Source organism: Kogia breviceps, chromosome 16, assembly GCF_026419965.1.
Source record: "Kogia breviceps isolate mKogBre1 chromosome 16, mKogBre1 haplotype 1, whole genome shotgun sequence".
Lineage (NCBI taxonomy): Eukaryota > Metazoa > Chordata > Mammalia > Artiodactyla > Physeteridae > Kogia > Kogia breviceps.
In genome coordinates, this window is record NC_081325.1 from 64,303,932 (window position 1) to 64,364,879 (window position 60,948).

The window sequence follows — 60,948 nt, forward strand, 5'->3', positions numbered from 1 at the left end:
CCGGGGCACGAACCCGCGTCCCCTGCATCGGCAGGCGGACTCCCAACCGCTGCGCCACCAGGGAAGCCCTCTAGTCCCTATTTTGGAACTAGGACTCAGAACCCCTTACACGCTCCTTACCAGCAAATCCGGAGCCTCCCCGGAGAAGTGCTGCAAGTCAAACAAACTTGCTACCTCCTCGCTTACCAGCAAATCCGGAGCCTCCCCGGAGAAGTGCTGCAAGTCAAACTTGCTACCTCCTCGGGCCATTGACCCAGTAGTTGTCCCTGCTATGTTTATTTAGCTCTGAGAGTAACACTAGTAATTCACTCTGGAACAGTCTTTTACACTTCTCACCTCTGTGAAAAAATTTACTCATGCCTTAGGTGACCTAATTTTATGGAATGACTTGTTAACAATAGCTACAATAGCAACACAACCCAAAAAGACCTCTATCTGCTCTGCCATTTTAACTGTGATTTTCATTCTCATAAGAATTGGATGGAATGAGTCCACCATGCCACCAACACACTTCGTATTGTTTATCTTTTCACTTTCATTTGATGTTTTATTCCCGGAAGAGACCAAAATCTTTTGGTCTGAAACTTTACGTTAAATACTAGAGTTAAGTACCTAACTGGTGTTTTTGTACTTCCTCCTCAGCACAGTCAATCCTCATGATTCAAAGATTCCATATCTGCAAATGTGTCTACTTGCTAAAATTTATTTGAAAGCCCCAAATCAATACTCAGGCATTTCTACAGTTGTCCAGAGACATGCATATGCACAGAGAAGTGAAAAATGTGAGTCCCTTTTTGCACACATCCCAGCTGAGGTCGAACAGGATGACGCTCTGTTCTCTCATTTCAGCTCTCCTACTATAAATGACCGTCCTTATTGCAGTCTATTTAGTGCCATGCTGTTCACATTTTTGTGCTTTTTGTTGGTGATTTTGCTGTTTAACGGCCCCCACTGTCTAGCATTTCTAAACTCAAGGAGTCTATGCTGTGTCTTACAGACAAAATGCATGTGTTAGGTAAGCTTCGCTCAGGCATGTAATGTTCTGGGCTGTGAGTTCAATGTTAATGAATTGACAATTTACATTAAATAAGAAGTCTTTAAACAAAAACACGCATAAACCAAAGTTATGTGTAGATGGGTGGATGAAAATGTCAGAGGGTCGCAGGAACCTAACCAGGCATTTCCCCCTGAAGCAATGATTCAGTATTCGCTAATTCAGGGTTTGCTGTGACTTTATGGAACATACCATGAATAACAAGAATCAACTGTATACTCAAAATTGTTTACCTTTATGTTCTTCCCGACTCAGCTGGCTCTAACCAAAACTGGTAATATTTGCAGTGGTCTTGAGGGTAAATCAAATCCATTTTCAAGGAGGTGTTGTTTTTGGTCTCTTCTTTCAGCGTCTTGATTACAGATTTTTAAGTAGTCTTTTGATTTCAGCCACAACTGGACCTCATTAAGGCCATGTTTCCCAACCTCCCCCTCCGTATATGTGTTGTTCTGATGTCACTAGATGTAGCTACTTGAGCCCAGAAGAGCCCTGGCCAGCTTTGGCCCCTCCCATAACCAGAGGGCTGAGAAAATCAATATGGTGGCCTGCCTCTAACTCTGCTCCAAAGTATAAGAGAGGCTAAGATGAGCTATCGTAAGGAATGTTTGAAAGCCTTCTTCCAGACTTTTGCTGGGCTGGGGACTCCACTGATGCCCATATGCATTTATAGGGTAGAAGGCCCTCTTTCACCTCAGTCAGTACCTCAGAAAGAGCTACATAATCTACCAGGCCCATCACAAAATGAAAATGGCGGGCGCCTTGCGCAGGAAAAAAGTGCACTTACACATATAAAATAGAAACCTTTTCCCTTTCTTCCATGATCTCTCTCCCAGCTTGTCATGGTGTTTTTCAATTTACTATTTAATGTTGTAAAAAATTGAAACGACAGCATACATTGCATTGGTCATTTTTATATTGTGCACTGACACTTTTAAATGAAAATATAAGTGTATCTGACTCTGGCAGAAATCACTGACATTACACAATCCATGTCCATTCTTTTATCCAAATTCCTGACACCAATGCCAGTTTATTATCATTCTATTTTGAAACCAATCTTATTTTCCCACTCTCTGAACCCCAAAACAAAACAAAACAAAGGAACAAAAATCTTCACTCCATCTCTGAGTTTTTTAGTTCACAGTGAATTACCAAACCATAGATGAAGACAGTGTCCAAGGTTATCTGTGCTCCCTCTGTAATGACGTAAGGACTAGGCATAATCAACTCTATGTTACAAACCAAATGCTACACGTGAGTATGCATGTTTCCTTGAAGGTCTGACTGCTAATTATAAAAGCCAATGTAGGGCTTCCCTGTTGGAGCAGTGTTTGAGAGTCCGCCTGCCAATGCAGGGGACACGGGTTCGTGCCCAGTTCCAGGAAGATCCCGGGGACACGGGTTCGTGCCCCGGTCTGGGAAGATCCCACGTGGCGCGGAGCGGCCGGGCCCGTGAGCCATGGCCGCTGAGCCTGGGCGTCCGGAGCCTGTGCTCCGCAACGCGAGAGGCCACAGCAGTGAGAGGCCCGCATACCTCAAAATAAATAAATAAAAGCCAATGTATTCCTAGATTTTATTTGGCTAAGAAACCCCGCACTAAATTTGGTATCCCACGCTGTAATTAAATTAGGTACAGAAAGATGTTACCAGTTCCTCTCTCCTTTTGCTTCATTTTATCCTTTTGATAGTTTAAATTTTCCTCCATTTTACATTTTATGTGCCGTTGTCAGCCAAAGTTTCTGAAGATAAGTAAGGCAAAAATCCCACGGAAATGAAACGGTCCTCCAGTCCTTTTTATCATCACAAAGCATAAACTTCAGATTCATTAGTTGAGATTCTATGACCGATTGCTGAACATGTATGTGCCGGCACCACTTTTAGTGTCTTCACTTGTGTTACCTAACTCAGTCCTTGCAACCAGCCTAGGAAGGAGGCACTACTATCCTTTTGTGAAAGAAACTTGAGGGTCAGAGAACAGGTATAGTTTGTCCAACATCTAGAACCAGCAAATGTTAGAAAGAGAATTTAGAGCCAGCTTCCTGTTTCTTAGTTCAGCGTTCTTTCTGTTACATCCTATAGTTTCTCCTCTTTAGTTTAGCGGAGTCTTAAAGATCCTTTAATCCACACCCCCTCGGCCCCCACCAACTCTACAAAATGGCAAAATGAACCTCGGAGAGGTCAAATTGGTTACCCCAAATCACTCTGCCAGTAAATGGAGAACTTGAGGCTAGATCTCAGTCTCCTGTCTCCCGGCCCACAGCTGTGGATCTCCCTGTGCTCTTTACCGCCTTCCTGCAGTTAAGCCTCCCCATTTTCCTGACCTCTAGGGTCATATTGCAGAGTTCCAAGGTTTGCAAAGGAAAAGCTGCCAGGTCTGGAGGGGAGATAATCCCTTCCCTCTGCAAAGAAAGGGGACAGTGAGTTCAGAAACAAGACATGTTCCTGGGGTAACTGGTACCCTGGGAGATGCCTGTGTGTGGCACCAGAAGAGCTGCGCTCACCTCACCAGCCTGAGGGGGCCCCATCTTAAAGGGAAAGGGACAGCTGTGGATAAACGTGCACGGATCCTTTAGCTAGGAGGGGACCAGGGCAATCTGTGGACTGTTTCCAGTTTTCAAAATCCATACCGGGAGAAGTTACCACATGAGAAGTTACCACAAGAGTAATTGATGAATTAGCAGTGCCTTTTTCCTCCTGGATGAAGTCAGCCTGAAGACTGCATAAGCCCCAGCAGTGCTGAGCCTCTCAAGAAGGGGGAAGCCCTGAGATGGGAATCCCACATTTCTTGCTAGTGGGTCAGATGACGGTTAACCTGAAACAAGAGACATGGTCATATCTGGCCCCCAAGGTGGTGACCTCAGTCCTGCCTCTTACTTTTGGAAAAGGACGTTTTAATTAGGATTAAGAATACAAATTTCTATTTATTAGTTGAATTGGGAGCAGTGATGAGTGATAAAAGGGCCAAAGTATATTTGCCTTTGTTTCCTTAAATTTTGTTCAGTAAATATACGATGTCCGGGGTTGGGGGTTATGGGTTGGGGGATATAGAGTTCACCTCGCTTAGGTTTAACAGTTTACATAAAGAGACATTATTTTGACCCGGTTAACGGTCTAATGAAAAAGACTAGTCTGACTGGGGTTGCAAAGTAAACTTAGCCTTGGCCAAGTGCCATTCACCTGACAATAGCCGATTCTAATTCCAATGATAGCCAGTATCCAAAGATGTTGAAGTTGAAAATCCAACAACAGATATAGATTCCCAGAGAGTGAAAAACATTCTCAAATTTGTAATTACACCTCACCATTTCCAGACAATCTTAATGATATATTTTTCAGAATTTTTATTTTTCTTTCTGTTCTCTTCCTTCACAATGAAACCCATAGATGACCAGCTTACATTCCGTCAAGGCTACAGCAACCCTCACTAGCTTTCCATCTTTGTCCCCAATGTACTAAATTTGTGAAACTTACCATTAGCATTAATCTTTCTTTTGCTTCATTTTTTTACACACTTCTCTAAACTATTAAGGAGTAAACACGAAATTAAATACTCAGAAAAGCGCCCAAGTACTGCAGGGAGAAAAACCTAACAATTCTTGAACTGAGCTGTCGCCTGGCAGACAACCCCCAGGGTGGAGCAGCTCACAATTTTCATCGGTTCGCTGATCTATGCAAATCCGAAGTGCAATTTGTAAGGCAGACTAAGAGTATCAATGCAGAGTTTTGGGAAGAATATGTTCTACAATGGCCAAATATGTGAAAAACAAACAAAATATGCAAAGACGGAAAAGGGACCTCTGGAAGGTTAAAATGACAGATTGAAACCTTCAAGGCTCCAGGCGAGCGCTAAGCAAGGGGGTGGGGCTCACGGGGCTGAGCGGGCCGGGAATCTCTTCATTTCTCCTGCCTGTGAGGCAGGAAATAGCTCACCCTCCAGCCTAAGGCGGGGAGTCAGCCCTTTGCCTCCTGACTCTACTTCTCTCTCACTTCAAAGCCAAACGACGGGATGAAAACCAAGGAAAGGGCAGGATCCCAAGAACATCTGTGGGAAATCTAAGCTGAGTCCATTCTTAAAGTTCTTCATCTCTTAGAAAGAACTGGTGTCTGGGAACATTTTCTCTGGCTTCGGGAGCAGAAAAAAATGAAATCGGTAATGAAGCAGAAACACCATGTCAGTTGCTTAAAGTTCACTCACATTTAACATTTCACATCGCATTTACAGTCCAGTTCTTTCTCCACCAAGTGAAAAAGGCATTGGTGTCCTCTGGGGCTTAACAGGATGGCTAGCTCTCCTTGAAGTGCCCCTCTCCCTGCGTCCCTCCCTCCTTCTCTTTCTTCCTCTCCAGGGGTGAGAGGTCTCCATGCCCGCTCCGTGACCCTGCCAGGCCTCACCTGAGCACCAGGAAATCGCACAGCTCCTTCCATCATGAATAAGAGAGCAGTGATTCTCCTGCAGAGCCCTGCTTAGTTTTTCAGCTACCTTTGCCTCCTCTGCAGAGCTTTCTTTTGAGTTTGGAGCCACGGTTTCCTGTCTTGATCGATGAAATTGAAACCTGCAGTGTTGCTTTCACACACCAGGCATTCCAAAGGGATTGGACAGATAATATCAACATTTATTGAGTGACTTCTTCGTTCCAGGCTGTTTATAGGCGGAATTATATCCCCCCAAATTCATATGTTGACATTTCAACCGCCAGAACCTCAGAATGTAATCATATTTGGAGATAAGGTCTTTAAAGGGGTCAGTTAAAATGAGGTCAGTAGGGTGGGCCCCAATCTAATCTGATTGGTGTTCTTATAAGAGGAGGAAATTTGGACACACAAAGGGACACCAGGGGTACAAGTACACAGAGGAAAGACCACGTGAAGAGACAGAAAGACGGTGGTTGTCTGCACCCCTGTCAGCACCTTGATCTCGGACTTCTAGCCTCCAGAGGTGTGAAAAAATAAATTTCTGTTGTTTGAGCCCCTAGTCTAACACACAGGCAGTATTCTCAAGAAGTTAAATATATGAACTCAGTTCATTCTTAAAACAACCTATGTGTGTACAGAGCAGGAGGAACATTATTAATATCCTTCCGCAGACAAGGAAACTAAAGCCCAGGGCAGGTAAAAATTAAAAAGTCAAAAAAGGTTAGGTGGCAAATAAGTGACTGAGCCGGAATTTAAATGCCACATACTGAATGACTACACTCTACTCTCCCTTTACACTCAGAGGAGCCCTTCCTTAGGCGTTGATATGTTTCTCTTGCAATCTTGAAAGAACAAAGAAGAATTTCTTTTTACTCAACTGAAGGCATGGATTATGGTATCTGGAAATAAATATTAAATACATGAACTCCTCTATTTCCTCACTTTAATTTTAAATTCCCTGAAGAGGAGTTAATCAGTCAGGATTTTTCATATTGTAAGAGATAAACCAATTTAAACTGGCCCAAATTAAGAAAAACGTGGGGTACTCCCTGACTGCTTCAAACACTCCCTCAAGGAGACAAAATGGCTGCTGTGATTACAGACCTCACCTCATCTTCCCACCATATCCCTCAGGGATGAGACCATGACTTTTGGCCTTATTTCCTAGAATCCTCAGTTAAAAATCCCTTTCTGATGTTTCAGCTACCAGTTTTGCATTCACGGCTGAAACACTGCAGCCAAGGTTACGGAAAAGAGTAATTGGTTTAAGACCATTAGGTTCCCACCAAAATCACAGAGCTGAGGGTATCAGGAGAGAGACGGTGGCGACTTCCCAAAGTCTTGTTAAATTTTTCCAGGGGTTAGGGAAAGGAAGGATTGGGGAGTTATTGTTTAGTGGGTACAGAGTTGCTGTTTGGGATGATGAAAAATTCTGGAAACAGATGGAGGCGATGGTAGTACAACACTGTGAGTGTACTTAATGCCACTGTATTGTACACTTAAAAATGGTTAAAATGGAAAATGTTATGTTATATATGTTTTGTCACAAGGATTAATTTTTTTGAAAATAGCTTTCTTAATATGTTTCACTTCCATGCCAGCCAAGGCCAGTTCGTGTTTCATTCCCAAAGTGCCCTTTTGCCATTGAAAATCGCCCCTGGGAGCCCTCCCTAACCGCTGAACCAGTGCCAAGGGCAAGAAAAGGTACCTGCCAAGTGCCAACAGAGAATTATGTTCGGGTTGTACGGAACACTGACTTGTGACCGGGCTCAGGAAACACGGTGCTATTCATGGTGTTAGACCTGAACGGTCTCTGAGGGGTCCCAGCTCGCCCAAGAACCGCCAAGAGTCGAGAGTCGCTGCAACACGCAAGAGGTTTATTAGGAGCCGGTGCACCGGGGTTCCTTGGTCCTCACGCAGGAGGCCGAAGAGGAACCCCCCCAAGCGGAATTACATACATTTTATAGTTTTCATTATGCAAAGTGTGGATATATCAAGGGTTTTTTCCTCATTGGTTTGTTTGTTCCTGGACCGGAGTGGGGACTTGGCTCTAGTTCCTTGATTGGTTAGCTGTCGGATGCCTGCTTTACATTTACCGGAGTGGGGGTCTTGGCTCTAGTTCCTTGATTGGTTAGCTGTTGGATGCCTACTTTACATTTACCGGAGTGGGGGTTGAGTCACATGAGTTATGGTTGGCTAGGGCGACCTTTAAACTCTGGCTTAATCATTCTTATCACCCGCCATACTGGTTTGCTGAGGTTTCATCCCCCGCCATACTTGTTTGCTCGGAGCGGTTTCTGCCCAGGGCGGGGACATTCCATTATCTTATTGCCAGCGAAAAAGCTTAAAGCTCAAAAGTATCGATAGGGAAGTAGGGGTGTAAGTATAGTTGAGGCCCTACATTCCCCCCTTTTCTTTAGCGGAATTAATTTCAATCATGAAATTTCAGTCTCTCTCTGCAAGCTTTGATATTGTTGTCTTAGCATTAACACTTGTACTGCACTGACACGTTGTCTGATAAAGGCTATCAAGCGATTTAAAATGCATGGTCCAAAAGTTAAGAGCAGCAACAAAATAATGAGGGGTCCTAACAAGGTGGAAATTAAAGTAGTAAGCCAGGGTGATTTGTCAAACCATGATTGGAACCATCCTTTTTGATTTTCCCTTTCTTGTTGCCTTTTGTCCAGGCGCTCCCTAAGCCTGTCCATAGTTTCGGTGATAGCCCCAGAATGATCAATATAAAAACAACATTCTTCTTTTAATGCGGCACAGAGTCCTCCTTCTTTAAGAAATAGTAGATCTAATCCCCTCCGGTTTTGCATCACTACCTCAGAGAGTGAAGTAAGTGACTCCTTTAACTGAGTTATAGAGCTTTCTAATGCCCGGAGTTCAACATCCACAGCCTGTCTCAGGCTATCATAATAGTGAGGTTGCTGGATAAAGGCTGTTGCACCTGTCCCTATTCCAGCCGCCATTCCCAACCCTAAAAGCACAGCCAGGGTAAGAGTCACAGGTTCCGGCCCAAATTTGAGGAAAATTTTATCCGAGTTATCATGTGGGGTGTTAGCTAGGTCATAATGATCAGACATGCCCCATGCTGACATCCCAATTGCCAACTTACATACATCAGGAAACAGATCAGGCCACCAAGTCCAAGGGGGTGCGGTGTGACTAACCGACCAGATCACATCTCCAGTCTGGGAGATGACTTGCCAGGTCAGCCGCTGGGGCATGTGAGGGCTAAAGTCACTCACGATTAGCTGAGGCAGCAGAGTCAGGATTATGAGCCGGATGATCGCAGGAGCTTGAGCTTGAGCGGGTTGCTGGTTTTCTGGACTTTCCATTCTGGTGTTGCTGAAGTTGGGAATGGGGTCAAGCCTCCGGTGGATGTTGGGGCCGCCTTAACGTGCGAGGCGTGGATCCAGGCAGCTATGCCGTCTACCTTGACTGCAGTTGGAGTGGTGAGCAGTACGATGTAGGGGCCCTTCCAGCGGGGTTCCAGCGTCTGGGTCCGATGCCGGCGGACGTACACAGAGTCTCCGACTTGGAAGGGATGGGCTTCTGCAGGGGTCCCCGGCCGGTATGCCTCTGCCAACTGAGACCACACTTCCTTCTGAACCAGCTGGAGCCCCAACAGCCTGGCATATAGATCAGTATTATTTTGACAGTCTGGGCTAACATCTTCCCCCAATATGAGCAGAGGAGGAGGAGCCCCGTACAGAATTTCGAAAGGAGTAAGGTGATAGCGAGAGGGAGTGTTTCTGGCCCGAAACAGGGCCAGGGGAAGGAGCACCGTCCAATCAGTACCGCCAGTCTCTATGGACAATTTAGTCAAGGTCTCTTTTAGAGTCCTATTCATCCTTTCTACCTGTCCTGAACTTTGGGGTCTATAGGCACAATGTAATTTCCAATCAGTCCCCAGGTATTTGGCCACACCCTGACTTACCTGGGCGACGAAGGCGGGTCCATTATCAGATCCTATTACCTTAGGAGCTCCAAACCTGGGGAAAATTTCTTCTAATATCTTCTTGGCTACCACATTCGCTGTCTCCTTTTTAGTGGGGAAGGCTTCTATCCATCCTGAGAAAGTATCTATAAAGACTAAGAGATATCTGTTACCGTATCTTCCTGGACGGATTTCAGTGAAGTCGACTTCCCAGTAAGCTCCAGGTCGGTCTCCTCGGAGCCTCTTACCGCTGGCCACATTTCCTTTGTTTGTGTTCACCTGCTGGCATGGAATACATTCCCGAGCAATGTGCTCGGCTAATTTAGTTAGTCCCGGGACATCATATCCTGTTTTCTGCATCAGAGATACCATTTTCTTAGTTCCCAAATGAGTCCATCTATGAATTTGCTGTAGCATAGATTTGGCTTGCTGGGGGGACAAAGTTTCTTTAGTTATGGCTGGGGGTGTTACCTCTTTACCCTTTGGTGTTTCTGAGCCTGTTAATTCTAGGATGATTTCCCCCAGAGCTACTTCTCGTGCCACTCGATCAGCCATATTATTGCCAGTTATTATTGATGAATTCCCTCTTTGGTGTCCGGGACAATGGATGATGCTAACTTTTGTAGGGAGCATCAGGGCTGCCAGCAGGGCTACAATTTCTTCCTTATTTTTGATTTCTTTTCCTGCCGAGGTCAATAAGCCCCTCTGCTGGTAAATGGCACCGTGGACATGTGCAGTGGCAAAAGCATACCTGCTGTCCGTATAAATGTTAACCTTTTTATTCTCTGCTAACTCTAAGGCCTTTGTCATGGCTATCAGTTCAGTCCGTTGAGCGGATGTTCCTTGTGGCAATGCAGCCGCCCATATGACTTCTTTTCCGTCTACCACCACAGCTCCCGCCCGCCGCTTACCTTCATCCAGAAAACTGCTTCCATCCGTGAACCAAGTGAAGGCGGCGTCAGAGAGGGGCTGGTCCATCAGGTCGGGCCTTGTTCCATGGGCTGCCGCTAGTACCTCCTGACAATCATGGATAATTGTGGTGCCTTCTAGGTCAGGGTCAGGCAGCAAAGTAGCTGGGTTCAGCCCCGTGGCTGAAGTAAATTTAATGCGGTCCGAATTCAGGAGCAGAGTCTGATAATGTGTCATTCTGGCGTTGGTGAGCCATCTATCAGGCGGTTGGCGAATTACACTTTCTAGTGCATGAGGTGCAGTTATTGTCAGATTTTGTCCCAAAGTCAGTTTATCTGCATCTTTTATCAGTGTGGCCACGGCAGCAATTATTTTCAGACAGGCAGGCCAGCCAGCTGCCACAGGGTCTAATTTCTTTGATAGGTATGCAACAGGGCGATTCCAAGGGCCCAGCTTTTGAGTCAGTACTCCCTTTGCAATACCTTTGTTTTCTGCCACATATAGATGAAAAGGTTTAGTTACATCGGGTAGCCCTAGGGCCGGGGCTGATAGCAAGGCTCTCTTAATTTGGTCAAAAGCCCGTTGTTCCTTGTCACCCCATGTGAATGGGGTGCCGCTCTTGGTTAGGGGGTACAGAGGGGCTGCCAGTTCAGCAAACCCCGGAATCCATAGTCTGCAGAATCCAGCCGTCCCCAAGAATTCTCTGACCTGTTTGGGACTCTTAGGGGCAGGTATTCGGGCCACAGTGTCTTTTCTGCTTTCTGAGAGCCATCTCTGTCCTTCTTTTAGTAAATACCCCAGGTAACTGACCTGTCGCTGACAGATTTGTGCTTTCTTTGCTGAAGCCCGATATCCCAGTGTCTCAAGTCCCGTTAATAGCCTTTCAGTTCCCCCTGACGCAGTCTTCTTGGGTCTCTGCCGATAAAAGAATATCATCAACATATTGAAGCAGAGTTACCTGGGGGTTAGATTCTCTGTACGATGCCAGGTCCTGATGCAGCGCTTCATCGAAGATGGTAGGAGAATTTTTAAATCCTTGAGGCAGGCGTGTCCAAGTCAGCTGGCCTGCTATTCCTGAGGCAGGGTCCTTCCACTCGAAAGCAAAGTAGGGCTGGCTGAGGGAGGAAAGTCTCAAACAAAAGAAAGCATCCTTAAGATCCAAGACAGTGTACCAAGTATGTTGAGGTGGGAGAGTACTCAAGAGGTTATAAGGATTTGGCACAGTGGGGTGTAAGTCTGTTACCTGCTTGTTTACCTCTCGTAGATCCTGTACTGGCCTGTAGTCATTAGTCCCTGGCTTCTTAACAGGCAGGAGAGGTGTGTTCCATGCTGATTGGCATCTCACCAGGATTCCTAATTCCAGCAGTCTCTGTATATGCGGACGGATGCCGTCCCGAGCCTCTTTGCTCATAGGGTATTGGCGGATTGTTACTGGTGTGGCGGTAGCCTTAAGTTCCACTACCACCGGGGGGCGGTATTTTGCCATCCCCATCCCAGCAGTCTCAGCCCAGGCCTGAGGGAACCTGGTCATCCAGTCCTGCATATCAGTTTGAGGAGGTGAGGGTTTCTCATAGATCCTGTGTTCATCTTCTAATTTCATAGTTAAAATCTGGAGGAGCCTTCCCTGGCTATCCGTTATGGTGGGTCCCTCGGGCTGGAAGTGAATCCGTGCCCCGACTTTGGAGAGTAGGTCTCTCCCCAACAGCGGATAGGGGCATTCTGGAATGACCAGAAATGAGTGGGTCACTTGCCCCATTCCAAGATCTACAGTCCGGCGGGTGGTCCAAGAATATTGTTTATTTCCTGTAGCCCCTTGGACCCATGACCGCTTGTCTGAGAGAGGCCCTCTTGGTTGCAGGAGGACTGAGTGCTGAGCTCCAGTATCCACCAAAAACTGAACTGGTTCCCCCTCAACTTTCAGGGTTACCCTGGGCTCGGGGAGAGGGTCCGAGCCCTGACTTCCCTAATCTTCCTCTTCCAGGGGTAAAATTTTGTCTCTGGTTGGTTTTCCCCCATTCTTCTTTTTAGGGCATTCTCTTACCCAGTGACCTTTTTCTTTACAGTAAGCACATTGATCCTTGTCTAATGGTCGCCTTCCTGTCTATTCCTGTCTCTAATATTTCCTCCTCTGACTACAGTGGCCAGTATCTTACTCAAATTCCTCTCTTGCCGCTTGTCCCGCCTTAATTCACGGGCCTCTTGCTCCCTCTGCTTCCTTTCTTCCCTTTCCTCTTCTGTTTCCCTCTTATTACATACTTTATCTGCCTCTTTTACTAAGTCCTGAATTGAGAAACCTTGTAGGCCATCCAGCCTTTGTAACTTCTTTCTAATGTCAGGGGCCGCCTGGTCAATAAAGGCCATTGCTATGGTGGCCTTATGTTCCTCAGAAGTTGGATCATAAGGAGTGAACCGTCTAAAAGCCTCCATTAAGTGTTCTAGGAACACGGTTGGTGACTCCTGGGGCCCCTGAGTTACCTCTCTTACCTTGGCCAAATTCGTGGGGCGCCTGGCCGCTCCATGGAGACCCGCCACCAGAGCCTGGCGATACATCTTTAGGTGCTCCTTACCTTCTGGGGTATTGAAGTCCCAAATCGGCCTGACGAGTGGAAAACCGGCATCAATCTCGTTAGGCAACTGGGTAGGTTGCCCATTGGCACCTAACACATTCTTTCTAGCCTCCAAGAGAACCCGTTGCCTTTCCTCAGTTGTGAGGAGAGTCTGGAGGAGCTGTTGACAATCGTCCCAGGTGGGTTGGTGGGAGAAGACAAGAGACTCTATTAAAGCAGTGAGAGCCTGTGGATTTTCAGAGAAAGTAGGGTTATGCATCTCCCAGTTACAAAGATCTGCAGAGGAAAAGGGCCAGTATTGGAGGGGCCTCGATCAGAAGGACTTGGGCCCCCCCCACGAGTGGCGCCGGGGAGGTGGAGCATGAGCGCACGTGTTAGAGCGCGGCGACGGGTCTGGTTCCCTCGGCCCCGGGATTCGGCGAGCCCTGCTGCCGGGGGGCTGTAACACTCGGGGAGGGGTGGGCCCGCCGCCGCCGACGCCGACGACGCCGGCGCCGCCGCCGCTGGCCAGCCGCCGAGACGATGACGACCGCGACGACGACGACGGGGCCCCCCCGAGCCACCTTCCCCACCGGCCTTCCCAGCCGTCCCGGAGCCGGTCGCGGCGCACGGTCGCGGCGCACCGCCGCGGTGGAAATGCGCCCGGCGGCGGCCGGTCGCCGGCCGGGGGGCGGTCCCCCGCCGGCCCCACCCCCGGCCCCGCCCGCCTACCCCCGCGACACCCCGTCCCCATCCGCCCGCGGAGACGCGGGGGGAGAGGCGAGGGGGGAGGGGTTGGGAGGAACGGGGAGCGGGAAAGATCCGCCGGGCCGCTGGCACGGCCGAACCCGCCGCCGGGTTGAATCCTCCGGGCGGACTGCGCGGATCCCACCCGTTTACCTCTTGAATTCTTTCTTCAAAGTTCTTTTCAACTTTCCCTTACGGTACTTGTTGACTACCGGTCTCGTGCCGGTATTTAGCCTTAGATGGAGTTTACCACCCGCTTTGGGCTGCATTCCCAAGCAACCCGACTCCGGGAAGACCCGGGCCCGGCGCGCCGGGGGCCGCTACCGGCCTCATACCGTCCACGGGCTGGGCCTCGATCAGAAGGACTTGGGCCCCCCACGAGCGGCGCCGGGGAGTGGGTCTTCCGTACGCCACATTTCCCGCGCCCCACCGCGGGGCGGGGATTCGGCGCTGGGCTCTAGACTTAACTTCGGTCCAGTGACTTAGAGTGAGAGAGAGAGACGTCGTCATAGTTTGTCCCATTATCGTCCGTCAGGAGAAAGATAGAGCACAGGAGAACAATAAAATTTCAGAAGACACACATTAATATTGCCGCCGCGAGCTCGTTTTAAAACCGCAACCAACTCAGATTCAGATGGCAGTTTGTATATCCTGCCAGGACCGATGAAGGGGAGACAAAATTTGTCTCTCCTTCCAGATGGACCACCAGGGCGTCCCCCAGGGTCCGTGGACACCAGCTATTGGCACGTCTGCCTAGCCAGGAGTCCAATACAGATTTCACAGAGAACCGGTTCGCGCGGCTTCTTTCTGATGGCGGCTTACAGAGGACAGAAGACGAACAGACAGACAATTAGGCCTACCTGATACCTCCAACTCCCGAGGTTCCGGCGACCCGGGGCGAGTGGGGATCCCGGACGAGCCCCCAATCTGTTAGACCTGAACGGTCTCTGAGGGGTCCCAGCTCGCCCAAGAACCGCCAAGAGTCGAGAGTCGCTGCAACACGCAAGAGGTTTATTAGGAGCCGGTGCACCGGGGTTCCTTGGTCCTCACGCAGGAGGCCGAAGAGGAACCCCCCCAAGCGGAATTACATACATTTTATAGTTTTCATTATGCAAAGTGTGGATATATCAAGGGTTTTTTCCTCATTGGTTTGTTTGTTCCTGGACCGGAGTGGGGACTTGGCTCTAGTTCCTTGATTGGTTAGCTGTTGGATGCCTGCTTTACATTTACCGGAGTGGGGGTCTTGGCTCTAGTTCCTTGATTGGTTAGCTGTTGGATGCCTACTTTACATTTACCGGAGTGGGGGTTGAGTCACATGAGTTATGGTTGGCTAGGGCGACCTTTAAACTCTGGCTTAATCATTCTTATCACCCGCCATACTGGTTTGCTGAGGTTTCATCCCCCGCCATACTTGTTTGCTCGGAGCGGTTTCTGCCCAGGGCGGGGACATTCCATTATCTTATTGCCAGCGAAAAAGCTTAAAGCTCAAAAGTATCGATAGGGAAGTAGGGGTGTAAGTATAGTTGAGGCCCTACAATGGGAGCCGAGAACCTTATCTTCAACTGCCAGAGAATTCACACAGGGAGATAATTAAGGTCAAATCACTTACTGGTGGTTTGAATAGGGGAAAAACTAGTGGGCTTTTTAAGTAACGTATTTTTTTCACGGCCTTTTGAGTGTACAGAGGAAGGGAATAAGTTCTAGTGGAGGTAAGCTGACAGATATAAACAGGCAATGAGCTGCTGAGTCTTTCTGTTCTCCTGTGACTCTGTGTAGTTAGGTACATACCCAGAAGTCTCAGCAAAACTTCCAGAGCGCATGGAGTTCTTATCCTCTGACAGCTACAACACAGGTGAGCAGATTGCCCTGTGATAAAAGCCACTCGGTGGCATCGTCTCTCCAGCAAGCAGAAAAGCAGGTAGTTTCCTGCCACCTAGCTGCAAGATGAGTTCCCAGTAATTTGATGTTCTGAGTAGCTGTTGTTTAAAAACAATGAATTCACATACATTACGGCCAGCATCAACCTCAGAACGATTTTATCCTGCCTGCCTTTGTGCAGCTAAGCTGGCAAATGTGGGCTGTGACTAACTGTAGCAGAAAAGGAACACATTTGCATGTCACTGGGTTGGAAGAGCTCTTTGACTGTCGGAGAGAGGCCCGACCAGGCTGTCTGTCTGTCAGGCGCTGGCAGACAGCAGCACCAGGACGCACCAGATCTCTGCTCTGGACGGCTGACAGCAAACGATTTTGAGTCAGCACAGGATCAAAGAGTTGGGACCTGCCTCAAGGAAAAGTGTGAAAAACACAAAGACTCCCGCATCTTGGTAAGAGCACCTGAGAAATGCACAGAAAGGAAGAAAAACGACCTTGAGTCTATAAAATGTTAACAAGCCTCAGAATTGTAAAATGCCTGAAAGGCAAAGAAAATGTGCAGCTCAAATCAGAGTTTCAGAGCTGAAAAGGTCGGAAGTTATGTGTTGGCCACAACTGAAGAGGAGAGAGTGGTACAGCACTGCTCGGGTTATGACTGAGATGACATTCCTGTTTTCAAGGCTAATCAGTCGCTTGAGTTATTTGTGAGACAAAGTATCGACACATGTGTGGCTTAGCTGAGCGTCACTCCTTGGTGTGTAAGGCAAGACTTTTGAAATACAAATATTCTTTTAAGAAGGAAAAAGCTGATTAGTAGCAATAGTTAAGACAAAACTCCTCCCACCCCTTTTTTTTAAAAAACCAGGAAAACAAGGTTTATTCAAGTAGCAAAGAATCGTAATTTGGGACATACAACTATGGGGAACCACATGCAAGTCCCCAAAACTTGCTTTTTTTAAAAAAAAAAAATCTATTTTTTTTTAAAACATCTTTATTGGAGTATAACTGTTTTACAATAGTGTGTTCGTTTTTCCTTTACAACAAAGTGAATCAGTTATACATATACATATGTTCCCATATCTCTTCCCTCTTGCACCACCCTCTCTCCCACCCTCCCTATCCCACCCCTCTAGGTGGTCACAAAGCACAGAGGTGATCTCCCTGTGCTATGCAGCTGCTTCCCACTAGCTATCTAATTTACATTTGGTAGTGTGTATATGTCCCTGTCACTCTCTCACTTCGTCACAGCTTACCCTTCCCCCTCCCCATATCCTCAAGTCCATGCTCTAGTAAGTCTGTGCAAAACTTGCTTTTTTGAAGAAGCAGAAATATTCGAACTGAGACTTTAAGTAGAAATATAAATAATAGATTTGCTGCTTTGGAAATTAAGTTTTCAGCAAAGTGTGCCACATAATACCATATTTATCAATAGGGAGTAAATGAATGATTCTCTTGCTGTTTGGGATGATGAAAAATTCTGGAAACAGATGAGGGCGATGGTAGTGCAACATCGTGAGTGTACCTAATTGTACGGTGGGAAGACTGCAGCGTTCTGAGTGTCTTGAATCTGACTTCCCCATTTCTGCTCTGAGGATTTTTTTTTTTTTTTCCTTTTCCCTACTCACCATAAAAACAGCTACTGTCACCATGTCTGGAATCCCCATTCAGAGAGAACCACCAGAGAAAGAGAATAACAGATAGAGCCAGCTGGAAAATTTGAGCCCCAGTTTTTTCACTTAAACAAAACTTCTCAGAGTAAGCAAACAAATGCCTTGCCTGTTTGCCCCCTCTAATCTTTACCAGGGTGTACATACTAGAAGAAAGAGCTTCACAAAAACTAGATAGAGACCATGTTTTCTTTCTTATTTGAGATTCTTTATCGTTTCAATCACCTAATATAAGATAAGCCACTGTGGGCACCCAAGTAAACATTTGCTTTTGGTACCACCATGCTAATAGTCCAGTCTTGAAAAGTGAGTTTTCCACAGTAAAGGACATTTTCTTTTTCTTTTTCTTTTCTTTTTTTTTTTTTTTTTTTTTTTTTTTTTTTGCGGTACGCGGGCCTCTCACCGCCGCGGCCCCTCCCGTTGCGGAGCACAGGCTCCGGACGCGCAGGCGCAGCGGCCATGGCTCACGGGCCCAGCTGCTCCGCGGCATGTGGGATCTTCCCGGATGCCTCCTGCGTCGGCAGGCGGACTCTCAACCACTGCGCCACCAGGTAAGCCTAAAGGACATTTTCTGACACTGCTCACACCCACACCCCAATTCAGATATTTATATCTGGTTTCCATTCACTGATCCAGTATTTTTTCTAAAAACTTTACCGAAATTTACCACCTTCCCAGTAACAGGTTTTTTAAATTTAATTTAATTAATTTATTTATTATTTTTGGCTGTGTTGGGTCTTCACTGTTGCACACAGGCTTTCTCTAGTTGTGGCTAGTGGGGGCTATTGCTGTGGCTTCTCTTGTTGCAGAGCACGGGCTCTAGGCATGCAGACTTTAGTAGTTGCTGCACGTGGGCTCAGTAGTTATGGCTCGTGGGCTCTAGAGCGCAGGCTCAGTAGTTGTGGCACGTGGGCTTAGTTGCTCTGCGGCATGTGGGATCTTCCCGGACCAGGGCTCTAACCTGTGTGCCTTGCATTGGCAGGCGGATTCTTAACCACTGTGCCACCAGGGAAGCCCTCAATAACTGTTTTTAGTTGAAAAAGAAATAGTCCCTATCTCCAGCTGCAGTATGATCATATAAATAATATTTGACTAAATTATACCCTCTGTGTATCTGACAAGCATAAAAGAGTTTTGCCCAGTGGCCTGAAATGTTCACCCAGATTTTTATGGCTTGCAGGGGAACATTTAACATTTCAAAGTACATTGGAAAGGAAAGTCTAAGAGCTTTAATTATATGATTACCTTGCCTGCACAGGAAATCATTTCCTTCTAAATATTGTGCTTTATCTGTTCTGAGTTTTGAATTGATGGCAAATCTTCTAGCATTTGTTTTTTTCTCTGACCCCATGCAATTAACCATGGCAGAGGAAAATAGCTGTAAGAACTTTACCAAAATTGTGCAATTTTCTAACACAACACAAGAGGGCAGGTTTTGCTTTATTGTGAGCCTAATTCCTCTCAATCAAAATGGTCATTTGTGCTCATTACAAATTCAGAAACACCCAATAACATACAAAGTGAATGAGTAATCAGAGTGTCTACTCTGGCAGTGAAATCTCTAGTATTTTAATAAACAGGGACAAGTTTAAGCTTCACTCAGTTATGTTTGGGAGACACTGTGATAGTTTTAGCTTTGTTATAAACCAGCAAAGGAGCAGAGAATGGCTAGAAGAAAGGACCAAATTCCATCATATTACATGCAAGAATTCTGGCTTGAATCAACGTAGCAAATAAGATAAGTGGGTTAATGGTTTCTGCCAAATAGAAATGCTGTTAGGGATACTATACAGAGCATTCAGGCCTTGAATAGGAAGCTTGTGTGTTTGTTGGTTTTGTTTAGTTTTCAAAAATTTTATCCTATTCATCAAAAATTTTATCCTATTGTTCACAATTTTCTTGTGTGTTGCTTTCAAGCTTTCATTAAACTACCCACCCAAGTATAATTAACTTCACAGGAATCATTTTCATCTTGAACTGCCATTATAAGTAAAGTATCATGTTATCTTTGAGAATTTCTTTAGTTTCACCAATGGGTCCATCCATGTAAGAAAGGCACTGATTTTGCCTGGCTAAATCATTTGCCCACTAACTCCTTACACGGAAACAAGGCTTTTTTTTTTTTTTTTTTTTTTTTTTTTGTGGTACGCGGGCCTCTCACTGTTGTGGCCTCTCCCGTTGCGGGGCACAGGCTCCGGACGCGCAGGCTCAGCGGCCATGGCTCACGGGCCCAGCCGCTCCGCGGCACGTGGGATCTTCCCGGACCGGGGCACGAACCCGTATCCCCTGCATCGGCAGGCGGATTCTCAACCACTGCGCCACCAGGGAAGCCCGAAACAAGGCTTTTAAGACATCAGATAGTGGGAGGCCCTATAATGATACTGTGAGGTCTTAACTTTCTACTCTTGTCCGTATACGTGGTAGAATTAGGGCCTACCAATGGTGGGGAAAAGATACACCTATTATATGTTTTATATTCAAAGTATAAGTGATATCATACAGTATTTGTCTTGCTCTGTCTGACTTATTTCACTTAGCATAATGCTGTCCAAGTTTAAGGACTTATTTTGAAAAGTGAAGTAGCTATTATGTATTTTATGTATATACATAAAATTTTATGTATATATCGAGTGCCAGAAAGATGGGAATTGATGTTCACAAATTTAAAAACAATAGCCCCCAACAGATGAACAGTAATCTGCAAAACAATATTTTTATTTTCCTCCTTAGTAAGTTTTCTACTTCTTGTTAATGTGAGATTAGAATTATTCATTAGGATTATTATAATTAACAATGTTAAATCCTAAGCAGGACACAAATTTATGTCAAAGAATTTTAGAATTAGAAGAGAATTTAATTCACAAAGGAAAGATGTTATTGGATTTCATTTCACTTTTGAATGTTAGCTTTTAAAAAGCGTTTCTTTTAAAATCATAGTTCATATACACACAGTTTTTCTAATACTACAGATAGAAGCATATAAAGCAATCTGTTCATTTTCTTCAAGGTTGAGTATTTCCCCCCATCATTGAGACGTATGGCTGTACAATGCTCGGTGATATTTTCTGAGTTTATCTGCATAATATTCACTGTGAGTAAATACCAACTTTTTACTCTACAGGTTTATTCTACCTTTAGATTTGCTGAAAGGCAGTCATCATTGATTTATTGTAATGTTAGAAAATGCTAGAAAATTTTATTACTCTAATATGAACTACAAAATTAGGAAACTGTTTCTCTTAGGAAGGTATCATAAAACATAATATTTATGAAAAGTTGCACACACTATAGTTAAAAGGAGCTAAGTATAAATGGTTAGTCTTTATTTCTGCCACAGATAGATCTTGCTTTTAACAAATCTTATGAGAATATGATGTATGAAAATTCTGATATACTCGAAGGATAAGCTAGAGGTGGTTATGTGCTTTATAGAATTATTCATAATAGTTCATCCATAAAAAGTAATTTCCCCTGGTGCTTGTAATGTATAATTGATTTATACACAACTTTTCAGGAATATACCTACCATGTGCACTTGTATCTTCATCTTAAGACATTTCTCTTTTGGTTTAAAAACAGGATGTAAAAATGTGTTCCCCAACAACCCTGAGTTCAGAAAATAAACCTGCCAGAGTGGACCATGTTAATAACACATTGCTGAATTTTCCATGAATTCTATTAAAGGCAGGCATTGAGATCTATGCATGTGGCACTGGTTAAAGAGGTCCAAGCAGGGCTTCACCCCATGAAGGGCTCTGGGCTGTCTTGATTCTCCTCTGCTGAGCCTACCCTCAGATATACTTTATGAGACTCACTCAAATTCAGTTCAGATTGAGCTCTGTCCATTTCCCTGGCTTCTGCAGTCTTATTCCAGTGGCTAACACTGGGTATTGGTACATCTTGCACCCTCTAGCTGCCCCTGCCCCCGCCATGGAGAAGGCTCCAGGGTGCTCTTAACCCCCCATTCTTTACACACAGCCATTCCAGTAGAGAGGAGCTGAAGTGAGTGGACAGAAGGGCCACCTCTGTGACTTCACTCCTACTGCATGGACACCAGATAAGAACAGATGGAACTGCCTTAAGATCTCAAAAACCATTAACTCCTCAGAAGTAGGGATCAGTCTAAACATTTTCGTAAAGACTGCCTCATTCTCATCTCTCATCATCTGATGATTACTCAGTGGATCATAACCATTTAATTCTGAATTGTCATATTTTGTATGGATGGTTTACTTTTAAATGATAAGACTCAGTTAGCGTTTGTAAGTAACGGCAGTACAGGGCAGCATTAATGAACTTAAAGTCAACTCTTAAAAATAAGCCGGGCTTCCCCGGTGGCGCCGTGGTTGAGAGTCCGCCTGCCGATGCAGGGGACACGGGTTCGTGCCCCGGTCCGGGAGGATCCCACATGCCGCCGAGCGGCTGGGCCCGTGAGCCATGGCCGCTGCGCCTGCGCGTCCGGAGCCTGTGCTCCGCAATGGGAGAGGCCACAACAGTGAGAGGCTCGCGTACCACAAAAAAAAAAAAAAAAAAAAAGCCAGATGCATGAGTAAGTTTTCATCTGAGGCTCCCTAGCAAAGGAATTGGTGTGGGGTCACCCAAATGAGCCCTCAAAGCAGTGGAACTCTCCAAGTGTCTCATGTTCAGGATTATAAGCTCACCAGCCTTCTCCAGTCAGACTTTCCTGGAAAGAGTGACTCTATATTTGTTAATAAGTTTGAAACAGTATGTTAATCAACCCGATTAATGTAAATTAATTTAATCCCTCATCTATTCATTTACCACTATAGGATCAATGTTTATTCAGCTATTGACTCTGGTGATAGCTCTGCTGTTAAGAACTGCAGACTCTTTATAAACTCTGTAAAGTCTAATTTATAAAAGAGAACCAAACTGATCATTCATTCATTCATTCATTCTCCATCCTGTATGGAAAATAAGGCCTATTTTCATCTTCAAGGCCATTTTAAAGGCTGGAGAGAACAAGAGAAAAGAAGAAAAAGAAGCCTCAGGAAGATGATTCGGAAGGCACCTAAAATCATAGATGTTTACGCCTACAAGAGACCGTGGAGACTCATGTAGCACCTGCACCTTCCTGCCCCCAGCCCTTAACAAATGAAGACGTGTGGGCTGAGAAAGATGTAACCATGATCTTGTCCAGCTCTCAGCTTACACTGACCTGCAAATTTCAATGAATCCACTCTATCGATTTTTGGGGTGCTCTCAGAACACGAGGAGGCTTAATCAATATGAGGAATTATTAACAAATACCACCAATCATCATCAGCTCTACCGTTGTTTGATGGCAGAGACACCCTCAAGCACTTTAGCTTGTCTGTTAGATAAACAAAGCAAACGAGAAACTGCAGCTAAGCATCTTCTGTATTGGGGGTCATCACCACAACAGGAGGAGCTATGCCAAAGATCTTCAATGAAAGGAAAAACAGTGAGATTAGTTTGCTCACTGTCAGGGTCAGAACTAAGCCTTGGCCAGCCTCTTCTCTAGGGTAAGGCGTGAGCATCTAGGCTTCTTCTGTGTATCTCTTGTTGCTTAACCGTGTCTCCGTTAAGGGTGTATATCCTTTTCGAAGTCTTCTATATTGAAGGAAAAGCAGCAGTGCAGAAAGACCAACCAAAACCACCAGCATCCCCATAACCACTGAGAGGGTTGTGGTCCAATCTGAAGTTTCTTCAACTGAAATTAAAGCAGAAGAGAAGGGTCTATGATTGGGATTTTCATCGGCTGAATACTCTTAGAAAAGGGAAGAATAAACCTATGAGCCTTTCACATGCACTTTTGTTGATAAAGCAAAACTACACTGGCCAGAATAAAATTTATCTTCTCCTTCCTTACCAACTATTTATCATATCCACAATTGTTTTTCTGGAGGAAGTGGGAAATGGCATTCCATTATCTGAATGTAGATTATTGCATTTAAAAAAATTTCTTACGATAAATACTTATACAGAATAAACCCTCCAAGGAAGTATATAAGTACTTTTGTGAGTTAGAAACTCATTTGTAAAAAATGCATGCTAGGGCTCCCCTGGTGGCGCAGTGGTTGAGAGTCCGCCTGCCGATGCAGAGGACACGGGTTCGTGCCCCGGTCCGGGAAGATCCCACGTGCCGCCGAGCGGCTGGGCCCGTGAGCCATGGCCGCTGGGCCTGCGCATCCGGAGCCTGTGCTCTGCAACGGGAGAGGCCCCAGCAGTGAGAGGCCCGTGTACCGCAAAAAGCATGCTAAAATGGTATCTGGGGAACTGCAAAATATACAACATTCAGGTCTAGAAATTCTTCTATTGTCTCTACCTTTTTTATGGGGTGATAAGTGAGTAAGACAAATGAGATTGGCTATTATAACAGGAGACATTCAATAGCAAGAACAGAAGGAATTTGGACCCATTTAAATAGTTGTGAATAAAATCTGAACCATCACATGATAAATCCAATCCTCTATTCAAATATATTTTATAAGCACTTTTCCACAAAATTAATGGATTTTATTTTTTGTTGTTGCCTTAAAAATTATCATATCCTTGGCCAGCTGTTCTTTCTTTCTTTCTTTCTTTTTGCTGTGTTGGGTGTGCGTTTCCATGCAAGGGCTTTCTCTAGTTGTGGCCAGCAGGGGCCACTCTTCGTCGCGGTGCGCGGGCCTCTCACTGTCACGGCCTCTCCCGTTGCAGAGCACAGGCTCCCGATGCACAGGCTCAGTAGTTGTGGCTCACGGGCCTGGTTGCTCCGCGGCATGTGGGATCCTCCCGGACCAGGGCTCGAACCCGTGTCCCTTGCATTAGCAGGCAGATTCTCAACCACTGCGCCACCAGGGAAGCCCGGCCAGCTATTCTTAAATTCAGTTTCTCTGAACTGGGTTCTTGTTCTAGACTCTACACTTCTCTAAATGTATGATTGTCCTCCTAGTTATTTCCCTCAAATCCCACAGAGGACCCTGACTCATCACAATGGTGTTTCTCCAAGAAGATTTTAATTTGTCTCTTCCTGCAGCAATCCGGCAGGATCTATTGCCATCCTCATCTTCTTAAAACACAGATTTTTATTCTGTCATTTCTTGGTTCAGGAGCCAAAAATGCCTTTGCCTTTGTTTTTGCCCAAACTCCTCTGCTTAGCTTTTTTTTTAGTTACTTATTATTTTTTAATTGTGGGAAAATACACATTACATATATTTTACCACCTTAACCATTTTTAAATTAAGTTCCATGACATTAAATACATTCATTGTTGTGCAGTCATCACCACCATCCACCCACAGAACTTTTTTCTCTTGCGAAACTGAAATAGTAATTCTCCAATCCTCCATTCCCTCCCAGCCCCTGGTCACAACCATCCTACCTTTCTGTCTCTATGAATCTGACTACTCTAGGTGCCTCATAGAAGTGGAATCCTAGTTTCGGTCCTTTTGTGACTGGTTTATTTAACTTAGCATAAGGTCTTCAAGATTCACCCATGTTACAGCATGGGATGGGATTTCCTTCCTTTTGGAGACTGAATAATATCCCATTGTATGTATCGCCCACATTGTTTTATCCATTCATCTGTCATTGGGCACTTGGGCAGCTTCCACCTTTGTCTGTCGTGAATAACGCTGCTATGACCAGAGGTGTACAAATATCTCATTACTTACCTTCAATTCTTTGAGTGTATATATATATATGCCCAGAAGCAGAATTGCTGGATCGTTTGGTAATTCTACATTTAATTTTTTGAGGAGTTGCCAATATTGTTTTCCGCAGAGCCTACACTAACATTCCCACCAGCAGTGCGCAAGGATTCCATTTTCTCCATGCTCATCTACACTTGTTACTTTCTGCTTTCTGGGTAGTGACCCTCTTAATGGGTGTAGAGTGGCATCTCGTGGTTTTTGCCCAGCTTTTAAAGCGCTCAGTAACCAGGCCCTTCTCTCAAATCCAACTTTAATTCACAGTTATCTACCCAAGCCTTCCACTACAACCAGACCTTCTTCTCATGGTCCTCTATATAGACTACATGTGTCTTTCACAGCCCTGTTCCATGCCTTTCTTCAATCTAAAATGCTCCCTTCTTTCCCCCTCACCTACCTAAGACCTACCATCTCTTTAATCTAGTTCAAGACCCAGCTCCTTTCCCAAATCCCTCTCTCCCTCCTCCAACCTTTTGCTATAGTTATGTCTCCCCAGGCAGGATTGTAAATTTCTTTGTCAAACCAATAAATGAATGTAATTTGTATCTTCTAATGAGTTCGTACATTCTGGGCATATTTAGACACTTGGTCTGTACCTGTTAATTGGCTGATGTCAGAGGACATGGAAGCATGGTCAAAATGCACATTCCAGACTTTCTGATGATTATTATGTTCAATCCCAGAGAAAAGAGAAAAGTTTCAAAGAGATATCCTTAGCTGACCAAAGAACGGAAACTTCAAATCAGTAAGGGGAACAAGCTGCAGTAGATGTAGAACTGGAAGGAAAAAGAAAGGACAGGGTCCAGGGTCTGAAAGGCTTTGAAAGATAGAGAGAGAGACAGAGAGAGATACGTGACCTCAGAAATCATGTTGATTACCTGGCAGGCTGAGATTTAGAGAACACAAAATAGACACCAGTGGGGAAACACCACCAGCAGATAGGCCGTATGTTTTTCAGCTTCTTGACAAATTTAGAGATTTTTAAAATTGTTTTACCTTCCTTTCTCAACCTGTCCTAAGATTCTTTAAATGGCACATGGTGCTATACTGGGGCCTGGGCAAATAAAAAAATATACGCCCCTACATACACTTATCAAAATATCCTCCCGTATTTTGAACCAGGTGGAAAAGCTACCAAAAAACCTACAACTTGGGCTTCCCTGGTGGCGCAGTGGTTGAGAGTCTGCCTGCCGATGCAGGGGACACGGGTTCGTGCCCCGGTCTGGGAAGATCCCATGTGCCGCGGAGCGGCTGGGCCCGTGAGCCATGGCCGCTGAGCCTGTGCGTCCGGAGCCTGTGCTCCGCAACGGGAGAGGCCACAACAGTGAGAGGCCCGCATACCGCAAAAAATAAAAATAAAAAATAAATAAATAAAAATAAATAAATAAATTTTTTTTAATGTACACTTGAAGCCCCGTGCAGCCCAGTCTATTGGCAGGCCATTGCCGTCTCCACAAACCCATTCAGCAGGTGTGGTACTGGCTAACTGGGGAAAAAAAAAAAAAAAAAAAAAAAAATTGGTCTACTTACAAACTGATGCAGGGATATAAAACAAACAACGACAGCCTGTCTTTAAAATTTTGATAGTGTATTCATCATAGATTTCTTTGCATGAATGTGGGTTTTTGAGAATATTACTCCTTAGCTCAATTACTGAGTTCTTGGCCTGCCCTTGGGGCTATGCCTGAGGCACGTGCTGCCTCTGCCTCCCCATGAGCCCGGCTGTAGCTTCAGGTCCTGCTGGTCCCCATCCAGAGCTTGCTAGTGCATTCCGATTTTATTGCTTAGGCATTTCACACCATGGCCAGGTTTCAATTAATTCAAGTAGAATTGTCAAACCGGGTGTAGATACTTTCCCTGTGAAATAAGTTCTCTGAACAACTTTCAATTTTCTAAAACAAGAGTCATGCAACCAGTGCCCTTTCTGATGTTTAATTGGTAAAGGCTCATTTTGGTAAATATAGATACTCTATAAAATTGCCAATAAACTTAAATTTAAGGTCGTGGTTTACACTAAAAACAAAGGAGAAAGGAAAGAAAGCTTCTTTAGAAGATGAACGAATCGCGCATTCAGAAAGTTGCATTAGTTACCTGGCAGATCAATGGCATAGCTGTAGCCAAGCTGGTCTGCAGTTAAAAAGAGCTCCTCATTAGTCACGGGAGGGAAGAAAGGAACCATGTTATACATCCGATTGTGACCAATGGGTGCCAGCTCCTGAGGCCAGGCACCCGCAGGGGGGTTGAATCTTTTCATCCACTCGTCAAAAACAGCATCAGTAAAGGAGTGAAGGACCTGCAAGACAGTTGAATACGGTGTTTACATTGATAGGTCTGTTCCAATCAGACCAATCTGATTGGAACTTTCTCTAAAATGAAATGGGGTTGGTTCTTCTTGACATCAGGAACTTCTTGGTGACATACCCCCTGGCATTTTTAGTGACGTTTCCAAGGCTGTGAGGCATATCTCTCCAAACAGGATTATAAACCCTTTTGTTAAGACAAATGAAAGTCCATGTTGCAGACTTAACATTGTTTTAGGAATATTTGAGGCCTTCAACAAATGCACGTTAATTATTAGGTTCAGAAAAAAAGGCAAGTGTGATGAGATATATAGTGTAGTCAATATTCAGATGCTTTGGTTTTAACAAGAGAGAAAGGAAACGTGTTTACCAGTATTATAATACGAACGGATAGTTTAGAAAAAAAAAAAAAAAAAGACAGAAAGAAAAGAAAAGAAAAAAGAAAGAAAGAAAACATCCAAAATGGGTGTTCAAATTTTTCTCACCAGGAACACCCTTCCTTGTGCTCATTTTATACCCCTATCATGTGAACTCTCAGTGTTACGCCAGCAAAAGTCTAAAAACATTGTAATGCCCAGTGTTCAGTTTTATTTTCTGAAGGAAGCTAAGTCCTTTTCAAATACAGCAATTATTACATGTTTTAAAATATGAACAGCAAAATTTCACATTTATAGGCCTGATTTTGCAGCAGGACGTAAATGTGAGAGGACAGCCCAGGTGGTTAGAGGTTCGCTTTCACTCCTAGACTGTCGTTCAGGGAGCCCAGGGGCCCTGTCTGCTTTTCCTTCCCTGCTGTGTCCCTAGGGCCTGTCAACCCAGGTTGCAAGGGGGAAGGGGGACACTTATTTCAATAAATACTTGTTAAATGAATTTGTTTACCAATTTACCAATTATAGAGGCTGTCAAATTATAGTATAACTTGTTATTTGTTTATCTATTGCCCCTAACAAGACCCCTAACTCCTAGAAGCCAGAGATAAGGCCTTTTCATCTTTGAAGTTTTAGGCTTAGCATACAACTTGGACAGAGTTGATGCTTAATAAGTTTCTGTTAGCTGATGACAGTGCCATGCAAATTAGTTTCATATTTTGTACAATTCAGCCAAACAGGCCTCTTTCTAGCAAGTGCTGTTTCCCTCTGTCTGCAATCCCGTTCCTTCTGTTTTCTGGCATCAGAGTCTTTCAAGACAAGCTCAGTGGTCCGTGTTCTGAGACATCTTCCCTGACTGCCCTCAGTCTCAATTCTTAGTCCTTTGCACTTCTTCACCCTCTTAATTGCCTTGCCCTCCTGGCTTGCATTACTGTTGTTTATTTAGTAGATAATACTTTCAAATCTTAGGTTTGAAATCCAAGGTTCCTTGTACTTAGTCCGCCCATTCAGACAACAGTGAGAGCTTTCTACATTCAGGATAGTAAAAAGAATCAAGTGATTTACTGAGGGGATTTTTTTCCTGAATGGATTTTTAAAGTTCATGGCAGAGGCAAATCATGTTAAAAACCAAAACATCAAATTGTAAGACCTGGGCTTTCACAGAGAGAAAGGATTTTCTTTGTTCTGAAATCTTGGCTTTGGGTAACAAAATTTAAACCCCAGAGGAATAAAGGCATAGAGTTTATCGCATGAGTAACAACTTTAGAAGAACACATGATAATGTTAGTGACCAATGTTTCCCACAAGAAGAGTTCAGAAACAGTTCATCTTTGAGAAGGGGCCTCAGCCCTGGAAAAGGAGCTAAGTGTTAGTTGTTGGTGTGGGTCCCTGAAAACAATATCACATGCCCTAAATCCTGGAAACTCCACATAAGGTTAAGAGGTTCCCAGAGAGGGCAATTGTGCTTCCTTCTTCAGGTGTAGCCTCGGGAGTCTGCCAGCCTCAGACAGAAGTTTTGCCTCAAGCATGGAGACCAAGCAACAGATGTACAGTGTCTTAAGTGTAGCAAGCATGGTGGGTTGCTTACCAAATAGCCTTTCTCTGCTTCTTCCACAGTAACTTCCTTTGTGTTTGGGGTGAAACAATGTGTCAAGTTATCCATGAGATTTAACTGCAAGTCATTGGATAGGACTTCTAGGACATCTCATTAAAGGTGGTTGCCTCCCTTAAAAGTGTCCCCTTTTCCTTTTCCATCTCTCCTTGCTGCTTCCTGGTACGTGGATGTGATGGCTGAAGCTGCAGCAGCCATCTTAGCAGCTAGCAAGCAAAGTTAAGAAAAGAAGCCACTCACCAAGGATGGTAAAACAGAAAGACAGAAGGTGTTCATGATGACTGTGGAGCTGCTATACCAGCCCTGGACCGCCTGCCACTGGAGGTCTTTTACACAAAGAGAAAAACAAGCCTCTTTTTTGTTTAGGCCTCTGTAATTTTGGTTTTCTGTTTTAAGCAGCTGAACCAAATGCTAAGTGGTACACAGAAAAAGGGGTGTACCAGAAAGTATTTTCCAAGGAAGGCCATACAGCATCTCTTGAACTTTTAGATTCTGTCTGAGTTCAAGTGAGAGATCAAATTGTGATTTACGAAAAGAAATAAGAGACCCTCAGGGCATAGGAAGATGCAGATTTAATGCTGTAAGAGGTAAATAACTGGGTGAAAGCACTAGAATTAACCCAGCACAAAGTGTAAATAATTAAGGCGGGGACAACACTCTAAAGCAATTCATAATTTGGAGAGATAACAGAAGAAGAGTAAGAAGGAGAGATTATAGGTCTCAGAAGGGTTGTTAAACATTATACAATAAAAGCTCTAGTAGGAACTACACACAGAGTACCCAATTTATAGAATGTAGTAAAAAAAAAAAAAAAGGCCAGTGTGTGCCAAGAAGATGCAAAAATGGCAACAGACAAAATGCTGTAAGCAACAATGTATCCAGAGGCTAGAAAGAGTAGTGCAACCTGGAGACTAGGTATTTTTGGTGAAGTTGTGAACATTATTCCTAAACGAAATAACCTGAATTGCTCTTGAGAAACCAATGGTATGTTTGTTGGACACAGGTTGAAAATAAGCTAAGTTAATATCTCTGTAAAGGCCAAATGTAATTTGACGATAATAAATAAAAACAAAACAAAGTAAAAGTAAACTGTTGTTGACTTATATCTGCTATAGAGATTCATAGCTATATTTTGGCATTAATAATTGAGTGCTTCAGAAATGAGGTTACAAATTTCGGTCTAAAACTTATTCTATCTTGTTCCAACAAAGTGTGGATAGGTACAGGAAGAAAAAAAAAAAAAAAAACCCACTAAATTTCAACTTGCGAGGCAGTATTGAAGAAAATGTGATTACATGGGCTTTCAAGGTAAAAAATTTTTAAATGTAACCCTTGCAGAAGAAAGCAACTGGTCAACAAATGTTGTGCTTACAGGCATAAAGAAACTCAATAAAGTAGAGGGAAAGCATGCATATCCTTCTCAAGATCACTGGAGGATAAAGTTACTACCAAACTTAATCTTCATTTAAATGGCTGCCAATTCAGATTCCGGCCACACGGAATCTCGTGGCGACAAGGGAAGAGTATTTGTGCCTGGAGGAAGATCACTATGGAAACCTGAGGCTGACCGAAAACACATCTGTACTTTACCAAAGACCAGCTCACTGCAGTTTTCACTACTTGAGTTCAGGTATTACTATCCAGAAGATGTCATTCTTAATCAGCGTGGATCTTATTGTGGTAACATGATGATGCTCTGGTCCTCGAAGAATTCATATCTGAGCATTTAAAAGTCACATGATAGGGCTTCCCTGGTGGCGCAGGGGTTGGGAGTCCGCCTGATGACGCAGGGGACGCGGGTTCGTGCCCCGGTCCGGGAGGATCCCACGTGCCGCGGAGCGGCTGGGCCCGTGAGCCATGGCCGCTGAGCCTGCGCGTCCGGAGCCTGTGCTCCGCAGCGGGAGGGGCCGCAACAGTGAGAGGCCCGCGTACCACCAAAAATAATAATAATAATAATAATAAAAGTCGCATGATAGACACACAGTTCCATATGAGGAGCTCTAATTTAAAACTTAAGTTAGAAGTCACAAGTAAAAAGTTGGGTCCGAATTTCTAAATGAGAGAATTCCTAATGGTAACTCGTAAAAAGCATAGTTAACCATGCCTATGCTTGTTGTTTTATGGTATGAATAATATGTATTTATTCTTGCCTTGTTCTGTCAAGGATTTGAAGCAATGTATAGTCAAGGTGTTGGTTTTACATACCTAAATAAGCCATATGTAATAGGCATGAAATAGTTACACAACACCCAACTTCTACTTCGCTGACTAAGCTCTCCCACAGGGACGTGAGTACTCCATAGACAGCACATTCAGTGAGAGAGAAGAAACAACCAGAGAAAATGGGCATTTGAATGATAATAGTCTCCGGGGCAGCGCTCAGCCCGGATAGTGTGTGTTTCCCATTTTGCTATAATTTTCTCTCCCTATCCTTTTCTACCCACTCTCTCACTGCATCCTGAGCAGACAATGGAAGGTATTTTTCAGGCATTTTGGAGGAGTTACATAGGGAAAGCGCTCCTTCTGCACAAAAGATTTGCATAATAGCATTGGATACAAAATATACATATGTATACATAAAATTATACAGTATACACTGTGTATAAGATATGATAGCATGCACATAAGAAGAAATATCAAGAGCGTTAGGAACTCAGTTGCTATATACCCTTGAGGAAGAAAGCTTGTAGTTTAAGCATTAAACTTTGAACAAATGCAAACAGAGAACACAGGAGAGTTCTGCTATTAGTATGTCAATTTAAAAGACGCGATGTATGCTGAACTGCATACATCATAGGCAGACAATACAGGTTGAAAAGAGAGGAGCAGGGTGATGTTAGAAGAGATTCTAGAGAAGAACTGAGATACTCCCAGGCCATTCAAGACTAAGGGACCACCAAAGGTCTAGGAGAGAGGAACGCAAATGAATGCTAGAACCATCTTCGATTTGTATATAAATTATGGTTTGCTGTTATACTACTTAATTCATCGATAATGAAATGTATATAGTTCATCTCTTAGTTACAGGTTTAGTTCTTCTCAGTACAGTATGTGTTTATCTTTGTAAAGTCTAGTGTTGAAATGAACCCCTTCAGCTCCATTTAGCCATTTAGCATGTGCAAGTTAAAAATCAAACTATCCCTACAACTTATTGTGTATAAAATCAGCCACAAGGATATATTGTACAGCACAGGGAATATAGCCAATGTTTTTTTTTTTTTTTTTTTTTTTTTTTTTTTTGCGGTACGCGGGCCTCTCACTGTTGTGGCCTCTCCCATTGCGGAGCACAGGCTCCGGACGCGCAGGTCTAGTGGCCATGGCTCACGGGCTTAGTTGCTCCACGGCATGTGGGATCTTCCCGGACCAGGGCACGAACCCGTGTCTCCTGCATCGGCAGGCGGATTCTCAACCACTGCGCCACCAGGGAAGCCCAGCCAATGTTTTAAAATAACTATAAGGAAAATATAACCTTTAAAAATTGTGAATCACTATATTGTACACCTGTAACTAATATAATATTGTACATCAACTATAACTCAATAAAAAAAGAGTAAATAAGAATATATCACAATAGAATGTGATACACACTTCAGTCAAGAGAATTTCTTGTACCTAATTAAATATTATTAGAGCTTTTCAATTATTAAAAATAAAATAAAACCACCCAGACTGAGCCTATATAAACCCTGCCACCCTGGGAGCTCCTGCCCAAGCAGGTGGCCAGCCGCCCTTTCTGACACCTCAGCTCTGGTAAAATTCACCAAGATGTTATGCTACTTAGGAATCAGTGGCTGGCTATCTCAGTTATTTAAAAATACATATATTAAATAAGTAAATGTGGCATATTAAAGTCATGAATCCTTACTCATGACAAAACCAATGCCCTATCTTTTCAAAACTCAAGGGAGATTATTCAGACCCGCCTCACCAATTAGTGTTAATTCCTATCAACATGATCTAACAGGACAATGTGTCCTCAGCTATAATGAAAGCAACTGTGAAGTAATCAAATTAGAATTGTCTAAACTGACAAAAGGCAAAAGTGTAGCTGGAAGACTCCACGTGGGGAAATTTTTGAGGAGAAAACTTTTCTTATAATCTCTGCTCAGCCACTTACTAGTTCATCTGATGTTGTACTCACCTCTTAGCCTAGTTCATCTGACGTTGTACTCACCTCTTAGCCTCTCTGAACTTTATTTTCCCCATATTTAAAACGAGGAGAGTTGTTTACCAGACACAGTTTGTGACCTTAAAGGATTATGTTTTCATGGCATCTAGTGTAGGGACACATTGAGAGAGGCTCAATAATTTATTGCACATCAACTAAGTACTAACCACTAAAGAACCTAACCACTGTTCCGGAGATTGGATATTGTATCTATGATCACATTAGCTTCCCTTAAGCTAGTGAAATCTAGAAAATACATCTTTATATGAACAGAGTATTAGGTTTCCAAGAAAAATAAAATATCAAAAGAGGATGTTGTATCTGTTACTAACTTACATAGAGAATAAATCATTTAACTCATTCTCTTAAGAACCTTTAGTTTTTTTTACTCTTCCCAGAAGTCATTATCCTACATGAACAGACAGATCACAGAGAAGGAAATGCAAATGGTTCTTTAAATACGTGAAAAGATGTTGAACTTCACTTAGAAGAAAAGAAATGAAAATGAAATTCACAGAAATATTTTCACTTATCACATTGGCAAAGATGAAAAAGTGTAATAACATACCATATTAATGAGAAAATGTGGGGGAATTGTCCCTCTGCTACATAGCTGGTCGGAGAAAAAAAATCATTCAACCTCCCAGAGGGCAATTTGGCAACATCTATCAAAATTTCAAATGCGTTTATTTAACTTCTGAGCCCATGATTCTATCCTCTTGACTTATCCTACATGTTCATTTATTGCTGTATTGTTTGTAAAGCAAAAGATTAGAAACCACCTAAACATCCATCAGTAGAGGCCAATTTCAGGAAAAATTCATGCTATAGAATACCATGCAGCCTTTAAAAAAAAAGTGTTTAGAATAGGTAAAACAAACAAAGTCACAAAGTCACAAAAGTGTCTATAGTATGCTGCCATTTGTATAAAAAAGAGAAATATTATACATAAATATATGTGCTTGTATATCTATAAAATATATCTGGAAGAATAAGGGAAAATGGGAATGGATAGCTGGGAGATGGTATTGATACAGGGACTTCATTTTGTGCCTTTTACATTTGAACCTCTTATAATGTTATAAATTTTTTTAGTTAAAAAATTTAGGAAACTATGTAACAACCTAAAAATGTGTGCATTATATTGGCAACTGTATAAACATATAAGAATATGAAACAAAATAAGCAGAAATATTGAAATGAAATTATGGACATCTAAAAACTTTTTTGCCAATATTTCCTGCATTTTAGCATTATACCTTCTTATACTCATTATTGCGATCACATATAACTTTGTATTTCTCTTGCTTGAAGAGATTTCTCGTCCATAAAGTCATAATGTGGGCTTCTAACTAGAGCAGGAAGAGAAAGATGACTAAAGAGACATCTGTACGGCAGAGAAGACACTGATCCCTTCAAGCTGGGGTTGGCGAACTAAAGCCTGCTGGGTAAATAGGGCTCGCAGCCTGTTCTTGTAAATAAAGTTTTATTAGAACACCACACTTGTAGGCAGATAGGGGAGGGGGAGCCTTGGTGGAAAAGAACAAGATACAGCTTTTTGACATAAGAGAGGCCATTTTAAGCCTAAGCCGTTTTGTGATCTAAGCCTGTCCTCAATGCTTGCCCTTGAACTGGCCTCAGTAATAAGAAGTTTAAGGAAACAAAAGAACAAACTGACTGTTGTCAGGCAAGAGAAGTAACTATAGCAAAGACAACAAATTAGTTGTAAAAACTCTCAGTTCCCTTTCAATGGTAAAGATTAGCCTGAAGCACTTTCTTGAGCTGTTCTGAAGAATCTAAACCCCCCTCTAGCACTCAACCACCTGATCAGTGGAATCTAGGAGATGCTCATGTTAACCTTTTCTGACTTGTGACTTCAATCAACTAAAGCTTGGATTTGGTCGACCTTTGCCCCAGTTCTATGCTGAATCTCCTCTGCACAAGCCCCTTCATGAATATTCATGTACCCTTAGCTTAAAACTTCCCCAATATTGCTGTTCCCAGAGACACTGCTTTGGGAAATATCCCCAGTGTTCTCCTTACTTGCTGCAAGCAATAAATCCTTCCTTCTTCCGATCAGTCTTTGGCTTGGTTGTGTCTTTTGGCTCAATGTCTGCCAAGAGACTGAACCCAGTCTTTCGGTAATACACTCACTTGTTCATGTATTGTCTATGGCTGCTTTCATGTTACAGTGGCAGGGTTGCATAGCTACAACAGAGATCATCTGGCCTGCAAAGCCTAAAACATGTGCTATCTGGCCATTGACAGAAAAATGTTGTCAAGCCCTGCACACTTAGCAGGTTTCCTCAAAATAGGGACATAAGATTTGGCAATCCTTGAGATTTAGGATTGAAAATCAAATTACTAGCAGCTACAGAAATGCAAATCAAAACTACAATGAGGTATCACCTCACACCAGTCAGAATGGCCATCATCAAAAAATCTACAAACAATAAATGCCGGAGAGGGTGTGGAGAAAAAGGGAACCCTCTTGCACTGTTGGTGGGAAAGTAAATTGATACAGCCACCGTGGAGGACAGTATGGAGGTTCTTTAAAAAACTAAAAATAGAACTACCATACGACCAAGCAATCCCATTACTGGCCATATACCCTGAGAAAACCATAATTCAAAAAGAGTCATGTACCACAATGTTCATTGCAGCACTATTTACAATAGCCAGGACATGGAAGCAACCTAAGTGTCCATCGACAGATGAATGGATAAAGAAGATGTGGCACATATATACAATGGAATATTACTCAGCCATAAAAAGAAACGAAATTGAGTTATTTGTAGTGAGGTGGATGGATCTAGAGTCTGTCATACAGAGTGAAGTAAGTCAGAAAGAGAAAAACAAATACCATATGATAACATATATATATGGAATCTAAAAAAAAAAAAAGTGATTCTGAAGAACCTAGGGGCAGGACAGGAATAAAGACGCAGACGTAGAGAATGGACTTGAGGACACGGGGAGGGGGAAGGGTAAACTGAGATGAAGTGAGAGAGTGACATGGACACATATACACTACCAAATGTAAGATAGATAGCTAGTGGGAAGCAACCACATAGCACAGGGAGATAGGCTGGGTGCTTTGTGACCACCTAGAAGGGTGGGATAGGGAGGGTGGGAGGGAGACGCAAGAGGGAGGAGATATGGGGATATATGTATATGTATAGCTGATTCACTTTGTTATAAAGCAGAAACTAACACATCATTGTAAAACAATTATACCCCAATAAAGTTGTTTTTAAAAAAAATTCCTAGCATCACCCATATTACCTTTGGTAGGAGTGAAAGGTCTAGGTTTAATCCTCAATTCGTCAGAGGATTCTGCTGTTCTACTCAATATTTTGGAGTACTGGGTAGGAGTGACATTTTTTCGTATGAATATGAGTTGTATGTACAAATTATATAGTTTAAAATGTGTGTTTTAATAAAAATGTATTTCGAGACATATGGTGTCAATCGATGTGTAGATAGATAGCAGAGAAGGTAGACATCAAAATGCTTGGCATAATCTGATGGCTGAAATGATAGCCTGAAAAGTGATGTGAGATATCAAGTTAGAGCCAGGGAACAAGGATCATCCTACAGAAGAACAAAGATGGCAATGGAGGACTCACAGACAAGCCCCCACCATGTTAGAAGTTGGGACCAATAGTCCACATTTCTGATATTCTGATGGCAAAAGCAGCTCATTTTTAGCCAGAATCTTTTGTGAAGTGAGGGAAGCCAGGACCAAGCACCAAACAGAGCTTTGGACCTCAGGAACCTGAGCATCAGGCAAGGGTCACAGTCCCTGCCCAGTACTTCCAGCCCATCACTTAACCTTCAACACCACTCATCCCGCCAATGACAAATCACTCTTCATTATGCTAATATACAATATGTTATGCTAATTTATGGTATAATTTATAATATTATTATGCTAATGTATGAATCCACCTGTGGACTGTAAACTCCCATCTAGGGTCATTCCAAAGCTAACCATCTCTAAAGTACAGGTTTCTGATGAGGGAACTTCAAATGCCATCTAACCACCCCTATGCTGTAGATTTAAATTAACTTACATAAGCACACATCCCATTCACACAGAGAATAAAACACATGCCAAACCTTAATCTTGTTGCAAAGCACATAAATCCAACACATTATCTAGAAAATTTTTCATCTCTTCTGAGTCTTTAAACATACCACAAAAACAGGATCATTGGCAGCAGAATGTGGCAAAGCATTTGTCCCGTTCAGGAAGGAATGAACCAAATTATGAAGGTTCATCACTTGGGAGTCCAGGGTCCCGTCTGCTTTACCAAATCCTTCCAGGGCATTCCTGAGAGAAATCAGTATGTCAGCGACAAGAGTCATGAATTGATAAAGGTCCCTTTGTATTGTTTCCAGCCTAGATAATAGTCTTCTATTTTGAGATTGTGTTGGGAAATGAGAAGCTCTGTGGCAGCTAAATAGCTAAGAATGAGCGACAAACTTTAATGAGATCTTCTAAAGAGAAGGGAACTCCTAATCCATGCTACTTCCACACCTGCGCGGTTGGAGTCTATATCTTTTGTGTACTGTATGACAATTATTTACCGTCATATCTGTCTCCCATGCCAGATATGAACTCCTAGAGGACAGAGACTGTGGTTTCTTCAAATCTGTATTTCCAGGTCTCAGTACCATGCCCAGCACATGGTCTGAGATCAATAAATATTTTTTTTGAATTAACATATAATCTTATATTCCCATTTCTCCACTAAATAGATCTGCTGTTTGACTGTAGTACATTCAGCATTCTAAACATATCCCCAAATTCCCCTTATCTTTCTCTTTTTTCCCCTCCTCATTTTCAGGAGAGTTTAATTGTCCATACCCTAACCCAGTGATACTCAAATTTAAGCATACATCAGAATCACTGGAAAATGAAAATACATATTTCATGCCCCACTTTCAGAGTTTCTGATTCAGTAGGTACAGGCTGGGTCCTAACAGTCTGTGGTTCTTTCTACCTAACTCCCAGGCGATGTCATTTATGATGGTCTGGGCACCACACTTTGAAAACCACTTGCTTAACTAAAATCTATACGGAATGCAATCTGTGTCGACTGCACTCGTATCACAATGAAAAACGAATGCATGCTCCTTTGCAAGGTAAAGGTCGCCCTTCACCTCACCTTTGACGCTATTCTGAGGGATGTGTCCAACCCCGGCACAGACTCCGGGCTCTGATACACTTGGCACAACCTCTGCAGTAAGTTCAGCCTGCCCTGCCCCTGGCCCCAAGTAACACACCAGTTGTATAAGTTACACACGGCTGAGAGAGAGAATTCAGTTTGGGAGAAGACCATGAGTCTATCTGCCATTCTTTTTTGGAGCTTCAAAGATGTTTGTTTAAAATCTTATTTATAGCCATACATATTTCTCATCATGCTTACTGTTTTTTTAGAGGGAGAAAATTATTAGTTGGCCTTTAAATTTCAAGTATTGTAATGTCACTGCTGTGTTGTAATCTGAGTTGCATTTAATCTGTAATACTCCTCTGAGATCTCAGACCCCAATGTTAAGGTCTATGGTTGACACTTTTTTAAGGGAGAAAAGAAAAAGAAAAATCATGAGCAAATATTTCAAAAATATTCTATTTAGTGAGGGGCCTTGGTTCTGAAGACTGTACTTATATGTGTACAGAAATTAGAAACACAAGAGGTGCTTTTGAGTGGCTGAGTTAGAAGATATTCAAACTAAGCTATTAATGATAGTAGGTGGATGAGGACTTTCTTGACACTGATGCCTTGTGACCCTCTTTCACCAAGTGCTTCCCTATTACTGAGCTTTGATGTCTCCCAGCGCCTGGGTTTCCTGCCAGTTCATTACAACCACAGGCGTGAAAATCTAAAAGTATCGCAAAGCGCCGGGGTCGCAGAGCTCAGAGCACCAACCTGAAGCTAAAGGTAGAGTTCTGGAAGAAAGGAGGATTGTCAAACTTCTTGAGAGACAGGCAATCTTGTATGTCTTTTAAAGTTGGCAATTTCTCACTGTTTCTTCCCACTTGATTTCTTCTCAACAAACCTTCGTAGGTTCCATTACACAGGGTGACCCGGCGGTTATAGTCATCCAAGCTAAGATATGTAAGGAGATTAGAAATAATACGGATAGTATCATAACTCTGAGCCCAGCAAAGCAATCAAGGTTACAGTCGTGGTAAAATTTTACTACAGTTACCTTACAAGGGTCAAAAATATGTGGTAAAAGTACTGCTTCCAAAAGCAATTATGGATTAAGGATTTTCAAAAACATAGATGCATGAGATATGAATCAACACATAAATAATGAAGAAAAATTACCCTTCCATTGGAAAGACGGTAAGAGGTTTTACTAGGCAAGACGGTGACTCCTATTACGTGCACCTGAATCTTGAGTAACTGAGGAGAGACCAGGCTAGATTGTATTACTATTGAGCTAAGCCAGTTTGGGTAGAAGTAAAGCTAGGGAAGCATTTCAGGCAAACTGAAGGCAAATGAAGGTGGTCAGAGTGAAAACACATGAAACTCTATGGAGGAGAAGTATTAGGAGAAACGCTGTGTTAGAAAATGTTCTAAGGCAGTGGGGATGGTTAATTGGTAAACGTGGATGCTGAGAAGGTCCCGTGCCCATAAGATTATATCCTACATGCCTGTTGGGGCCTGGAATTCCACCATCAGAACAGTATTTCGTTTGGTAGAGATAAAATTGTAAAGATGTTTCCGTGTGCGTTTTAATGGGTGAGGGGATCTTACTGGGTGTGTGAGAACAGAATCAGCACACACAGGAGGATGAAAGACGCCAGTACCTACAAACTAGGCAAAAACCAGCCTCCAAAGCAGCCTTTCCCAAGTGCGTTCCAGTGAGATGGTCTGTGAAATAAGGGTGTCAGGGTCAGATAAGTTTAAGCCCCTCTTGAAAAATAAGAACACGGCTACTTATGAAAGACTCTGAGACATTCTAAAATTTTTTAAACTCAGCATGCTCTAAATTTATTTGATCAGAGGAATCTCTTTTCACATACCACCTATTAATAGCTCAAGGCACGATGAGAAACGGTGCCCTTATGGACTGACGTTAAGTCATGTTCAAAGCACTTACTACATCCCTGTGAGCGCTGCCTGGAGGGCTGTAGGAAAAGCTTAGGATGTAGAAGATGGGATCACGGTGAGCTAGACCTAGACCCCCCCACAACACGCGCATGCCCAGCCTGGGGCGTGGACGACGCACCTCTGTGCCACGGAGCCGTCGACAGACAAAGGACAAGGACACTAGTATAGTGGAGTTCACAACAGGAGGATCGTGGAGGAAACAAACGAATATGGGAAGACAGAAGAGCTTCTTGGGGAATCTTTCCCTGATATGTGTGCCAGGAAAGAGAAACACATTCAAGGAATCACTGAGGACAGAATTCTTTGTGGGCTATGGGCTGCTTGTGTGTTCTTTAGTACTTTCTGTTTTTTCAAATAACAGACATTTGCCGGTGTCACTTACGGTAGAAAAAAGTTTCTACACCAGATGCACATGACCCGATTTTAGTACTTTAGAGATTCACCTCAGCACCCCATTTCCTGTTCCCCTCAACCCCCCAGCACCCTATGGCCCAGCCATATCAGACTGCTTCTAGGGACTTTTCTAACGTCATACATGATGTTCCTTCCATCTAGGACACACTACCCTCCCCTGCCTCTGGTTGAGAGATCTGTGCCTCCTTGAAGTCTCAGGATACTCGTGTCTCCACCTCTTACAGACTTTCACTGATTCTCTTCTTGGCTCTGGACATACACCTATTAAAATGCTTCTCACGTTATACTGTAATTTGTTTACCAGCCTTCTACCTTTGTAAGTATGAAATGATATTCCAAAGGGAAGCTGTATTTTATTCATCCTTGCATTCTCAGCACTATGAAACTGCTTAGAATATGATCAGTGCTTCAGACATGTTGGCTGAATACAGGAACTACTTCTCATTTTAAGACAGTTGATCTCAAAGTGACGGCCAAGCATACTCAATTCACAAGTGTGATTTCCATACCTCTATTTTTTTTTTTTTTTTATTAAAGGGCTCAGGGTTTTTTAAAATCCCACCTCCCTCAGGAAAATCATGTTCAGAAACATGTAAACAGAATCTAACATGCATTAGAAACAGAATTGTAAAGTTATTCTCCATCTCTCAGATATAAGAAAAGACAATCTCTGGATTTCTGCTGCAGGCACCCATGCGATTACCTATCACAGACGATTTCCCAGCTGGAGAATCTGGAGTCTTGACTAATCAGAGTCGGATCATCTTGTCTTGCGGCTCCAAGCAGCTGGTCTGTACACACGTCACATTCGTTCCTCCCGGTGGCAAAGTTCCAGTAGGGCAAAGCAAAGGACTCATTGCCAGTAAGGCGCTAAAAGCAAAGGGCGTGGCCAGTCGTTTAAGTCATGTAATCAGATGCAACAAGAAAATGTATAAAGCAAAGACTGATATGGGTCTTGACCAAACACATAACAAAATTAAAAGAAACTAAAGTTTGGACCAACCTGGAGCTCTCTTTCCAGCCACAACAAATGGTAGCGGTGCCAGGTAACGAAGGCGGGGCCTTGGTGTGAGAAATCTATGGCCTTATATGGGCGCCCTGGTCCTAAAACGATTGAGAAACATGTTAGAGGTCACAGAATAGATTTTTTTTAAATGTTAAATGTTACCTGGGAGGTGCTGCAGAGCCAATGAGTCTGTGATGTTTTAGCCGGAGAACAACTTTTTAAAATTAATTAATTATTTTTTTTATTGAAGTAGAGTTGATTTATAATGTTTCAGGTGTACAGCAAAGTGATTCAGTTTATATATATGTGTATATATATATATATATATATATATATATATATATACACATATATATATATTCTTTTTCAGATTCTTTTCAATTATGGTTTATTCCAGGATGTTGAGTAAAGTTGCCTGTGTTATACAGTAAGCCCTTGTTCTTTATCTATTTTTTAAAATAAATAACTTTATTTATTTATTTATTTGGGGCTGCGTTGGGTCTTCGTTGCTGTGTGCAGGCTTTCTCTAGTTGCAGCGAGCAGGGGCTACTCTTCATTGCAGTACGTGAGCTTGCAGTGGATTCTCTTGTTGCAGGGCATGGGCTCTAGGCCCGTGGGCCTCAGTAGCTGTGGCACACGGGCTTAGTGGCTCCGTGGCATGTGGGATCTTCCCGGACCAGGGCTCAAACCTGTGTCCCCTGCATCAGCAGGCGGATTCTTAACCACTGCACCACCAGGGGAAGCCCTTTATCTATTTTATATATAGTAGTGTGTATCTGTTAATCCCAAATTCCTAATATATCCCCCCCTTCCCCCTTTGGTAACCATAAGGGAAGACAACTGTTTTTGTCATTTATCTCTCTGAAAGCAACAATAACAAAACAATCTCAGCAGCAACTAGCAGTTTTAGGATAAGTTCTCCTTCTTCTCTCAAAAGTTTGATTGACAGCAGAAATCCAGAGAAATTCAGGTCATCTTAAGAGCTCCTGTTATAAATTTAATTTTTAAGCGATGTTTCGTGAAGATAGAATGAGTATCCCCCCAAATAGGTCAAGACCTAAATGAAATATATTTCTAAAAGACATTTTCTAACCTGTTCCTCACAAAAGCATGTATTTATAGGGAGGGATTAATGAATAATAAAGCAACTTCAGCTGCACTTAGTCCAAATTCAGCATTTATGCAACCAAAAGGCACTTGCACGGATTCTGCCTCAGCCAGTTACTACTACTAGCTGACAAGCATGGTCGCCGAGCCCAGAAGAGAGAAAAATACATTCCAACCAATGTGGCTGGCCTCTGGAACTGCCAATTTCAGTGAAAAGCTTTGGGAGATTTAATGACCTCCTTACTGCCTGTTCCATCCTTTTCTCCCTCTCATAACAGCTTTTGATGGGTATGTAGAAACTTTAGCTAACTTTAGTTCTTTTTCAAAGTACCCATGATAACTTCAGAGAGACGAACAGAAATGAATATAAATTTAATTCCTAGATGCAACCAGAAACTATGGTTTTCTTTTCCTCTTGAGAGACTACCCTCTCATAAAGCAAAAATTCCTCAGAGTGATGACAGGAAAACTATAAAGATTTATAGCCAGAAGAGCCTCCATATCTACTGATAAAGAAAGACAGTTGCTTACCTACGTGGCAAGTTTTAAAAAGACACTGAGGGGAAAAAAACCGCTGTCACTGGTGTTGGCTACGCGGCCCTTTGTAAATGTCTTAATACACAACAGAGTTTAAAGGTCTCAAAACAAAATGATAAGGGGAATCAAGTGAGGAGGAGTGAGTGATAGACATAAGGACAGGTGATTTCAAATGAGAATCTTACTATTCAAAGTGAGCTCTGTGTCTTCCTTCACCCTGACCCCAAAGAGAAGCCCCAGAAGTGGGGATAATTGCAAATAGAGCCAAAGTTCAGGACAGCACTGAGCAAAAGACTGGACCCCAGCCCTCCTGGAGCTCACTGGTGGCTATGGCTTTCCCCTCACTGAAAATAACAGAGGATACAGTTTGATGCACCAGATTAATGATGTTCCTAACAGACAGCTCCCATCCCAGGCCCCCGTTTTTAGCGTCTGGAAGAGCAGGGTGCCATTTACTCAAGCATCCAGCCTAACTGTGGTTCAAAGGGCTCAGCCAAGCTACATTGCTGTGGCTCAGCTCATGCTTTTGCTTGACGATTCAAGTCCAAAAACCCTGGGAATTACAGCAGTGCCTGGGCACCACGAGTGATGACCTGAAAGTCTCACAACGAATACACGTGAGTTTAGTGCGATATACACTTCCAATACCAATACTCTAATTCTGCACCAAGAAGCTTCACGTGCTTTTAGCACATGTTCAGTTAATTCCTCTACTTTGAAGAACAGGTCAGAGAAGGCTTCCACGGTCAGATTTAGAAATGTTTTCTTCTGGAATCGAAAGGAATTTGCCTCCGCTTCACCAGCTCGTGCCTTTGAGGATGAACAGCCTCAGAGAGAAGAGTTTAGACGCTGAAGCGAAAACACAAACTACAGGAGAGAACATTTTCAAATGTCCGCAGCCAACGAACATCCAGGGAGAAACCACTGCGTTCTAACATCGGGCAGCATCTGATAATTCAATGACTTTCATAAACCTAACTCCTCTTTGATCCCTTGAGAGGTGTTTCTCTTGTCAATTAACTTGCCTGAAAGTACTTCCCACCCACCCACCTATCCCCAGGCCCAAACCTATAATAAAATACCTTAAACTCAGGGGGAAAAAAGCCTCACCTAATAATGTATCTCGAACGGAATAATAATGGAGCCACACGAAGAAATCATAAATGCTGCAGTTGGCGATCTGTGGCTGGGTCCCGTTGGGCCCAAGCAGGCCGAGCCAGTGTTGCGTGCTGATCACGTAGTCAGGATGCGGCGTGTTCTTTGCGAGGTCTAAGGAGTCCAAGAACTGCTCCCGCTCCTGAGGGGTCAAGGAGTGGATATTCTGCCGGACGACCAGGGGTTTCTTCTGATCGCAGTTGGGGCCAGTCCAGCCAAACTTGCAGTCTCCACAGTTATAGCCGGCGAAGTTTCCTAGTGCATTTTACAAATTAAGGGACACAAGTTACTATGAAATTTTGAGTAGAGTTCCCTGTGCCATAGAGGAGATCCTTGTTGTATCTATTCTATGCCTTCTTTGAGTGACCGTAGCACTTGTTGTCTGTGTATCCTTTTTATGTCTGTTGTGGCTTTGTGACTGAAAATGAAAAATTTCTATTCGTTCATGTCCTGGCCCTTCCTTAAAAATGTGTTCATTTATCTGTTTCATGTTTATTGACTACCTCTTAGACACCGGTGTTAGCTGCTGGTTCTAGATGTTAGTAAAAGATAGACCTTCCTGCTCAAAAGGTCACAGTATTTGTGGGAAAACAAAGAAATGAACAAGCTATGTCTCAAAGAGCTTTGTACTTCCCAAAGAGAACACACCTAGTAGGTACAATAAATACATGTATCATATGTAAAATAAATAAATAATAAAAATTAAGGGAAAGACGGAAGAAGAAGTTTATGTAGTTTGGAAGATATTTCTGGGGTAGAACAGAAGAGAAGGTCAATTGCCTTTCCTTACTCGCCTCTTGAAATGTTTGTCTCTCCAAGTGGACTGAACACTGGCGAGCTCCTTGAGATATTCCCAGCAAAGAAATAGGACAGGAAATGAATTCCATGCTGTTATGAGCTGAACTGAGTCCCCACAAAATTCATATGCTGAAGTCCTAACCCCCAGTACCTCCGTATATGACTATCTTTGGAGATAGGGTCTTTAAAAAAGTAAGTTAAAATGAAGTCATTGGGGGGAATGATCATTGGCTAATCCAACATGACTGGTGTCCTCATAAGAAAAGGAAATTTGGACACAGTTACCGAGGGAAGATGATGTGAAGACAGGGAGAAGACACCATCAACAAGCCAGCGAGAGAGGCCTCAGAAGAATCCCAGCTGCCGACACCTTGTTCTGGGACTTCAGGCCTCCAGAACTGTGAGGAAATAAGTCTCCGTGTGTCACCCGGTCCGTGGTCCTTTGTTATGGAAGCCCTAGCAAACTAAAACACTGCTGCCTTCCACATTCCCTTCCTCTCACGGGTCATGCCCGGTATCGCTTCCTGGGGTTGAGCTGCAGCCTTGGCTGTCATCTCTGCTGGGCCCCCCTCCCCTGCAGCACATAGGGAAGGGCTGATGCAGAATAGATCATTGATTTAGAGAAGGAAGAGAATATACACCAAGCTAAAAGTGGAACCAAAATAAATAAGCTGATTTCCAGGAATGAAGGTGAAATCCAACATTTCAAAAGCTGGTTTATTTCACAAAGGAGACAGAGTTAAGACAAAATCAATGGAGGCTGGCAGGTGAATTAGCTGCCACGGTGTCAGGAAGCTCAGACAAAGGGCTCTGCTTTGTTTGCTATCACCCCAGGGGCTGAGTACTAGACATACCAAGCTCTAGGCATCTTTCTGATTAGCATCTAAAGTTTAAATGATCTTAGCTTGACTTTTCCCTTTTTAGCCTTGATTATTGCTTTTGGTATGACCAGCACCTCATTCCTTAGGTGGTAATAAGTTAGAATAAACATTTAAATCTTATTGGCATGAAATGTTGAAACAAAAAGGGATAATAATAACTCATCTCCTAGGGGATGAGAGGGGTTATGTAAAGCATTTAATGTGAGTGACAATCTCCCTTCCTTCTCTTCCTCCCCCTCCTCCCAGGTCTTCTTACTTGCTCTTCCTTCTGTCTAGAACACTTTTCCCTCACAGTCTCCCTACATTCGTCTTTGCATGGGTTACCGATTCCACCTTTAAGCTTCACGATGGGTGCTCTACAAGGTCAATCCCACACATCAAGGTGATGATCCCATGCTGTGCTCCTATGACACCTCATATTTCCTTTTTCATTGAATTAATCACGCCAACTGTAGACATCTACTGGGCTCAGCTACAGGCAACTGGAAGGCAGTTATCCTGATGCCTAGGCCTATGCTTGGCCTTGTACAAATGACTATTTCTTTAATGAATGAAAGAAGCATAAAGCCACTCACCATGATGGACACTTTAAATATCTTACTATTTTATTTGTCAGTTATATGTCAATAAAGCTGAAATTTAAGTTTTTAATTTAAAAAAAGGAGTATAAAGCATGTAGTAGATGATTCAGTACGCCTGTTTTCTTCTTCCTTTCTCTCCCTTGTGGATTAGAAGGAAAAGCAGGCCCTGCAAATAATTTTGATAAACTATAAGTACCAAAATGGATGCAAGTAAAACATATTATGACCATAGTAAAGAGAGGGTTATTTGGATCTCTAAAGGAAAAGAAAATTTTCCAATAACATGGAAACAAAATGATTAGCATGTGTCCTACCTGAAGAAAATGCACAGGCCTCCTTCTCTACTAACCCAATGGAGTTTTTGATGGTTAAAGAAAATGTCCTTAAAAATATCACCAGTAGGAACAATTTTTTATTTTTGATTTTTGGTACGCGGGCCTCTCACTGTTGGGGCCTCTCCCGTTGCAGAGCACAGGCTCCGGACGCGCAGGCTCAGCGGCCATGGCTCACAGGTCTAGCTGCTCTGCGGCATGTGGGATCTTCCCGGACCGGGGCACGAACCCAGGTCCCCTGCATCGGCAGGCGGACTCTCAACCACTGCGCCACCAGGGAAGCCCAGGAAGAATTTTTTTTTTTTTTTAATTTGGGTTCTATGCTCTTTGTAACATACAAAATATTCTACCTACTCTTACACAGCTTATTTGTATTTTCCTGTTTCAACACCAAATGAGAACATAAGTTTAAAAAAAATACTAAAAAGGGAAAATTCTACTAGTCCCAAGACTGAAAATCAAGTTCTTGAATAGTATGCATTAAACATTAAAATTTATGTTGATCACTGGAGTGAAGCTATTAAATATAAATTATTTTAAAAATGTTTATTCAACAGCTACTACAGTATCAAATGTTATGCAAGGTACTTCAGGCTTCACAGAGCTTGGTGTCTATTTATTTTCCCTTGGGGTACCTACTAAAATTGTATAATATCTATTTTTAAAACATATTTGATTAAAATGTATCCCCTACTTTGGCAGCTTCTATAGGAATAGAGTATTTTTTGAGAAGCGATTGAACAAAATGCATGTGAAGAATACCAAATACTTAAACTTCCAGCTGTTTACCTACAGCCAGGTGATTGGAGGTGAATGTATAGTCATAGCTCTACAATAGGAGAGCAATTCCTTCCTCCAAAATGCTAAGAAATAGCACACACAAATTTCAAAATAGTAAATTTGATACATTTCTAGATTTAAAGACATAAAACTTGTCTTTGGATTTTGGGGTCTCATTATTAAAATTGAGTAATTCATAACTTAGGCCACGGGTTTTAAGATCTTTGCATTTTCTCTACCATGATTCTTTTTGGTGGCTAGAAACAAAATTACCAATAACTAATTATCTCCCTCATTCATTTATTCAACAAATAATTTATTAACACCTAATACCTAAAAGGAGGTCGAAACTAATCATGCCCCCCTGCTCTGTGCACCCACAGCTTTATGTACATTCATGCAATTGCCACATGTGGTAACTTTGGACTTGACCTCTCAAAGCCTGTCCTATTGGAATAAGAGTTCTACTTCATCGGGTTCTTATGGAAAGCAATCATGTTAATATAGAGCAGTATTGGTACATAGTAAGTTCTATATGAAGTGTTAGCATTACTAGTTTTATCAGATACCACTTATCAAGTCGTATGGTCTAAGTGTTTGTTTTCGTACCTGTCTCACTCATCCACTACACTGTGGACACATCAAAAATTATGTTGGGGTTTCTTCCCCTTTGTACCTGAAGGGCCTAACGTAATTGGTGCTAAATAAACATTGCTTGGGTGGCTGATGAAGGAGTCACGAATAACTAAATAAAAGGCATTAAGCCCTAGAAGATACAAATATAAGGCACAGCGCCTTCATCTAGTGGGACGAGGAACATGGGTGGAACGAAATATCAATGCAAGTCTAACTGTGGGAAAAGTGAAAACAAGAATTAACCAAACACCATGAATGATAAAAGACAAAATGATTAATTCTGACTCAGAAGACCAGAGATGCTTCACAATTATGTTGAATAAAGACATCTCATGAAGCCAGAGTTGCCCCTGGAAAGCAATGCAGAAATGCTAATAAGAAAGCATTTGTGTGGATTTGAGCTCACCTATGACCCATAAATGTATTTGATAAAAAAATCCCTTTTCCAGCATGTCTCAGAGAAAATATACCCCACAGCTCTGCAGTCAGATCCCTTTCATAGTTGTGCTTCTAAACCTGATTTAAAGAATTTGTTAAAATGCTGAAGACAGGGCTTCCCTGGTGGCGCAGTGGTTGAGAATCCGCCTGCCAATGCAGGGGACACGGGTTCGTGCCCCGGTCCGGGAAGATCCCACATGCCGCGGAGCTGCTGGGCCTGTGAGCCATGGCCGCTGAGCCTGAGTGTCCAGAGCCTGTGCTCCACAACGGGAGAGGCCACAACAGTGAGAGGCCCACATACCACAAAAAAAAAAAAAAAAAAAAGCTGAATACAACTGAAAAGTGCAATAACATAAAAGCCTAGCACACAAAGTGTTTATCTCTTCAATTTAGATTTCCTAGTATTTCCTAACATCAACTTAATGAGTTAAAATTTTCCATTAATCCACCAATAGCGGCAGCCAAGATATAGATATAGATATAGATATATAGATATATAGATATATAGATATATAAATGAAGGGGGCCCTTTTAGAAAGGATTGCATTATCTCACTAGGAAATGGAGAGAGAAAAAAGAAAGGATCCCTAGATACCAGTCTATCATTGAGTATGTCCTTGAGTAAAAATTAAGTTTTAAAAGACAAAGTCTTATACCTACGTAGGACTGGGGAAAAAATGGAAAGAGAATGAGAACAACCAAACAATGCACGTTCCTACATGAACTGCATCAGCTCAACCTCCAAAGGCTATTAGATTAATTAAGCTTAAAGACCACTGATTAATGAATTTACAAGGAGCTCTAAATAGCCTATTCCTTTTAATTAGAGATTCTATTATATTAATAACAATACCTTACACTCACATGAGTCCTTTCATCTACAGAGTTCAAAAGGATTTTGCAAATGTGGTTTCATCATTATCCCCATTTCAGAGATTGGAAAATGGAGGCACTTAGTCACTTGTACAAACAAGAAGTTCTCAGATAATTGTTCATAAACCATTTGGTGCACATATTTTTCAAAAATCCAAAGACCCAGCTGCAGCTGGTCTATGCTCAGGAATGCCAACTGGCAGGTGAGACTTGGAAGGTGAATGGCTAATGCCAAAGTCTCCTGAAATTTACCACTTCTTGACAATTAAATTCAGTAATTTTGGGGGTTCAATTTATCCCCACAGAGAATAGAGAAGTTCTCTCTAGAGAATTTGAGCACATAATTTAGGTTTTTTTTTCCCCCTCAGAGTTTTCATTTATTTCTTTTTATTGAGCTAAAATCTTTTACCAACTTCAAGATCGTGGAGACTATGGGTTTTTGTGTGTGTGTGTTTTTAATTGTGATAACAATAGCTAACATGAGATCTATCCTCTTAACACATATTTAAGGGTAAAATACATTATTGTTGACTCTAGGTAGAATGTTGTACAGTTCTGTTGTACAGAACTCTAGGACTTATTCACGTTGCTTAACTGAAACTTTTTGCCTATTGATTAGTAACCCTCTACTTCCTCATCCTCCCAGCTCCTGGTAACCACCATTCCATTCTTTGATTCTATGGATTTGACTATTATAGATGCCCCATATAAGTGGGATTATTCAATATTTATCTTTCTGTGACTGACTTATTTCCTGAGCATAATGTCCTCCGGTTTCATTCATGTTGTTGCATACTGCAAGATTTCCTTCTTTTGTAGGGCTGAACGGTATTAAGTTGCAAATACATACCACTTGGTGAGGATGCAGAGAAATTTGAACCCTCGCACACTATTAGTGAGGCTGCTGTGGTAAACAGTATGGAGGTTCTTCAAAAAATTAAAAATAAAACTATCATATAATCCAGCAATCCCATATCTGAGTATTTAACCAAAAGAATTTCAATCAGGATCTCAAAAAGATACTGGCATCCGCATGTTCATTGCAGCATTATTCTGAATGGCCAAGATGTGGAAACAACCTAAATGTCCATCAAGAGATGAATGGTGTGTTTATCTTTCCACTGTATTAACAAAGCTCAAGGTCATCAACAGTCTGGTTGCTAATATACATTTCTTCATTAATAAATTTTGGGTGACACCAGAAGAATCCCAGTGATTCTATTTGCAAAAGAATTTTGAGGCTACCAGAGATCAGGTTTAACTTCTGAAGACTGCCTTCTAAATCATGAAGAAATTACTCTAAGAAAGCAAGCAACTCACTCTTTAGGGAGAATAAACTGAAAGACTTGTGCTTTGAGGCTTAGAGGCATATGACACATCACGGTGATTATTATGTATACTAAATAGCTGTCCAGCTCAGTCACTAAGGACCTAGCCTGGTACGCTGAGGCTCAAAGATAAAGACCATCTAGCCAACATGAGTGGAGCCATCCAAAGTTGGGATAGAAAGAGCTATGGTCCTGAACGAGTCTAGACAGATCAAATCCTGGAGGAGGGAGACAACTTAAGTCACTGTGACCCTAATTTACTGCCACTTCTAGAGGAATATTTATAACCATTCCCTCAGGACAGGGAGACTGCAATTATCTCTGCTATTCTGCCATTCTTGATTCCATCCATCTCCACTTTTTAAAAAACTTGCTAGTCAGGTCAGAAATATAGAGTAGATGGTGATAAGGAGAGTTAACAGTTATGTCTGAGTTCATAATGTCTTCTGCCCCCAGGTTTGTATAAAATGGAGATTTCCAACCTTTGTAACTTGTGGTACTCTATCATTAATTGACCTGGAAATAAGTTTTCTGGAAGAATTTTTGAGTCACGGACAAAGAAGTCACTCTGTAGTGTGGTTTCCAATCCCACAAGTAATATGAAACCTGCTGCATCTCATTAGACTGAAAAACCCTGAGAATCTACAAGATAATGTCTACAAAAGCAAATGCTCAACTAGCTTAGAAAAAATGAACAGTACAAATTCAACATGCTATTAAACACTTTTTATCACCATAATACCCCAAGACAAAACAGTTCCTTTGAGTCACAGAATTAACAATATGACTACAAAATGATCGTAAAGCCAGAATTTTTTTTTCTTTTCCATTATGGTTTATTACAGAACATTAAATATAGTTCCCTGTGCTATACAATAGGATCTTGTTTATCCACTATATAAAAAAAGTTTCAGAATTTGTTTAAGTTAAAAAAATCTGATATTATTCCTACATCAACATCACAGCCCTTTGTACATTCCCTTAGTTTACCTTTTTATGTCCTTGCATAGCTCAATTATCTGTATTTTCCTATGTTCCAGCATCATATAGGAACATCAATAAAAACATAATTTCAAAAGGAAAAAACTCTTGTGCAGCTGGACACTGTAGAACAGTTTCCAAGGGCTTTGCTAAAGTTACGGCTTACGTTTTTTGTGTTCCACATGCCCTGCCAGCCTTTGAGTGTTTATCACCGCTTGCATGTTTGCTGAACACTGGAGGGGAGGCCCACTAAAGAGGATTTGAAATGGCTCAGAAGAGCCGGAGGATTAAGAAGTGCACAGAGATTTCAAAGAAACAGGTAAAAAGAGAGACCAAGGTCTAAAAGAGAGACACTGAGCAAATTTTGAAACGCTCACATCAAACCCAGGTAAGAGTGAAAAAAGCCATTTTTATCTAATAACCAGCCTCCTTCAGCTCGCGGAGAAAGGTCTCTCATGCCACATCTCTCCGATGTTGGCAAAACTACAACCCAGTCATAACCTTCACGAGCAAGACGCATCCTTCTTGAGACCTGTTCAAATCATGAGGAACGCTGGGACTCGCACTACAGAACACCTACCCTCGACGTCCGTCTTCCAGATGCCAAGCCTCACCCACCACCCGCTTCAACAAGTGCAAACCCATTTCAGGAGGAGAGGGCACTGAATCCATCTCGAAAGGACTTGCTCTGGGTTTCAAAGCTGACTCTTGGGCTCTTTAGCTTCCCTCTCCAACAGACAAGCCCATGGTGTGTCGGCATGCGTTCACGTAACCAAGCTTGGCCCACGGAATATTTATTTAGTGTTCATAACTTGATATACAAAGGGTGTGAAGAGTATACCAAGACATCAGCCTTACTCAATTCCCTGCCTACAATGGACCAACTTGGTTTGCTTTTCAAAGCCTAGACGAAGCATCTCAAGAGTCCCATCTCTTCCTTGGAAGGGGCTCCTTTCCCAGCGGTCCTGCCCCCCCCACCCAGCTGGGCGCATGCGCACGTCTGCCCGCCTTCCTCACCTGTGCACCTGCAGGTCCGGTCGAAGAACTTCCGTGGCCACTGCTCTCGGTCGTCCTGGTTGCGCAGGACGTAAGGACCGCTCCAGGGCCTGGTGTCGGTCTGCACCTCCGCGCACTGGCCCCGGCCCTCCCGAGAGCCGCAGACGTCGGCCGTGTCGGCGCCCAGGGGCGGGCAGCACTCCTTGGCCTGCAGGCTGCCCACCGTCATGCAGACCCGGGGGAACTGCGCCTGCACCCGCGGCGGGAGCGCACAGCCCAGGCAGCCGAGCAGAAGCCCGTATCGAAGGGGGCTCATGGCTTTATAATCGGGAGGACTCTCTCTCGCCTTCCGCTCCTCGCCTCTCTCCTGCTTTCTCCTTGTCTTCCACTCTTGAGCTCTGGAACATTCAGCCAGTTTTTGATTTTTGTTCTTTGGGGATCTGTGGTTTGGAGGGTGTATTTGTGTTCCGCGTTCTATTCCTCTCGGAAAAAAAGACCCACAAAAATTACAGAACCTGCCTGTGTGCACGTGCACATGCACAGACTACTTTATATGACTCGGACCACTAAAACAAAGTTAATTCCATTAGAAGCACCTCTAATGGCCAGATTTAATGAGGGCAGCGCTTCTCACCGCCTTCCCCAGTGAAATCAGGCTTTGTCTAACTGAGTTAATTGACGGAGCGCTCCAGTCATACTGCTTATTATATATATAACCCCCTGCTTTCCTCCTTAGTCCACGGCTTTAATTGCCTTGAACTCAGTTCAAAAGCCAAACGCCGTTTCGCCTTTATTCCGCCTGGCTTGCCAAATCACGGGGCCTTGTGGGGTTTGTGCAAGGGCTGGGAGAAGCCTTCATTAGGCGGATTAGTATTAGGCAAATCCTCATCGTTAGCACATGACCCAAAGTGCACGATGAAGTAGATAAAGCTTCTGGCTTCGTTTCAAGAAGGCCAAACCATCTTCATTATCTGGGCTCATGTACTCCAGCCAAGCTTGTGACCTCGGACTTCCTGGGGAGTCAATAGATGCAGTGAGCTCGTCTCAAAGGCCCTTCATAGACCAGCGCCACTGCTCACCGCAGCTCACTCCTGACTGCTCCCTGACTTGCGCGAAAGACCACTACAGGCCATCACACAACTTCACAAATAAAGAAACATTTATTGAGGGCTGACGAACAAGGAATTGCTTTGTTCCACAATTCACAATGAAGGACCCTCTTCCCTCCAAATAATAAGGTACTATTCTCCTATCCAGCACGTCTCTGCAAGCAGATTTTTTTTTTTTAATTACACGAAGTACCACGCCACCAGAAATTCAAAATTGTCCTTGTCTAATTGTCAAGAGGCAGTGTGGGGCAATTTGGAGCAAGGGCTTACCAATGATGTCTTTTGATTTATGTTACAATTAAGCATTGTCCAGCTTCAGTCTAGAAGGCAATGCCTCCCCGGTGCTTCCAGAGGCAGCGAGGGGGTCGTCCAGACGGGCAGCGGTGGCCACCTGTGAGAGCGTCCATACTCCCTCCTCATGGTAGAAACAGGACTCTCTTAGTGCCGTAAGGGTCCGTGCAGTCAGCTGATGCAAAACTGCTTCAGACGGCGTCTTAAGAATGCTTTCTATTTGGGCATGAAGATAACAGAACGTTATGTCCCAAAGCAGATTCCTAAGTTAAAAAAAATTTTATACAGCTGTTCCCGCCCCATGTACTTCTGTGTCACCCCTATGATATTAAGTTGCTGTGACTAATTAAATGTTGGACTTACACAGAAATGTATGTTCTCAACTCTGACTGTACACCGTTGCCAGTTTGTAGCCCAAGCCCACTGACGTGGAATCTCTGAGGGTGTGGCCCGGACGTCAGCATTTTTTCTAAGTTCTCTAAGCCATTCTAATGTGCAGTCTGAGGTGAGAATCACTGGGTCAGAATAAAGCAAGGCTCCAAAGGAAATGTTGGAATCAAGTCAACTGAAATATTCCATGTGTGTTCATTTCCTCGGGCTGCCTTAATAAATTTCTACTAACTGAGTGGCTTGAAGTAGCAGAAACGTATTCTCGCACAGTTTTGAAGACCAGAAGTCCAAACTCAGCGTGTCGGTAGGACTGCGCGCCCTCTGAAGGCTCGAGGGGAGAATCTTTTGTGCCTCTTCCAGTTTCCAGCGGCTGCTGTCATTCCTTAGCTTCCTTGGTTTGAGGCCACATCATTCTAATCTCTGCCATAGGACGTGGCATCCTCCTCTCTGTGCTGTAACATTCCTACCCTAGACGGAAGCCCTAAGCAGGTCGGAATAGAGTTAAGAAATCCTCATCTTGATACAGGAGCCTAGCTAAAGTAATAATTTGGGGTCCCTCCTCCTATTACATTAACCGAATTTTCTCTTAGTATCAAGCCATAAGCCTGCGTTAGGGCATGTCATCGCAAACTATCATGTGAAACTTGTAAGGTGTTTTTATATCATCTCATATACATCAATCACAATGTCATTTTTATGAGGATCCATGGGAGAGATTTCTCTTGGGGTTCAATTTCCAGAAAAACGGTGCTTCCCCGAAGCAACTAGCTTGTCCTGAACTTTTAGATCCTATGAATCTTAGGATAGTGTCTCTTTCTTTGCCTTGACCATTTATGATGCTTAGAACCAAATTCATAGCCCCATGTCTAGCAACTGATTCACACAGTGTTTTGTTTGATATTTGCCTTCCCATATGTTCCTAGATATGGAAATTCTTATTTTATCCTTTTGCAAATTTATGTATTTCTCCAGTCTATCTCAAGTTCCTTGAAAGAGGAGGCGGAGAGATGTATAGATGCACACATGCATTTCTGTGTAAGTCCAACAGTAATGAACTCCCAGCCAAGTTGTTTGTAAGCTAGCCAAGGCTTGGAGAAGAATTCAAAAAGAATTCCTGGTGTAAGCTGGTGTAAGTAATCAGACATCTAAGGACATAAGCCTGGAAGATCTCAGATCATGAGTATGGCTGTAATTAAACATTGCCTTCTTTACAAAAAGGAAAGCCTTTGCTAGAAACTGAAGAGCAGAATCCAGGAGGAAATACCTCATGGGCGCATTGAGACCATCTGTTGTCACCGGAAGCCATAATATCAAGGACTATTCTATGGAATGTTCTGAAAGACAGTAAAGAGAGGCAGCTGTATATCACAGAGGGAAATAATCTGAGTAGAAAAGTGCCTTATCAGAAAGCAATATATTTTCCCCTTTTCTTTTACAGTTGAGGCAAGAATCTGAATGAAAACTGATGTTCTGAATACTTTGATTTTGCATCTCAGCACCTAGTACCATCTTGCACATAAAAAGCCTCAATGCGCGATTCTTTAGAGAATTTGTGGACAAGGCAGGGTAGACATGCAAACCTTTGGAGGTAGGATGCAAACCATGCCTTTGCTACATTCAAAGGAGGAAGGGACGGCTCAGAGCTTGGTAAGCAACCAAATGGGGTGGTAAACATTTTAGAGCCATAGCTAAGATTAATACAGAGAAATCACTCAACTGCGTCTTTCTTCAGCTTGGCAGTGAGTTGCCTGCTCCTTCTCCCTGCCCCTGAATGTGAAAATCCTCCTTGTTTTTAGCCCTGCTGGACTTCTCTGTCTGATGCTTTCTGATCTATTTTCTGCAGCCACATCATGGGGAAAAGAGATTATTTTTTTCCCCTGTGTCCAAATTGTTTCGTAAATGCTGGGCATCTGTGTCCTGATAAGGGTTTTGCTTTCTACATCTAAAAGCTTTTCTTTTCTTCGTGGTGTGAATTGTTCTTCAGAGGAATCAGGGGTTAGGAAGGGGCTGTGTGGTTTCTGGTATTTCAGTTGGATGCATTTTTCTCCCTCTTGCATGTATTTTTTGATAGTCTATTCTTAAGGCTGTGTTTATACATCAAACAGGTTTTGTAATTTCAGATTTTGCATGACTCATCTTTATATCTGTCTCAGTTCCTTGTATGCACACTTGTGCCTTCTAATCTTTATGTTATCATTTCGGCTTTTATCCTTCATCCTGGTAATGGGTATTCCATATGGATTTTTTTATGTGTACCTCTATAATTTAATGACTGACTTGGGTAAGTAACATAGCTACTCCCCGTTCAAAATACAGATCTGTGGAAGGGAGAGATTCACTCCCCTTTCTGGCGACTTCTGATCAAACCCAGCAAATACCACCTATACATTTGTAAGAGGTGGTATGGCCTGAAAATGTAAATTTTTTACACAATTTTAGTACCAACAGATCCACCATAGTCTATAAATGTACACTTAAGACAGTTTGGGATCTGCAAGGATCACCAAAATATGATGTCAAGAGAAAATCATAAGATACATAACTGTGAATTCACTATGCTAACACAGTGAGGGAGTGTATGTGTATGTGTGTGTGTGTGTGTAAATATATAGAATATACACAAGAAACTGGTGGAGTGGCTTTCTCTGGGAAGGGGGCCTAAAGAGCTGGGGAACCAGAGAGAAAAGGAGATTTGTTTTCTTTCTATATTTTTGTACGTTTTGAATATTGAACCACTCACATGTAGTACTTACTTTTTAATCGTAAATTTAAAAATTTAAGTTAGGGCTTCCCTGGTGGCGCAGTGGTTGAGAATCCGCCTGCCGATGCAGGAGACACGGGTTCGTGCCCTGGTCCGGGAAGATCCCACGTGCCGCGGAGCAACTAAGCCCGTGAGCCATGGCCGCTAGGCCTGCGCGTCCGGAGCCTGTGCTCCGCAACGGGAGAGGCCACAACAGTGAGAGGCCCGCATACTGCAAAAAAAAAAAAAAAAAAAAAAAAAAATTTAAGTTAAAAAATTTAGAATGACGGGTATGTGTGAGGATGACACTATATAAAGGAACCTCCTGTAAGTAGTAAAAACAGTATGGCTTTGGCACATCACAGATTTGTTTTCTCGGCCTTGGTCCTGCTACTTATGAATTCAATGGCCTTGGGCAAAGCAGTTATCCTCTCTCAACCTCCGTTTCCTCATCTATAAACCACATTCACACTTACACACACCTAATCCAAGAATCTAATTAGAAGTCTTTTCATAATATGCTTCCTCTGGAAACGAAATCAATACTTCTAACTTCAGCACATGGAAAATATTCTTATCTATTATGCAATATTGCTACCCAGAATTGAAGGGAACTGTTCTTTCTGCTGAATTAATTAAATGATGACGTGCTATGTTTACAGGTACGCTATTCTCTTAGCCTTAGAACTTAGGAATCTCCATCATTAATTATAACAAATATGTGTGTGGACAAAGCTTAAATAAGCCACAGAGACCAGGTAAACCAAATTTGAGGCAACTCATTAATTTCAAGAGCTGACAAAGATGAATTCTATCATTAAAAATAAGAAAAGTAAAATTTAAAAAAAATCTTCAAAAAATACTTGACCTGAATCTGATACTTTATACCAAGCTCATTATTTTATCACTGCTGTCCAAAAGCATCTAACCATTGTGACTGACGCCGTCTTTGGAAAAGACTTCTTCTTATTTAATCTCATCTAAATTAATTCAGTTACTTTTAATAGGCCAAGTGCACACACACACACACACACACACACAGACACACACACATGAACACACAAATATACATAGCCCAAAAGAATAATTCTAAACTTCCAGTTCATTTTATAAGCTACAAAAAAGAAATACGTTCTTACAAATCACGGCACACAGCAACCTACTAAATTTAAATTTTGCTGTTATGAATTCTTCTTTTTTAAAGTGTTCTAATATAAGAAGAACAGACTGAAAAGTGTGCAAAACAAGATAATTTATTGGAGATTTTGGTTTACTTCAATTATAAGAGGTGCTTATAATGACATAATATTTTATAGTCATAAAAATCAATTGAAATTTATGAACACCAACTGTCCATTTATGCCACAGAAATGGATTTCCTCTTGAGCAGGATGATTCGGAGCCCAAGTCAGAACTCAGAAATGATGGAGGGGTGAGCAGTCTTCTTGGTGGAAACATGTTTTTCCTCACTGAAGACTCAAGGAAACACAGAGCTGTAAGTGAAGAAGCAAAGTCATGGTGCACATGGGGACTGGGAACTACAGAGGGTGAAGCATTAAGGAGTAAAACACACTTAAAAAATATACCTACATTAAAAAAAAAATAAACCTCCCTCTATGTCTTCAATTTCCACTGAACAAATTTGACCTCACAGAATTTGTCTGAGTTGCCCAAGATCACACAGATGGTATATTAGCTTGCTATCATTGTCGTAAGGAACTGTTAAAAGATAAGCTAAAGCATATTAAATTTTTTAAGGGTTTATTTGAGCAAACAGTGATTTGAATTGGGTAGCCCCAAACCGGAAGTTGTTAGGAGTGGTTCACAAGCAGGAGCTAGGGGCAAGGTTTTTACAGAGAAGATGCAGCAGCAAAGCAAGGAAATTATTTGATTGGCTATAGCTTAAGTGGTTGCATCTTGGGGGAAAGCCTAGTTGGCTGTTTGTGATTGGGTTGTTCTTAACCGGGAGGCTTTTACAGGAATTCACTCTGGCTTAGGTTCTGATTTGCTTGCGTAGGCGACCAAAACATTAGAGCCACCTCAGACCAATGGCTTCCTTGTTTGCTTACTTTAAACACAAAGTACCCCAAACTGAATGGTAGAAATGTATTATCTCACAGTTCTGGAGACTTGAAGTCCGAGATCAGGGTGTCAGCAGCGCAATGCTCCCTCTGAAAGCAAGAGGCAAGGATGTTTTGCAGACTGTATCCCAGCTTCTGGCAGTTCCTTGGCTTGTGGCAGCCTAACTTCAGTTTTCGCATGGTGTTCTCCCTGTGTGTGCACCTCTGTGTCCCAATTTCCCATTTTATAAGGACACAAGTCTACCCTAAGTCCACACAAGTCCAGAGGTCGCCCCTAATCCAGCCTGACCTCATCTTACATCTGATTAGATCTGCAACAATCCTATTTCCAAATAGGGTCACGTTCTGAGGTACTGGGGTTAGGACTTCAACACATAAATTTGGTGGGGAAACACAGAGGGAACACAAGAGCAGATGGTAAATGGTGAAACTGGACATCAAAACTCATAAACTCAATTTCTTTTCACAACCAGGTCACCCTCAACTATTCACCTTTTGGCTTTTGAAGGAGGGTTGGTGTGGGTCATGTGGGTGGGCGAGAGACACTGAAGAGATGTTGGGGAGACACCATTATAAGCCTTAACTGCTTAGCTGCTTTCTAGTGACAAGAAGAATTCTGCTTAATCTCATCGGAAATTCCGAACTGGGTGTTGGCAGCCTACTTCTTTAAAGGTTAGTATTTGTTGGGCAGTACCATTCCTATTATTCTACAGTTAGTCCTATACAGGATCTCTTTGAGCCGTACTATCTCATAAAGTATCCAGCTGATGAGAAGTTTAAAAATTGTTTGGACCAATCACCTGAGAAAACCAATGCCCACACAGAGTCAAAAATAACTTACCTAAGATCACAGAGCTAGTTAGTGACAGAGCCTTAGTCTCCTGACTCATAGTACAGTGCTCTTTCCTGACACTAGGCAACCAGGATGAGTAAAATATAAGATATCTCTTTCCTGATATGGACACTTTTTTCCCTCTCATCTTTTGTCTCAAGTATCTTTTATTTAACAGTCACTCTTGGGACTTCCCTGGTGATCCAGTGGGTAAGACTCCGCACTCCCAATGCAGGGGGCCCGGGTTTGACCCC

General features: G+C 42.8%; 1 protein-coding gene and 2 long non-coding RNA genes across 4 annotated transcripts; all 3 read right to left on the reverse strand.

The window, feature by feature from the left end:
* Positions 1-21,752: 21,752 nt before the first annotated feature.
* Positions 21,753-54,007, reverse strand: DCT (dopachrome tautomerase). Of its 2 annotated transcripts, none has more exons than XM_059042317.2 (8): positions 53,273-54,007; positions 44,583-44,882; positions 41,826-41,926; positions 41,526-41,692; positions 39,215-39,394; positions 37,479-37,614; positions 26,922-27,123; positions 21,753-22,849 (listed from the first exon to the last, which is right to left on the reverse strand). In XM_059042317.2, exons 1-8 carry the CDS (start codon positions 53,565-53,567, stop codon positions 22,677-22,679), a joined length of 1,554 nt encoding a protein of 517 aa, XP_058898300.1. In that variant the 5' UTR covers positions 53,568-54,007; the 3' UTR covers positions 21,753-22,676. The 2 variants fall into 2 exon arrangements, with proteins under 2 accessions (XP_058898300.1, XP_066872362.1); XM_067016261.1 differs by lacking the exon at positions 21,753-22,849 and adding an exon at positions 25,475-25,606.
* Positions 54,008-54,513: 506 nt separating this feature from the next.
* On the reverse strand, positions 54,514-57,921 carry LOC136792805 (uncharacterized). Its single transcript, XR_010837244.1, has 3 exons — positions 57,795-57,921; positions 56,306-56,375; positions 54,514-54,867 (listed from the first exon to the last, which is right to left on the reverse strand). It is a non-coding gene; the product is annotated as an uncharacterized lncRNA (long non-coding RNA).
* A 1,095-nt stretch (positions 57,922-59,016) lies between these two features.
* On the reverse strand, positions 59,017-59,953 carry LOC136792804 (uncharacterized). The gene is made up of 2 exons (XR_010837243.1): positions 59,900-59,953; positions 59,017-59,274 (listed from the first exon to the last, which is right to left on the reverse strand). It is a non-coding gene; the product is annotated as an uncharacterized lncRNA (long non-coding RNA).
* Between the last annotated feature and the right edge of the window lie 995 nt (positions 59,954-60,948).

Bases quoted from the DNA above. Each gene is read 5' to 3' on its own strand.
- DCT (XM_059042317.2), bottom strand. From the start codon at position 53,567: ATGAGCCCCCTTCGATACGGGCTTCTGCTCGGCTGCCTGGGCTGTGCG. The intron at 41,927-44,582 runs GTGAGGCTTTTT...CAATCGTTTTAG, and splicing joins CGTTCGAGATACATTATTAG to GACCAGGGCGCCCATATAAG. The intron at 27,124-37,478 runs GTATGTTTAAAG...ACTGTCTTGCAG, and splicing joins CCAATGATCCTGTTTTTGTG to GTCCTTCACTCCTTTACTGA.